This window comes from Malurus melanocephalus, unplaced genomic scaffold (genome assembly GCF_030028575.1).
Source record: "Malurus melanocephalus ecotype Western Australia unplaced genomic scaffold, MMel_1.1 scaffold_1284, whole genome shotgun sequence".
NCBI lineage: Eukaryota > Metazoa > Chordata > Aves > Passeriformes > Maluridae > Malurus > Malurus melanocephalus.
Genome location: NW_026624516.1, coordinates 1 through 53,938, shown reverse-complemented (window position 1 = coordinate 53,938; position 53,938 = coordinate 1). Strand labels below are relative to the sequence as shown.

General features: G+C 43.0%; 1 protein-coding gene across 1 annotated transcript; it reads right to left on the bottom strand.

The window, feature by feature from the left end:
- Positions 1 to 18,345: 18,345 nt before the first annotated feature.
- On the bottom strand, positions 18,346 to 45,770 carry RUBCNL (rubicon like autophagy enhancer). Its single transcript, XM_057387656.1, has 16 exons — positions 45,256 to 45,770; positions 45,023 to 45,126; positions 42,877 to 42,985; positions 40,214 to 40,876; positions 36,602 to 36,687; positions 33,240 to 33,450; positions 32,248 to 32,352; positions 30,868 to 30,910; positions 30,379 to 30,511; positions 29,838 to 29,983; positions 29,031 to 29,095; positions 27,698 to 27,936; positions 26,862 to 26,923; positions 25,446 to 25,599; positions 25,237 to 25,327; positions 18,346 to 24,760 (listed from the first exon to the last, which is right to left on the bottom strand). The coding sequence occupies exons 2-16, from the start codon at positions 45,092 to 45,094 to the stop codon at positions 24,648 to 24,650; spliced, it is 2,292 nt and encodes a 763-aa protein (XP_057243639.1). The 5' UTR covers positions 45,095 to 45,126; positions 45,256 to 45,770; the 3' UTR covers positions 18,346 to 24,647.
- Between the last annotated feature and the right edge of the window lie 8,168 nt (positions 45,771 to 53,938).

The window sequence follows — 53,938 nt, the reverse complement described above, 5'->3', positions numbered from 1 at the left end:
GGGGGAGAGAGAGCCAGGGAGCAGCTATAGCTACCAGCTGACGGGGTCTTCCAAGGTCCCACGATGGTCGTCAGTCAGTTGGTAGGGAGATTTGTCTCTCAGGGTGGTCTCTTCAGAGGAGACTTTTTATAGTCTGTTTCAAAGCRAGTGGCTGCAGGCCAGGAGGGGGGGGCTTGCAAGTCAAGACTTGCCGGCCAGGTGGTGGGGAAAGAATGTCTATTGTTCAGGTGTACAGCATGGGCTGCGGCCTGTACCGTTCTCCTCAGGAAYGGTGCGATCATCCGTAGCTCACGTCCATTGTTCTCAGCAGAAACTTGGCAGTCCTTCCACTTTAACCTGGCTCAGACTCCTTTGAGCAAAAGCCCCCTTTTCTCCCGCCTTGGGGTTTAGTCAATCGTGAGACAGTCCAGGGTCTTCCATAAGGACTCTTACAGATATGCACACAATTCACTGCTCATTCAGACAAGAAATAGACACAACATACTCAGTAGGCTCTCCTCCTCAGTCATCTCTGGCTGCCAATCTGTGCTGCTGGATAAATTAACTGTGCCTGGGTACTCAGGTTGGGCAGTGGAGGTTTCTTCAGGCAATGCTGCTGCAGAGGCAGCTTTGATGACACAGGCGGTGTAGATCTGGGACAACAAATTAGCTGGTGTCACAAAGGTGGCTGGCAGAGATTGCCCTGAACTGTTCCTTCTCCAATCAAACAGAACAGGGCAATCAGAGACCACAGCTTGTTGCTCTCAGCCATATCATAGACAGTGAGGAAAGGGAAAGAAGAGCTTTAACTCTCAGCCCATCACAAGGATCACATTCACAATAGAGATACGGACAACTTGTTTTAAATTCTATGTGAGCAGTCACCATGTGTGCTGGTGCTTCCCCCCCCCACCCTTTTCAGGCCACACCTTGACGCGAAAAATGCTTGTTAGGCCTCGGCCCTGATGAACAGCACCCAGGCTCAGCTCCTCTCAAGCTCATCAGAAACAGTCTGCTTCCTGGAACTTCTGCTGTCTAACAGACTCCTGGAGGTTTTTATCAACAGCGCTGAAATCTACTTTTCTTGCCTGAATGTCAAAACACTCCTGTTCTCCCACTTTCAAAGAAGTATGGCGAGGATGAAATACTATTCTGACTAAAACCTCCTTTCCTGTAGCCTATAAATTGCAGTCCAAAATGAGAGTGAGCTCTCCTGGACCCCAGCAGGCTGCCACCAGCATCCTCCCCCTGACAGGGGCCTCTCAAAGGCAATGAGCTCTGCAATTGTTCTTCCTCAAGACTCAGAGGATCTCCCAATGATGATGAATCCTGGCCTGATGCACCTATTCCTCCAGGCCCAAGCCCTTGCCTGCTGAGGAGATGTAAAGGCATCCAAAGTGTGTATTTCACTACCTCTGAGGGGAATTTTTCACAGGTACCTTGCAGTGGCTCTTTATGTCGGTGATGCACACATGCACACATCTGTTATGGCAAATATGGGAGAAATGCTGCTCTCTGAGATGTTTAAGCATCTTAGATATTGAAATAGGCCTGGATGTAAGTTTGTAAGGCTGTGCTTTCGGTGCCTGCAGAAGTCCTTGCTGCCTCATTGCCAAGATCTACGTTTGATGTCCTTGTTGCTGCTCTTGTCTCTGGCTTGCCTGCCTTGTCAGGCTCACCACTGACTGCTCACCTCACCTGCCAATTGTCTCGCTGCTCTTCCACCTTCTGTCTCAGCTGCTCAAGCTCCTCCTTGATTTGGAACAGCTTGTACTGAGCCTGGAAGAGCTGGTTCATGAAATAAGTCTTCTCTTTCTCCTTTTCTTGCAGGACTTGCACAGAAATGACGAGGAGACGGGCTTCAACTTCCCATAAAACATTTGTGTGGCAAGATTCAAAGATTCATAGGCTTATGTATTCCCAAAGCTCCTGGCCTCCCAGGTCATTCTCTGCCCACAGGGAGGCAACGATTGGCAGTACAGGCATGGTCCACACCTGACTGAATCTCCAACAAACTCTTAGGTAGTTAACAGGAATGAGTGCCATTTCTCAAGTTTCTAGCCTTGATGGTAAGGGCTTTCCTCCTCTTTGGCTCTGCCCTCTTTGTCTTTCAGTCATGACTGACACTCAGCCCTCTCCCACAGCTCTATCCTGGCTCTGCAGGTGCCCTCCTGTGTGAGCTCACTCATTGGGAGAGGAAACCATGGAGCTGCTGTTGCCTTCAGGCCTGCAACGCTGGTCCTGCCTTTCTTACATCTACACTCTAGTTTACAAGAGTTGTTAAGGATGTGTACAAAGAACCCTGAGGAAGATCAGAGAGCCTCTACAGCCACCCCAGTGTGTGGAGGGCCACCCAAGTGTTTCTTCATCTCATCTAAGAATTCAGACCAAAAGGAACAGGGACCCTCATTAAGCCCCACGGACACAGTAACTTGCACACCCCTTGGGCTGCAAATGCAGGAAAATGTGTCATGTAATGCATGTAGGACAAAAGTCACCATACCCTACCCAGATGTGATTGTTCTACCATTTGAAACAGGCCAAAATTTATAGGATAAAAAACGGAGCTTTGAGGTGGAAAGGCTGGAGGAGGAAAACAGCCTCAGGAGGGGAAAATCTCTGCCTGCTCTGAATCATTTAGTAGACTGGCTCTCCTTGTCTCCTCAAGGGATGCCTTTAGGTGGCCTTTGCATCTCCAGCTGCTTTGGAGAAGACCCTGGAAGATTAATTTTCTCTCTCTCTCTCTGTGTCTCTCTCGCTCCCTCCCTCCCTATGAGAATCTCTCTTATTATACTTTCTGCTGTGAACACATATCACCCCGTAGCCAGGGCATTGTTTACTGGTCATCTTGAACCTGCTTTCTTGCTGCTCCAGTAAAGCGCACTCCTGGTGAATCTGGAGCGTGTAGGTACTTATGGAATGGGATCGGACCTACGGTACCTCCACTACTAAGTGTCCCTTTGACCAACACACAGCCAAATCCAACAKATACGGCTGCTGGACAGCCAAGATGCCACATGSCCACCTGCAGGCACCAGCCTTTTGGCCTCACCTGATGGAGCTGCTCTTGGATTTCTGCCTTTTCTTCTGCCATGATCATCACATCCACCTGCAGCTCCTCCTGTTTCTCCTCTGCTTCCTGCAGCAGCTGCTCCAGGTAAGCTTTCTTTGCGCGGACCTCTCCATTTCCTCTTTCACACAAGTGCCTCTTCTGCTTGCACATCCTGGTGTTCTTTGTCTTGTCCTCTTTAGCTGACAGGACTTCCTGCTCTTGCTCCAGCTACAATCACAGACGCACAGAGGAAATTCAATACAGGAAGATTTACCATGAAGAATGTTTGGGTCACACACAAAAAGTCAAGCTGTTGGAAGACAAGAAGTCTGAGGAGAAGCAGCAGCAGGAGGAGGAGACAAACATCTGGCAAGCTCTGGCAGCACTGCTCACCTGAAGCCCATGTTTGCTGACTTGCCCAAAACTCAGTGCAGCAGCTCCACCCATCATCTTCACTGCTGCAACACGTAGGTCAGCCATTGCTGCACTCAGCTGGCTCTGAGGCCCTGTCAACTCTGCTACTGACTGCTCTGCCTGACGAGACACTAGAACATGACCACAAAGGCACCAGAATCCCTGATGTCAGGCACAACTACACACCCCTGATGTGTCTCTTGACCTGCTCTCAGGTCAACGCTCCCAAAAGGCTCCTGAGGACTAAACACCCCAAGGAGCCTATGTGACTATTTCTGATCCCTATTTTCTAAAGAGGAGAACAACAAATCCTCATATACTACTGCTGGGAACAGCCTCTGGGACAGTCGTGCTAGCACAACTCCTTCTCCCACAGGTGCTGTTTAGGAATAAGGTGACCATATTTTTGTCACTGTGAAGGTAAACTCATCTTTCTCTTCTCTTTCTCTCAGCTAATGCCTCTGAAGCTCTGGATCCTCCAGTGTCTCCCTCAGAACTACCAACTCCCTGTGTAACAGGGAATGTTTCCTCTCAAGGGCAGTTAAGTCCTTCAGCCTACAAAAAGGGCAAAGACAAAGAATCTTCTAACACCAAAACTGTCTCATTTTCACAACCAGGACTGCACAGCACATCCCAGATATGGTAGTCAGAGTGATTTCCAACAATACTCTCGCTCTGCCTAAAGAATGCTGAAATTTCCTGACTACAACTGCCTCACTCTTTGCCCTTGGTGCAGATAAAATACTAATCACTGAGAAAATAAAACAAGCTTCTAGGAACCACAGAACCTTTCCAAAGCAGTTCATCTGCTCTCAGCTGAACAGCTTCCTGCCTGCTAAATCTTGTGCTTCTTTTCTCATACAGTGGACACGAGAATTTGTTCCTAGATCAAGTACATATGTCAGTCAGCAGCCACACTTGCCCACGTGCTCCCTTCTTCGTTCTGTGCTACAAAGGAGGAGCATGTCAAATGTGCTCTCGGGCGGTGGGTCTCCTAAAGTCCAGCCATGCCCATGCCTACCCAGGGAAAGCGAGAAAGCTTGGCACTCACAGGAGCTCCTGTGCATGGCGCACTCTATCCCTCCTGTCCTCCTGCTCCACTTTTCCTCCTGGGCTGAGGGGTCCTGACCGGCCACAAACTCTTCTACCAGGGCCTGTGAGGAATGGGCAGGCAAAGAACACAAACAATTAATAAAGAGCAGGGAAGAAGGTTCTGGAGCACTGGGAGAAGCAGCAAGCAGAGACACAGCTCACTTGAAGACAAAAGCTGTGATGAGAGATCTTTACCTGCTGGGGGCTATGGAGTTGATATGTAAGTGTCTGAAGGGGAGCAGGGAGCATTTCACTTTTCTCATCTGTTCAACTGACTTCCCCTTTGGATTTCAGGCTTTTGGGAGTGGCTGTTAGGAGCTGTGTTCCAGCCCTTCATGGACTGACCTTCTCTCGATAATGCAGAGCTGCGTAGGCCTCTTCTCAGCCAACCTGGCTCATGGCCCAGTGTTGTGGTTTGAATGAATTTAATGGGGGCAAACACTCCCAAGTTCCAGCAAAACCCCCCTCCTTTCCCCACCCAGGTCCTAAAAACAAACTTTTCCACAGAGAGGAAAGTGAAAAGAAAAATAAATTTTAAAAAACCCCTATTTAACAAAACAATAACAACAACAAAATAATATGCCCACAAAGAAGGGGGAAAAGAAATTATAAAACAAAAAAAAACCTGTGGGACCAGCTGTTAGATCTTAAAGTCTTTCTCTTCCCTCCTGGAAGTGGCTTCCCCTCCGGGGCCCCCAGAGGGATTGGACAGAGTCTCTCTGATGGTTCATTGAAGGATCTTTCTCGCCTGCCATGCCACAGGAATCCTCAAATTCTCAGATGATGAAGGAAAAAAAARRAWYSRRGRAAAAMMARKYCMAARRAARRRGGRAAARGRAAAAAAAAAAAGTAAAAAAGAAGCCGTCCCAGAGAGCAGGCAGCTTCTTTTTCTGCCGCTGAGCCCGAGACTCCACCAGGAATGTCTGTGACTTGTACCTTTCCCTCCCATTGTCCTTGAAGGGAGGAACATCACAAAACAAACCAGAGCAGTCTCGACTAATGTATAGTTATAGAAGGGTTGTTTACCTTTCCTCTAACATAAGCAGATGATAGGAAAACAAATACTCAGCTACCCTAGGACACCCAGTTAAGGCTCTACTCGAGGTTGTGCCTGCACCTACTTAGACAATCAGTGGAGAGGGGCAGGTCCCTCCAGGAGACAGTGTCTCCCGTGGATGCTGCAAGGATGTGAACTGTGTCGCCGGACAGCTCACAATGAGTGCACAATGCTGCTCCCTTTTAGACTGCTAGCATTTAATGACAAAACGCTACCTCTTCTCTGATATCGAGACAGTTTCACAGCCTCTGTCAGAATCACACAAAACTGATGCCTAAACCTGAATGTTCTGTCCCCTTTCTCCAGGTGTCTATGGCTGGGCTGAAGCACTATGTCACGGCAGGACTCCTGCCCTGAGCATCTTCACACAGGAAGGGCAAGTGCACCGCACCGTGCTGGCCTCAAAGGCTGAGGTGGCCCCGTGGACGTGGCTTGAGGGGCCACCCGATCCTGGGAGGCCTCCAGCCCTGGCCCCAGGCTGCTCCCCTGCTGCCGAGCAGAAACACCCTTGCTCTTGAAGCAGTCCAGGCTGAGAGCAGGGACGACAGTCGCACTGGGTGTGGCCACATCAGTATTTGCTGGCAGCCGAGCCCTTGCGATGTCGATGTCGCTGTTCCTGTCAGCCATGAGCTCGGTCACTGCCAGCTCAGCCCTGGCCCCGTGGTCAGCCACTGCCGTGTCAGAGCGTCCTGCACGCTCATGGGAGGCTCTGCTGACACCGGGCCTGGCCTGCAGCTCCGTCAGCCTGGAGTCGGGCTTGGCTGTGCCCTCAGGAGCTGTGGCATGGTTRCACCTCCAAGCCTCAGCCACTCGGCTGCTGCTTCATTTACTTTTTTTACTTCCAATTTATTCAATGAGTTTTAACAGCACTTCTAAAATAGCTCCAGGGCAGGGAAATTCTTGTGAATGCAAATAATATCTGTGAGTTTACCTACAGTATTTCCTTCTCTGTTAGCAGATTGTGACACAGCATCGAGTTGGTAATGATCACACAGTAATCACTGCAAGAGTGAAAAATACAGCTGGGTTCTCCCATCCTTGGCAGCTGCAATATTATTACAGTACGATTACAATGTTTATTATAAGCACATTTCTGCATTATCAGTTATTGATAGATTCACGTGCCTTCAATATAACTGCATGGGCAGGTGCTCTGAGACCAGGGCTCGGCTCCTCAGCAGCTTTTTACCACTGTGAAGGGCAGAATAAGAAACGCAGAAGCAACATCCAAGTTGGATGGGGGACCTCTTCCCAAAGTGCAGGGGGTAGTGCTGGCAGCAGTATCCTTGGAAAAGTCTGAGCCACCAAAGCAAGAGGTGAAAAGCCTCCCTCTGCCCCTTCCCAAACTGGAAGCAGGTGCCTGCAAAGACCTTTCAAGAAAGTGCTATCAACCAGAAGAAGAAGTTCTGAGCCCTTCATGGGAATCACTTAGCCAGGGAAATCTTGCTAGCAAAATGTTGTTTGTCACCAAGTGAGGTTGGATAAACCAGGTACCGCCACTAAATATCTCTCTCATCATTTGAAAAACCCTTGGGTTCTGGCATTTGGGGATGCAGCTGTAACTAGCAACTAATTATGAAGAAAGAAAGGAAAGAAAGAAAAGAAAGAAAAGAAAGAAAAGAAAGAAAGGAAAGAAAGGAAAGAAAGAAAAGAAAGGAAAGAAAGAAAAGAAAGAACAGCCAAAAATGCTTCTTGCCCTTTTATTTTTTACAATAGACTGATGAAAGTAATATTTTTCCATCAGTAATTCTGAATTATTTCACAACTGCACATCTGTCATGGTTTGGACCCTGGCTGAACACCAAGGCACCCATGACATTCCCCCCCATTCCCTAGGAGAAGTAGAGGGGAGAGCAAAACCCCAATTAATACCAAAATTTATGGCTTTTAGATAAGATAATGGATTGAGAGAAAGATTTTCACACTCCAATGATGGTCAAACAGGCTGAAAAGCTTAAGTTGCAAAGAAGATTTATTACTAAAACTACTAAGAATACTACAGTGCAAATGGGGAGGGTAAAAAACCAAAAGCAGAGGGCAAATTTACGAGGAGGAGAAAAAAAAACCAGACACTTTAAGATACCTGTTTTCTCTTCTGGTTCACCCCCACCCTTCCCGCCTTCCTGCATGCAGGGGAGCAGGGGATAAGAGTTTTCTGGTCAGTCCATAACAATGTTGTCTTCCATCACCATAGGAGGAGAGTTGTTATCCAGCTCCAGGCTGTGGAGGTTCTTTTCCCAAAAACAGAGAKTTTATCACTGCTGGTGGCATGGGATTTTTTTCTTTACCTCATCCACAGGGGAAGGAAGCAGTCCTCTAAGGCTGGCTAGCTCCATACTCAAATCAGGAGTAAAACTTCACTCTTAAGTCTTAGCACAGCTCCCTTCAGGCACGCACTCACTCACTCACTCACTCACTCACTCACTCACTCACTCACTCACTCACTCACTCACTCACTCACTCACTCACTCCCTCCAGGTGTGGGCCACGACCCCCACGGCTACTCCAAGGCCAGGCCACTTACATCTCAGGTGTCCAACTGAACACAATCACCCCAGGAACAGCTTGTTTTGCTCCATGGTCGRCACCAAAGCTTGCAAAGAACCTTCTTCTCCTCCTCCGTCTCCCTGACCCTGATGTCTCCATTTTTCTCACATCTCCTCACTCTCCCCCTCCATCCTCCCTTATGCAGGGAGGTGCAAAACTAAAGGCCAATGGCAATGCAAACTAATTTGTTTTGAATTCTTAAATACAAGACCATATGTCATCACAGAGCTGTAACCAACATCTCTGATTTGGCCCAGGCGTGGCCAGCAGCCTGTCCATCACCCTCAGAGCCATCACAGATTGGCCCTAAAACACAAGGAGCAGGGCTCCTTTGCTGGACACGATGGAGAAAGCTTCCAGAACTTTCTCACAGGAGCCATCTTTGTGGTTTTGTACTCCCATCCCCCACCACTAAAAAACTGGACCAAGCAAAACCACCCCATTTTCCCACTTTTAATCCCAATTTTTCTTGTTTTAATCCAAGTTTCCCAATTTTCCTATTTTTAATCCAAATTCTCCCATTCCCAACCTCAGTTTTCCCCATCCCAAGCCAAATTTTCCCATTTCAATCCACATTTTCCAACTTTCAATCCAAATTTTCCTATTTTTAATCCAAATTTTCCCATTACCGATCCAAATTTTCCCANATCCAAATTTTCCCAATCCCAAGACAAATTTTCCCATTTCAATCCAAATTTTCTCACTTTCAATCCAAATTTTCTCATTTTTAATCCAAATTTTCCCATTTTTAATCCAAATTTTCCCACTCTCAATCCAAATTTTTCCATTTTTAATCCAAGTGAAATGGTGAGGCTCTACATGTCTTTGTTCAATCTCTTCATTTTTACCCTAATTTGGGGTGTTTTTAAGGGATGAAGATGGATCAAAAGAAAATCATAGTCAAAATAGAAGGATTTATTTGTTAGCGTGTGAGTATGCATAGGGTTGTGTTGGGTGGGAGGAAGAGTCTTTTTTGGAGCAGTTTCCACCCCATTGTCTCAAAAAGCTTGGTCTTTGCCCTAATCCATCACCATTTGGCAGTTGAAGATGCCCATAGGCCAGACAGAATTAGAATCATGGAAATATTAAGTTGGAAAAGACCTCGAAATCATCCAGTGTAGCTTGATGCTGCTGGAAGAAATGACTGGACAGATTTTTGGGGTCTAAAATCAACAACTAAGTTTTGGGATATTTCTCATTCCTGAAAGGATTTTGGGGTTATCCCCATTTCTGAGGTGGTTTTGGGGCATGCCCCAAAATCTGAGTACTGGGAGTGGGGAGACACCTGGCTCGAGCACTTGAGCATGCTTTGGTAGTGGGGGGATCTACAGGCGTGCTTTCAGTGAGAAACTGCCAAAATCTTCCTCCATGTCCAGCAGAGTCAGTCCCTAGCAGTTCCAAAGATGAACGTGCTGCTGGTCAAGGCTGGGCCAGTTAGAAATGGTGGCAACATCTCTGGGATAACAGATTTAAGAAGAAAGAAAAATAGTTCTTGTGCAGTTGTGATTGCAGCCAGAGAAGAGTGGGATGAGAGCATGCAAGAGGAACATCTCTGCATACACCAAAGGCAGGGGAGAAGGAGGGGCAATATTTGTTTTCCTGGTAAGATCCAGTGCACATAAAAGACTGACACTTACGGATTTATTGATTTGGCAAACAGGACCCTAAGGACAGTCAGACACTATGGTACATGTGGGCACCACCCAGAGTTTGCAGACAAACAAGTGTCAGGTTTCCATAGTGTATGGTAAATGGCATTTGTAAACCTAGAGCATTTGTGACCTGGATTGTAAAGTCTGAGGATTTACAATCCATTCCTTTTTCTCTCAGACAAAAGCATGTGCTTGTGCTCTGACATCAACAGGATGTGTGGGGCTTGAAAAGAGTGTGAGCTCAATCTTACAGCATCAGAAAGCGGTTTTTTTCCTCTAAGCTCAGCTGGAGTTCTGAATGCCTTGGGCTGAGAAGCTATGTAGGTGAGCAAGAATCATTGGGAAAGCCATTGCTGAAGGCTTCCGACAACCACTGGTGGCAGATGCCAGAGGAAGAGGGAAAAAATGCTAGGGAGAAAAGGTGAGGCTGTGGAAACTAAGAACCCTTGGAAGGCAGAAGTGAATGATATGTCCACAGGCATCTGGAAAGGATAAGGTAGAATGGCCTGAAGAGTTTCCCAGTGGAAAGAAGATCTGGACAGATAAAAATGTAAGGAAAAATGCTGAGAAAATGTAAGTAATGTCATCATATTCTTTTGGTGAGCCCTCAGAATAGTGCTGAGACAAGACTACCATGGAGACAGGCCCTCAACCTAGCATGAAAGGCCAGATCAGGATCCAGTAGATGGACTGTTTGTGTGTGGTAGGCCTATCTAAGGCCTGGTCAAGGGAGAGAAGGCCCGTGAATGTTCTGGAACAGTCTGGACCGTTGGCCATCGTTGGCCAGCAGCCGGCAGGTGCAGTAACGRTTCCAGTGGGGCACTGTCCCGAGTACCCTCGTGGCCGTGAGAACCACTAATGTAACTATATGGCAGAGGGGAGTCAGCACGCGCGGCCTGCAATGGCAGAATTACCATATAAGGCATTTCATRTCATTAGTAGGAGTTCATGAACGTTAAGTTACTGTTATTCTCGTTAGAAAAAGTGTTAGGTTTGACTGTTGTTACCATTGGAAAGCCTGGTTATAAAAACTCTCCCGAGTGTGCAATAAAATGAAAGAGTGCATGTTCTACCATATCTACGAGGTCGCTTCTGCGTCTCTCCCGTCACCTGATAAATGGTTGCTCCGACAAATTTGTGGACTTCCCCTCGACGTGATCAGGCTGGCACCGACGTGATTGGGACGGCATACACGCAGGTCGTGGAACCAGAAAACCACGGTCAGGAGACGTTAAACCAGTCAGGTCCCCGAGAAGCCGGGACGGCAAAAGTGCCGGGAGGAGTATGCYGCGGTACCGTGCCCTGAGTGCTTCAAGGGAAGGCTCAGCTGACCAATTTATAAGGAGTCTCGGGTCTCTAGCAGTGGGGACGTCAAAAGTGCCGGAGGGATAAGTCCTGGTACCGTGACCTGGGTGCTTTGGAAGGAAATACTCGGCCGACAACAATCGCCGCCAGAACCTTTGGAAAAGGCTGCACAGCGCACTGGAACGGGATGGAAAGGCAAGTGGCTCATTTACTTATATGCTTTTTAGAAAAGCATCAGGTTAGGGGGTTAGATCTCCATAGGGAGATTCCGGAACTGTTAAATTATGCTTACAATCAGGATTGTTTTCGAAACCCAGCTACTACATTTAAAGTAGCTGAATGGAGAAAACTCTCCGATAAAATATGGGACACTTTGTCAGCAGACGATGGGACAGCAGAGAGAATGAGAAAGCTGTATACAATAGTTATAAGCGAGATATTCCGGTATCAGGCAGAAAGGAAGGCAGCCTGTCAAATTAATATCGTGCAGGGGGGAAATTTAGAAACTAGCTCTAATTATTCCGGCTGTCCCCTACCCCCCACCGCATCTTCTGTTAGGCTACCGCCACCCGCTAGCCCAGGGACTAACGGGCCTAACCCTGTACCTGGGGAAGAGGGGCCCACACGGCCGTCCATGCTGCCACTGGTGCCGCCGCCATGTTGCCCTGGCGATGGGGCAGGAAGTGACCCGGCAGAGGTCACCACGCAAGGCGGCATGGGAGTCCCTAGGCCGGAAGGTGATCCAGCTAGAGCTGTCACCTGCGGGCGGAGGGATACGTGGGCTGCCGTAGCCAAAGAGTGTTTAAAAAGTGGAGACGCGGAAGGCTTAGAAGCGGTAAAAGACCTCGCATGTCCTGTAGTATTTAATCCAATGCCTCAGGGTGAAATAGATGCCACCATTACCGCCCTAGACTGGAAGATTTTATCACAACTACGAGCTACAGTCAGTCAATACGGGGTTACAAGCGAGCCGGTAAAACAAATGCTCGATTATATTTGGGGAACACAGCTTTTGCTGCCAGCYGATTGTCGGGGTATTTCAAAGCTTATTTTTACACARCATCAGCAGCTTTTATTTAATGCGCATGGGCAGGCTTTATGCCAGCAATGTGTAATGACCCCTTGAGCTTCGGGGGACCCGCTCCAGGGAATAACCCTGGATGAACTGCTGGGTCGGGGGCATCATTTACGTACTGAGACAAAGGTCTGGATGGCCCCAGAAAAGGGTAGGGAATCTATGCGCCTGGCAAGAATGGCTATAGATAAAATAAAGGAGCCAGGAGGCATTCCAACATTTATGGGAATAAAGCAGGGGCGGGATGAAGCTTTCGGTAACTTTATAGATAAAGTTGCTACCGCTATCCAGAAAGCTGGAGTCCCTGACTATTTAAATAACATAATGCTCAAGCAATGCGCACTACAAAACTGTAATTCCATCACTAGAAGCATATTAAGYACGTTAGGTGCTAATTGGACTATCGAGGAAGCGCTTGAGCGTGTTGCTAACGTTCCGACGGGGCCACAGGCTATGCTAGTGGAGGCTATTAAAGAGTTAGGAATAGGGATAAAAGARCAGGCACAGGCTAGTCAGAGCCAAGTTCTAGCCGCCCTCGCGCCTCTCCAAGCTGCTGCAGCACTCAGCCCCAAAGCTCCATTCAGCGACTGAACAAGATGCTACTGCTGCGGACAGCTTGGCCATTCTCGATGGGAATGTCWGGTCCCAGGAATTTGGTGTTCCAAGTGCCATTCAAACTCTCACAGCGCCGGAGCGTGCCATCGGCAACCGGGAAACTCCGGAGTCAGCACGCTGAACCGTCACAGCAGCTGCGCTCCAACGCAAGTAGCTGCTGTAACCCAGCAACCAGCACCTCCAGCCTGCAACCCGCCACCGAGGGAAGTATCAGCGTGGACCTGGCAGCCGCTGTAACTGTAACATTAATGACTCCTAAGCCCGTGAAAGTCCCAAGCGGAATAAAGGGACCAATTCTCATCAACGGGCAAGCAGTGAGAGCCCTTCTTCTGGGGCGACCCTCTGCTTCTATGTTGGGGTTGTTTGTGTTACCGGGGGTTGTTGACGCGGACTACACAGGGGAAATTTACACTATGGTATACACTCGGTTTCCTCCACTACATATTGCAAAGGGCCAAAGAATTGCTCCGTTAGTTCCATTGGAGCAATTAACAAAAGCCGTGCCTCCACACTGTCAGCAAGCACGTGGGGACCAAGGATTTGGCTCCACGGGGGAGCTTGTGCTATTAACTTTAGACTTAAGTAACCGACCTAAACACGATGTAACATTGGAGTTCCGGGGAGAATCAATAACTCTCCGAGGTCTCCTGGACACAGGGGCTGATGCCAGTATAATCTCCCCAGAGTGCTGGCCAAAAACCTGGCCCCTACAACTGGCCATGACAACTGTTACAGGTGTGGGAGGTTTGACACTGGCGCAAAAGTCGCCGCTATTATTAGTTACTATAAATGGCAAATCACTACAAAATGTCTTTTCTGTGGTACCACTGCCTCCTAGCGTGCAGTGCTTAATTGGTCGTGACATACTTTCACAACTGGGGGTTGTACTTACCAATGAGCACCCTTTGGGCTAGCAGCCATTGCTTGGACTTTCCCCATCCCACTTACTTGGGCCACTAACTCTCCAGTATAGGTTAAGCAATGGCCTCTAAAAAGGGAAAGTCTTACACAAGCCCACAGGTTAGTTCAAGAGCAATATAACCAGGGACATTTAAAGCTCTCCACAAGCCCATGGAACACGCCCATATTCGTTATAAAAAAGAAGTCTGGAAAATATCGATTATTACATGACCTAAGGGCAGTTAACAATCAAATGGAGCCCATGCAGGCCCTGCAACTGGGTTTGCCCAACCCTGCTATGTTACCATGTAACTGGCCTTTACTGGTAATAGATCTCAAAGATTGCTTCTTTACCATCGAATTACATCCACAAGACACTAAAAGATTTGCATTCACACTACCTGCCCTTAACAGGGAAGYGCCTGACCAGCACTTCGAATGGGTGGTTCTACCAGAAGGGATGCGTAACAGTCCAACTTTGTGTCAACTTTATGTAGATAATGCGTTACGTCCCATTTGCCAGGCCTGGCCGGACACGGTTGTGTACCACTATATGGACGACGTTCTATTTGCGCAGGAACAATCATTTTCCAATGCCCAAATACAAACCATCTACAAAGCACTAAAAACACAGGGTCTGGTAATTGCCCTGGAGAAATTCCAGCTCACACGACCATGGCAGTACCTAGGTTGGTCTCTAACCAACAGTATAATCACTCTGCAAAAGCTGTACCTAAAGACCAAAATAACTACTTTACATGAGGCCCAGAAATTGCTTGGGGACCTGCAGTGGCTAAGACCGATGGTAGGAATCCCAAATGAGCTATTAGATAAGCTGCAGCCTCTCCTAAAAGGTACAGACCCTACTACACCAGTAACTGTTACTAAGGACCAACAGGTAGTTTTAAGCCAGGTTGTGGACTGCGTCATAGCTGGAAGCGTACGCAGAAGAGACCCTGAGTTGCTTATAAACCTCACAATATGGTGTGGGGAAAAATACTTACTAGGGGCACTAACACAACATCATAAGAAAACAGAAAAAATATGGGTATTGGAATGGTTGTTCCCCCTGTTACAGCAGAGTAAAACATTTTTTCAGAAAATTGAGATGTTAACAGAGCTCATTAAGAAAGGCAGAGAAAGAGCGCTGCAAATAACAGGTATGGAACCAGAAAACATCTGGATCCCTATGAAAAAAGATACTCTAACATGGTACCTTAACAACAGTATGGAGCTGCAAGAAGCTCTGCTGGGAGCAGGATGCGTCATAGCTATGAATAGAATTCCAGATCCACCATTACAGTGGATGGGGCAGTGGGAATGGTTGGTTCGTCCTAAGAGATCATTAATCCCACTGCCAAATGCAATTACAGTATTTACAGATGCAGGGAGAAGATCAAGGACTGCCGCAGTGACATGGAAACAAGAAGGACAATGGAAACAACACATCATAGCTGCTACCGCAAAAGACTCACTACAGACCATGGAACTAGCAGCTGTGGTATGGGCTATGCTGAATACAGCTGAGCCCCTCAACATTGTTACAGATTCTTTGTATGTAACCGGAGTATGTGAAAGGATAGAGGATGCAGCTATCCGAGAAGTGCAAAATAGAAGGTTACAGGAACTGTTTATGACATTACAAAAAGCAATCAAGCTACGAGAGCAGACTTTCGCTGTCATCCACATAAGAAGTCATAAATGGGACTTAGGACTGGGTGAGGGTAACRCCAGGGCCGACAGCTTAGTTTCGGCAGCCCAGGTGATGCCCATACCCCAACAGGTGCGAGCCAGAGAGGCACATTCCATATTCCATCAGAATGCTGAGGGTCTACAGCGAGAGTTTCAGATTCCCATCAGTGAAGCCAGAGCTATAGTTAGAGCGTGTCCTGTCTGCAGCCACCACAACGGGGACTGTGGCTTGGGACTAGGAGTTAACCCTCGTGGTTTGAAGACCAATGAAATCTGGCAAATGGATGTTACTCATGAGCCTGAATTTGGCAAGATCAAGTATGTTCATGTTACAATTGACACCTACAGTCATTTTGTATGGGCAACGGCACAGGCAGGAGAAAAGGCTGTCCACGTTGAACGACACCTTTATAGTTGTGTTGCAGTCATGGGAACACCACAAAAGATCAAGACTGACAATGGACCAGCCTACACCAGCAAAAGATTTGAGCAGTTTTTGTGCCGCTAGGGAATAGAGCATATGACAGGTATCCCTCATTCTCCCACTGGACAAGCCATTATAGAAAGGGCCATGGTACCCTAAAGAAATATCTGAAAAAGTATTCTGATGTGGGAGACTCTCAGGGAAGGCTGTCGAAATGTCTCTTTTTTTTGAACTACTTATGTATCTTTGGGAATAATGAAATGCCTGCTGTCGTCAAGTACCATCAATGGACTGACAAAGAGAAGACACCAGAAGTCTGGGTGAGATACCGGGACCCAAAGACAGGCCTTTGGCAGGAGCCGGCAAAGGTGTTGTACTGGGGTCGAGGGTACCTTTGTGTTTCCTCACCCACAGGACCCCTTTGGGGTGCCGGCAAGATGGACCAGGGTGGCGATCCCCGAGGTGCCTGCACCTACATCTGGTGACGAAAAACTGAATGAGGACAGAGAAAAGGACGCCACTGATCTTCCCATTTGCCAAGGAGATTTACCGGATTTGTAAAAGGACTAACAGAAGAGGTGGATGAAGAAAGGCTGTCGACAAATCTGACAAAGTGTCGAACTGTTTTGTTAAGCTGTTTTATTGCTTATTTTGTTGTTCTATTCTATTCTTGTTATTCTTGTTATTGTTGTTATGTATGGAGTTTTGCCTTCTGATATGTTTAACAGTTTTGCTCTTGCAGGTCCTTCGGGCTGACTTGACCTTTTTTAAAAGAAAACAGGGGAGATGTGGTAGGCCTCTCTAAGGCCTGGTCAAGGGAGAGAAGGCCCGTGAATGTTCTGGAACAGTCTGGACCGTTGGCCATCGTTGGCCAGCAGCCGGCAGGTACAGTAACGATTCCAGTGGGGCACTGTCCCGAGTACCCTYGTGGCCGTGAGAACCACTAATGTAACTATATGGCAGAGGGGAGTCAGCACGCGCGGCCTGCAATGGCAGAATTACCATATAAGGCATTTCATATCATTAGTAGGAGTTCATGAACGTTAAGTTACTGTTATTCTCGTTAGAAAAAGCGTTAGGTTTGACTGTTGTTACCGTTGGAAAGCCTGGTTATAAAAACTCTCCCGAGTGTGCAATAAAATGAGAGAGTGCATGTTCTACCACATCTACGAGGTCGTTTCTGTGTCTCTCCCATGGCCTGACAAATGGTTGCTCCGACAAATTTGTGGACTTCCCCATCTCCTGGCTGGAGTAACTGGAATATTGTGCCAGGGAAGCATCTTGGCCATCAGCAGCCAGCACCTGCTGGAGCAGCACATTTGCTGTGTGAAAGAGGAAGCTCATGTGTTAACTATCCAGAATGCAATTTTGAAATAGGAAGTGTGTGGGATATGCTGGTAGCTACTTCTGCTTTCCCATGAGTCTGTCAGATGCAGAAATGCTGGGGATCAGAGTTGGGGGAATCCAGCCTGTCCAGGTCTGGCACTGGCCTCGTGGCTGACTGCTGCGACCTACAGAATGAGCCCTAGAGTGGACACAGAGCTACTGAAAAAGTAGAGGGAGCCAGCTGTCTTTGAAGGCACTTAGAGGGGAGGCTGGGGCAACCAAATCTCTGAGTTTGAGACAGCAGATTCTTGAGAGGGATAGTTGATTTGTGGTGCTGTTAACATGCTGACTAATACACTGATATGAAGTACAATCCAACTTTTCTTCACTATGGAGGAGAGACAGGGCCTCGTCAGCCTCCTCTGTGCATTTCATCCTTCCTGATAAAGTCTGTCTTCATCGCTGTTGTGTCTCTCAAGGTTAGAGATGCTCCTCTGCTCAGTCTGCTGGTCCTCATCTGGGTAGTGCTCTTATCAGTACCATCACCTTCTTCAGGGCTGTTTAAGCCTCATCTCAACTGTATTTTGCTACCCCATTTCCTATAATTACACATTATCTCATCCCATCATATTTCCTTACTTCAGTGACTTCTCAATCTTTTCTTACACTTCTAAGCAGCCCTGTGGCTGTGTTTCAGACATAGACCACAATTTCTTTTTTTTTTGTAGTGTAACACAGCACAACATGCTGGCCATGTTAGTGCTGTGCTGGCACAGAAAAGTGCTGTGCCAAAGTATTTTCCAAGCTATCTTTTAGGGAATCCTCTGTTATAGAAGCATGGATATATCCTCTGTGCTGAGACATAAATTATTAAGTCACATTCTTTTGCCTCATCCATGAAATATGTAGGAGGACTAAAAACATCCTATTCCAGTAAAACCATTCCAGCTTTTAGTTTCACTTTCTGAGAACTCGGGGAGGGGGAGCTTGATTTGCAGTAAGTCTTGGACGGAGATAAGAGCACAGTGAAATGTCTCCCAGGTGAGGCAAATAAACCCTACTTTCCCCACATCATGCTCCTTCATGCACAAGAGTAGCATTTTGGCACTCACTGACTTGCTTTGAAGTGACCACACCACCACATTCCTTCTGATTTATGCAAGGCACTATGATCCCTTTCTTCCAATAAATGCTCTTTGGTGCTGTCTTCCCAAGGACCTGACAGCATTTTTCTTTTCTTTTTTCTTATTTTTTTTTTTTTTTTGCAAACGTCTTCCTTCATATCATCCTTAGTTTATGGAATAGCAACAGTATTTTATTATTTTATTTACTTTATCATAAAGACATTCACCTAGACTGTAAAGAGGCAAAAATGTTTTAAAAAGTGAATAAAGCAAGCAGGCCTAGGAGAAGAGGGGCTTTYAACAGTGGAGATTTATGTCTGTTGAATCTTGCTCTATGGACAACTGGAAATGCCTTGACTAAAATAGCAGAGAAAGGAATCCAAGAGGAACTGCTGCTGCTGCTTGGGGAAGTAAACCAAGTCAGATCGTTTCAGATAAGTGACACAGGAACAGTGGGAGCAGCTGTCCAAAATCAGTCCAGCTCAACTCCTGCAAATGTCCATTGTCCAAACAGATCCAAGAACATCCAGACACTGCACTGTTCAGACAGGCACTTGAATAAAATTACGTTCCCAGCTATAAGCTGATATTGAAAGATGCTCCACAAACATTTCCCCCAGTTCCCTGGGCTCTCTTGAGCAAGCATCTGTCCATCATTCAGGCAGACTTCACCATTTTGAAATCACAGGCAGGAAACTGGAACTGAGATGCTCAGACTAGGGCAATTCTGGGCCTGAGGAGAAGACCCCTAGGCAATGGAAAAATTGTCACTGGAAACGACTATTGAAATAAGGCCTTCAGAGGAATGTTTTTTTTTTCTTATTCAGTTCCTCTTTAATCTGGAATTCAGCACTTTTTATGGGATCCTGGCCATTGATGTCTGGCTTCATTTGTAATGTACTAGGAAGCAGGTACCACCCCAGGGCTGTGGAATGGGCACTGCTACTACAAAAATCTGTGCCATGGATATGATCCCTGCAGTTGGACACTTGGTCATTTTGGTGTCCAACTCTTGCTGCTTCCTTGGGTCAGGTTTCCCTGTCTATGTGGTGGTCTGCTCATACCATCCATGCCTGCAATTGCACAGGTACTCCATGGTATTTCCACAGACACTCACCCTTATATCCTTGAAGGCTATGGAGAATCTGGCTCTTGCTCACCAGAATTAGGTGGACAAATTCCTCAATTTCTTACTATCCTTCTATATAAACCAGCTTGCTTTCTAGGCAAATGGTGCTTTGGTACTCTTGACCCTCTTGGGGATCATATTTGTCCTCCAAGTCCCCCTGCTGTCCAGCCCCATGCTTAGAGCAGGCTGGCACTGCATTTGGTTTGGCTGTGAATAGGTGAAGAGAAAATGATACACTGAAGGGAAACCTGAATTGTGGGGAGACAGAAAAAAACCACTTCTTTTTTCCACTTCCTTAAGACGCAAAAAGTCCTAAAATAGCAAACCTTGAGCAATTTGGTAAGGAAAAATAATTTAGGTAGGTGCCAGCATTTTATGGAAGGCAAATAATTGGCAGCCGCAAACCTGTAAACTTTCCTGATCATGAGTGGCTACAGCAACCCAGGGACAGCCACTGAAGTTATTTCTAGTTAAATCACAGACAGCTCTACTGACTGCTAAGCCTAAACATGGCACAATTCTGGCTCCCAACAGCAGGAACAGACCAGGTGATGTGGAACAGACTAGCATGGATGTGGGGTCATTCACAACAGGAATGCTGGATCTGGTGACTCACAGTGAACAAAAGCATGGAGTATTGCAATTTGGCCCATCTTGCACAAATTTTCCTTGGTACCAGAGACCAGTTCTGGGCAAGTTTAACTTCCTGGTAACAGATTTAACCTGCATTTTTCCTTTTAATCTAGACAAAAGTAAAATATTGCCATGGAAGACAGGATAGCTGACTTATTTGGTGCAGAACTTCTTTTAGCTCTTTCAACACTCCACTAATGTGTACACTACCCAAATCCTTGTAAATCTGTTTAACTGGATGACGTTAAAGGTCTCTTCCAACCTTGAAGATCCTATGATTCTGTTTCCTAATAGAAAACTCCAATCTCTCTTTTCCTTCCTTTACTCATATTTCCATTAATGACCTCCTGGTTTTGCAATCTTCCAGAGACTTTTCAGTCTGTGGTTAGACAGATAACACAATGTGTGATGAAACGTGGCACTTACATGTACAAAATTAAAGGGTCTAGTAGACCTGTACAGAATCACAAAGGAGGGCAAGTACACTAGACCAAAGGATACCAATAATTGTCAGAGCTGAACCATGTAAGTAAAACTGATATCTTAGAGAAGACTTCAGGTGTTTTTCAGAGCATTCACACTGCTGGCCTAAATGAAAGCTGTATCAAGCAGCAGTCATAGAGCATATGTGGGGAAATCAAGATAGATTCCCTTTAAAAGATTAAAAGCATGAAAATAGGCTTGTCAAGGGATGAAAGACTCTTGCTGACAAAGTTTGTATACACTGTGTGCAAAAGCAGCCAAAATATAATTTCTTGTAAAACACATGGATGTTTTCTTCTCTTGAAGTGAATGGGTGTGGCAGACATCCCTGGAATTCTATGGACCCATAAAACTACTTAAGTATTTGACATACTTGCTTACAATCACAACAAGATCTGTACTTGTGAGAGCATACTACACCTGATAATTAATATTACTCTGTTGTTTATAGTAGTGGCTGTATGATACATCATGAAAAATCCTGGCTTTAATGCACTGCACAAAGTCTTAGCAAAGCATTTCCACCTCCAGAAAACTCGTAACTGAAACTAAGAAGGAAAATACAACTAATCAATACAAAGAAGTAACTATTGAAAAAGCAGGTAAAATAGATAACTGCAAGAATAACATACTAGGATTGTATTTCTTTGAAAACTTGTGCCTATGGAAATTACTAATAAAACTGTCTTTGCCTGAATTCTCCCTCTGGAGTAAGGCAGGCAGTTAGCTAGGAATAGGTTTCTCTACCTTCAAAGCCCCTGAGAGTGCTCTTCCAGTAGTGTCCTCCGCAGCGCTCCTGTTGTATCCACATGGTACCATAAAACCCCCCAGCAAAGAACAAGCTTTGCTTGTCATTGCTCAGGCAACCAGACAAGTTTGACAACTCCCTTTCTGTAGCTGAAGAGTCAGGTCTGTTGTAACATGTGAAACATGTTCAGCTTTTTAGCTAGCAGGCAGCTAGTTTTGAACTGGCCCAAATCCTTGGTAAATTTTCCTAATCCTTTCAGGTCAGCTCCTATCAAAGAATTCAGGACTTACATATGTAAGGACTGTAGGACTTTACTCCCTGCAAAGAAGTTTACTGTAGCCATATTGCTTTTGCTTCTTAAAAAGAAAAGTCTTGTCTTCGATCTGCCTTATCATCTTGTCTAGCCTCAGAAATTACCAAAGTCAGTACTTATCCACAGAGATATGAGATATGCTCATGAAGAGTCAGTAACGATCTGAGAAGCTTAATGAGTCTCAAAACTGGATTGAAAGAAATTGGCTACACCCTAAAGACATTTAGAGGGTGTGTAGCACAGAAGTCATCCTTTTCTGCCCAAACCACTTTATCACCAAATATGGAAAGATAATGCATCCTTTCAATTTCATCATGGTTGCTTTTTGCTATCCTGGGACAGCACTAATAAGAAGACACTCTCACCTCAGCCACACATAAATGTTTGTGTCTACAGGTCTAGTCACCTAGGCCTTGCTGCTCACCAGAGAAGACGTTCAGGGTGAATAGCCTGAGGATGTTCCTGTGCTATCCTGAGCTGACACCAGCACAGAAGAATGTGCGTTTGGTATGACCCTCCTCCAGAGCTAAGTAAAAAGCAGTATCCCTTAAACTGTAGGAAATAGTGACCTCTGTTATTCCTCCCATGATGGGACCGGCCTGCTGGCACCTCACAACTTAGTCCTACTCACTACAGCTTCAGCAGCAGAACGTTTTAACCAGTTTTACTTGGATTATCAGCATGTTGATACTCTCAGGCCTTCTGCTTTCTGCCAGCTTTACAGAGTTATTGAGGATCTGCTCTTGCTGCAACCTGTGTTGTGGAAGATAGCAATAATTCATGAGGATAAGCTGCACATGCTCTATGGAGACCTGGACTGAACTGAGCACATGTGAAATATCAACACTTGATGCACGAAACTTGCTCTCTGACACTCCCCCTCCTGCGTACTGCTACTGATTAATAAGACTTGAACATTTATGAAAAGCACAGCCAGAAACCAGATCTGGCTCTTCTAAATTAATGAATAGTGAAAAAGATGTATTCAGCTGCCCTGCAGGTTGTTCCACAGAAGGATCATTCAAGTCTACTCCTTCATAAGCACAAAATCCCTGCAGCAAGGCTTTTCATGTGATTCAGTTAGTTGTGCACCCAACTTAAATGAGAATTTACTCTTGTGTAATATTAGAGTCAGCTGCATAAGCAGGCTCCTTCTTACCACATCTTACCCTGCACTGCTGATCTTGAGTAAGAGATGCTAATCTTGCTTCAGAGCAGTAAGTAGGTAAGCTGTTTTTGATCACAGAAAAAATAGATTAGTGGAAGTGTTAATGACCTTAGTAGTACTATTAACATTATTGTGGAGGTGAACTTACACAGTCCCAGGTAACAGCCCCTTTCCTTGCTAAAAGTGGAGSAAGCAGATGAGGAGAAGAAAAAATAAGAACAAAAAAATTCAAAATGCTATAAGCACCCCAGTGGAGAAATGAGGACATTGATATGTGCTTTTAGGTCCTGGGATTTCTCTGTTCGTTGGTACTTCATAGCACAAACAGAAAAACGGTTTTACAGGTTCAAGCAGCTGCTCTACCTTTCTGAAGGCAAGGGCTTCAATAGAAGTAACCAACCAGGCAGGGAAAGAATTTCCAATACTTCACCTTTAGGCAAGGACTCGGTCTGCTGTGAGGGTGGATTTAAATGGGAGCACCTCTCCTGATCACTCATTGCCTCTCCTCACATTTCTAAGTGTTCTGGAAAGAAACTTCTAAAGCGGAGTAGTTGGTGGAGGTGGCAAGATGTTGGCACTGGGTGCTGCATGGTGGCCTCTGTGTGAAGAGTCTAGGACTGCCCCATGCCATATACAACTGCTTCTAGCTCTGATGGACACAGTGTGGAATGTGGCTGAGCACCTCAACCAAGATGGTAATACCTCTAAGAAAATATCTTTAAGAATGAGCATGAGAAACAGAAGCAAAAACACCCACCAAGGCCAGTGAAAAAGGATGAGGAGGAGGAGGTGCTTTAGGTATCAGAGCACAGATTCCCCTGCAGTSTACGGAAAGGACACCACTGAAGCCCATCAACATTTCCTGAAGGAACTACATCTTCCTGGAGAGCCTGTGCAGGAGCAGGTTTGTCCTGAAAGATTGCAGCCCATGGGAAGGATTCACATTGGAGCAGGGGAAAAGTGTGTGGAGGCAGGAGAAGGAGAAACGAGCAGTCATGGACAGACAGCCATCCCAACTCCCCATCCCCCTTGCACCACTTGGGGCAGGCTATAAGGTAGAAAAATTGGGAATGAAGAAGCAAAGTTCAGCCTGGAAAATGGGTGGAAGGTAGGGGGATCCTACTGGTTTAGTCTTTGCTTTTCACCACCCTACTCGATTTCTAATTTACAATAAATTTAATTTTCCCCAAATCAGGTCTTTTTCACCCATGACAGTAGTTGGCAAGTGATCTCCCTGTCTGTACCTCAACCTGTGAACTCCTCCATCTTATTTTCTCTCTCTGTCCTCTTGGGGAATGGGGTGAGAGAGCAGCTGTGTGAGCTTCTAGCAGCAGGCCAAGTCAACCCACCACAAGCTGTTGCATAGATGAGTTTAAAAGAAACTTAAAATTCAATGGTTCAGAATAAGCATTTGCCACAGCAATTTCAGATTAGCATCTGCCTAAAGCTTGCAGACAAGTCTTTTCTATGTATTGTAGAACTTTTTAGAGAATGATTTTGTACTTAACCACTTTTCCCCCATTTCCAAAGTCAAACAAAGGCAAGGACTTCCAACACTCATTTACTATCTATACATTATCTGCAGAATTGCAGAGACGAATCATTTTTACATGAAAAAATATAGTATTAAAAATCTTACATACAAGGACAAAACATAGCAACAAAACACTGCCCAAAAAAATTACATCCAGTCTGTCACCAGATAAGATGAAACTCCTTTAGGGTAAGTTTTCAATGAGGATAATAAAGCTGACATTTGTTTTTTGTTTGTTTTTTTTTTTTTTTTAATTTTAACCCACATAAAGGATACATGCATTAGAAACAGTAATGTCTAAAACAACATTATTTAACTCTTAGTCATGCACCTGAAGATTTGGCTTTGAGCATCTTCTGAAGTCAGCAATCAGAGTAATCCAGTTTCACTGAGGCACCAGTGATGGTGTTTCTGAAAGCGTCCTCCGAGCTGAGATCCGCAAACATTTGGGGCAGCCTCCAGACTTGAAGCATGCTTTGTGAAAGCATGTTTTGCACTCTGTTTATACATACAGAGTAGCATTCAGAGGGAAAAAAAGAACAGAATAAAAAAGAAAAATCAATAGCTGTGTTTCTTGAATGATGCTCTATCATGTACACATCAGTACAAAAGTAAACAGAAGCAGTGCAAGGTCAGGACAACAGCCACCACTGTATTAATTTATGATGATTGCAGACAAGACCTGCTCAAACAGCTCTCTCATGCATAGACACAAAAAGTAGCCTCCCCCTGCAAGCATAACCCTGTTCAGGCAAACCTCTGTTTTTGCCATCTGAATTCACTGATATGAAACAGCTGCCATAGGCTGGTTTTCAAAGACACATGCTGTCCATGGTTGCCAAATGCTCATGCAGGCTTTCAAATATGCATGCTTTCAGTGAAGCTATTTTTCAATGTTTAAAATAAATCTAAACAGTTTTATACACTAAAATCTCCCCAAGGAAAAAACAAAAAACATTTGGTCGGGAACATACCTGGGCACCTTTTACATTTGGCAGTCTGATATGGAAAGAGCAGGTCTGCACTCTGGCAGAATTCACAGATAAAACCCTTTGCTTGACAGAGCTAGAACGACACAAAAAGGATTGAATTTATATCTACAAAAAAAAATTTGGGAACAGCAGCAGGGTATTTCCTCATAGTAGCAGCTGCAAGGACACTAAGAGCCCTGTTTTTTCCTTACCTCACAGCCATCTACATGAGAGGTGGAGCTCTTCAGAATATCTTTAAGAAGGGGCAGTAACTGCCCTCGTTTGATCTTCACCAGATCATCCAGTGAGAATAGATGCTGTTCCTCTGTCAGATGGCTGGGGACTTGTTTAAATTCTTTCAGTACACTGAAAGCAAAGAGAAATAGAACCCAATTCAAGTTATAAAAAGTTGCTTTTCAAGTACATTTTCAGAATAAGCCTCTTTCACTTCTGTAGTCACACTGGGATTATACAAGGCAAGTGTATGCTATATCCTACTTCCCCTTCCAGTTGGAGGTAATTTTAATAAAAACTGGAGGGTTTAAAGATTTAGAATGAACTATCTGCTTTTAACTGTACATTCCTCAAGCATTGGAGATGCCATACAGTTATCCCAGCAATCCTTAAATAATGTGTAAAGGGCCCTCTCCTACCTCAGGAACAGTAGGTAAAATCCCATATAGTATCTCTTAAACTAGGCTTATTTACTTGCTTTGCAAAGAGGATTTTGAGGGGTTTTATCTTGCATAAGTCCCTACTGTGTGAAACTGTGCTTGTGTTGAGCAGGTGAACACTGGAAACAGCTATTGCTTTTAAAATATCACTGATGCAAATAGAAGGTACAGCGATCCTAATATTTATTTCGGTAATGGAACCACAGGGAGGAGAGACAAAAACATGTTTCTATTTGCTTTTGGAGAACAACATGTAATTAATGCATAGAGAAGAGGTCTATGCCAAAGAGAAAACAGAATCTATTTTTAAATTGTATTTTGCTTATGCCTGTTCTTAAAAAGGTCAGCAATTCTGCAGCAATGGTCTTATTATTCACATGTCTACGTATTAGTTATGCCCAGTTTGGAAAGGTGAACACCAAAAATCTTTCACTTCTAGCAACAAGCAAGGTCATGTTTTGGCCTTTATCACTTTTGGTTACTACTACTTTCATTTGAATATTTTTATAGAATAAACCAAATGGAGCATTAGGACAGATTTGTGGAAGAAATCTTTAAATCCTCAAGGAACATAGTTGTTAATAAAAAAAAGAAAGAAAACCACAACATATTTTTTAAAAACAAATATTCTCAGAAAGATAAGTAAGTATCTTTGAACTTTTAAGAATCAATGAGGACCTAAGGGAGACGGAACAGGAAAAAATACAGCCCTAACTAAAATCATTCAGCATTCAGAAACCAAATGTCTAACTATGTTACAAAAAACAGCTACCACATAAAACTTCTACTTCACTCAGCATTTGCAGTGCAATAAAATGTAGTTTTGTTATTAGAGTTCTCTCATTACACCAACATATTTAAAACTGCACCCAAATGTCTCTAGAGAAGAAGGCCCTATAAGCACRTCATGTACATTTTACTAAGCTATTTTTCATGCATAATCACAGTCCATACCTTTCAGCCAACCTGCAGGTTTTCAAAAGCTTTTTTAAATGAAAAAGCTGCTCTTGTGTGTCCTAAGAGATGAAGGAGAAAAACAAAACCATTTTTAAATTAAAAACATTACATTTATATATTCATAAGTGAGGAGCACCACTATTTGAATCAGCAAGCCTTGCAAGTACACTAAACCACACCTAAAATCAGAAACTTTACACTTAGCATAGAATTAAACAAATRGATTTTCTAATGCAAGAAAGCCAAAGGCAGACAAAGACTATTTTTATTCCCTGACAACTGAAGGAAGTTCAGTCACAAATGGCTGCAGATCTTGATGCATGCTAGACCCAAACCTGTGTAGGAACAGGTAAGTGTCTCCTCAGCCCAGAAGGGAACATATGCCTACTTGCTATCTTCAGCAGAACACTTCCTCAAGCTGTAGGAGGTACTGCTCTTACATGAGCCAAGGGTATTTCCCCTAATGGCCCACAAAATTAAGGAGTCATTCAAAAACTTCTGAACTCTCCAACAGTCAAAAGCCAGGAAGATGTAAATATTTACTGCAGGAGACCAACAGCCCTCCATGAACTAAAACTAGAAACCACAGGGGAAACACCTCCCAAAGACAACAGAGCAAAAGAGACCTCTGGCACAGGTTGGAAACTCCTCCCTTTGCCCCCTTCACCTGAAGGAAGAGAAGGCAAGTCCCAGAAGTGGTGATAGGGTAAGCCAGAAAAAACAACCCACCTCCTTCCCACATATACATACCACAAAGGACATCCTGCCCTAAGAACTTCTTCCTGAAACTCTCAGACCCAGAAATTCCAAATAAAAAAAAAAGCCACACTTACCCTGACCCTGTCCATTTCTTTGCTTTTCGTGTAGAGGGTTTTGTTAATACACGACACATTGAAAATGGGATGCTGCCATATGCTGTCCAGTAGGTGTTTGGAGAAGTTGCACACATAGTACTTTTTGAAATCCCACTTGGAAAGTATTCGGGCAGGAATAGAAGACTGGGAATAGCTGTGGCAGCAGTCACAGAAGTATTTCCCCAGGTAGTCACAATAGCGGAGTCTCCTGATATATTCTGCAGGTAGGCAGAAATGAAATTGTTAATATTTTAAAACCTTATGGGACATAACTCTTGTCTGTATGCCGATTCTGTCTAAATAACTCAGATGTACTTGAATGAAGGGAAAGGGATTTTTTATTGTTTGTTTTATTTTTTCAGTAGGAGGTTTTAATTATTGTGGCGAACACATATCAAGGTTTGTACTTGGCATTAGAACAGAAAGCTTTCTTCATTTCCACATTTTTTCAACTCATAATTATCACTATAAGATCTAAGAGAAACCACTGTTGCTTTACCCACAAAAGAGACATGAGATAAAATACACAACAAAAATACTTCCACCAATTTTGGAGTCATGTTTTAAATTAAAAGCATTACTTTTTCACACCCCGAGGTTGTGGGGTTTTTCCCAGCTAGTACAGCATCTCGTATTTGCTCGTGTTAATGTGCCATCATACATTGCTGATACTTCACAGGCCATCACAAACGCTGGTCTTGTGAGCAAGACCTGAGCACCACTTCGAAGATTTCCTAGGCAAGGTTTGATTGTCAGTTCTATAAATCACTGTGCTTTCAAGCACTTCTCACAAAGTATCAGAAATTTTGGGTGAGGGAAAAAAAAAAAAACAAACAAGTTTTTGTGTTCAAGATCTAAAGAAACAACAAGTTTTAAAAAGACACCCCAAAACAACATAACCACATATTCCACAAGCTTGCATAAAGTCTCTAAAAAGAGGCTTTTGGAAGTATTTAAATTGGCACAGGAAAAGAATTATTAAGAGAAACAACTGAACTATGTAAAAAACAAGCACTTTCCAGCATTGAAGCCTAATTTTTTTTTTTGGCCTGTTTTGTTGTTGACAGTTATGAATTTTTATTGTGTATAAAAAGGACATCTATCAAGTATGGTATTCTGGCCACAGTGAAAAAGTCCGACATTGGAAAGATTCCAATGTCTGTCTGACTATTGCAGGCACATCCAACAACAAGATTTTCCTTCTGGCTCAGATGGTTTCACAACTGTGATACCTCGGTGTTGGTGAAGATTATAGTCTGATTACTAGTAATGCACTTATTAAGGGTTTTTTTTCCCCACTTTTAGTACTTACTGCTTTCTATCGGGGTTCCACAACCAACACATATGAATTTTTGAGCTGCCACCACTGCATCTCTCCTGTATATGGAGGCAAATAGTTAGACCTTACAGCACCCAAACCACAGTTTTACTTAACATTCTTCCAAAGTGCAAAAGTTACACTGATACCAGGGAGAATCTCCACCTCAGGAGCTGATTCCTACTCCTACACATGAAGAAGGGGAATTCAGTGTGGCTTGGTGAAATAACTAAATTATTTTCCATTGCTTAAGGTGGCATCAATAATCATGAAGTTTGGAGAGGGAAAAATCCACATTTGCAATTGAAAAAGTAACTGAACCTGGAGAAACACAGGGATCAGCCACTTTGACTACTGTCTGCACTTAACAGCATTTGATGCACGGTGAGACAGCAATTTCCTCCCACATGACCTGGTGCCTCCCCCTGCTTTCTGAAAACCATCTGTCCATGAAATATTAGCAGAAAAGTGAGGAAAGCCAAGAATATTCTCCAGGTGGTGTCACAAAATGAAATTTTCAGGAGCTAAGAGCACTGCTACCGTAACACCAAACAGTACGTGTATTATCACATGGAAAATTGCACGTGCTGTGTTAACCTGGATAAGCCAAGAGAGGGAAAAAGATGCCATCTGTTTTCTAGTGAGGCTGGTGACAGACACTGCTGAACACTGTCATGCACCAGCTCTAGATCTGTTCACAGATCATCTGCACATGCACTAGATCTGTTAATCACCCAAGCTACTTCCATAAACTTTCCCCGAGCTATACTAAATGATAATGCCCAGATCAGTAAAACTTACTTGACTGAAGGATGAATATTAAATATAATCTGCGATCTTGGTGGAGACCAGCCAGAAGATCCTCTTAACTTGGATATGATATTTATTTCTTCAGCCAGATTCAAACTGGACTCAAGCTCTCTTGGAATCTCTTCTTTCAGCACAGACTATTGGGAAAGACAAGGTCATGAAGATAACCAGCCTATCAGCTGGACATATATTAAATGCTGTGGGAAATGTTTATCTCCGTTTACACTGATATTTTAAAGTTCAGTTTTCACCTGCATGTAGTTCCCCCTCAGTCAAATTCACACCAGTCCCATAAGAAAGCACATGGGTCACAAGTGTCTTAAATGTGTTGAAAATTGCTAGAGAGTGAAGACATTTTCTAAAAATTTATCTAAAGTGAACTAATAAATTGTAAGCACTCATCTGCATTTGTTTTCTTTCTTTTTTTTTTAAATGTAACTTCCTCCTTTTCCKAACAGTGAAGCAGCTGCAGTGAGACCATGATTATTTGGGGAACTGAATAAAGAGTTTGTTGTTTTCAGATCAGACTCACTCTCTGCTTCGATGAGTTCAGGCAACCAGACAGCTGAACGGCAGAGTCTGTCTGCAACCAGTATTTTCTGAAAGCTCTGCACAACTCCTGCGCTGTTGCTTCAGCAGAATTACTGCCTGGTTCAAAAGATGATCTGGAAGGTAAGGAATATCGTCAGTGAAAAATAGCAGCATGTCATCAGCATCTCCGCTGCCTTTTCTGCATCCCTGAGAAGTTCTCTCCCATTCCTTCATTCCTGCCCTTTTTCTTTGATACACCCAGGCCCTCAAGAGCCACAGACACCACCCTCCAGCAAGAGTCAGGGACCAGAGAAACACTGCTAAGCCAAGCACCAGGGACACTTGCTGTCAAGCAGCATTCCTTCCCCTTCCTGAGGAGGGCCAAATTTACTACTCCCACACCTTTCCCTGCCCCAGCCAGAAGAACCACCAGAAAGCTGCTCCAACAGAAAAGATAGTGCCACAGGCCTGTTATAGTAAAGATACACACCTTTTATCAGGGGCGACAGACAGACTTTCAAGGTCTTCAAGTTCTGCAGTAAAGAAGAAAAAATTATCAAGCCACTTAAGAAACAAAGCATCTGTTACTCAGCACTGTTTTAAATCTACCTTCTGTGTTACCAGTGTCAGTGTCAAATATATTAATTTTTACAACACCCTTGCTGGATGTGGGAAATAACCTCAGCCCTGGCTGTAAAACAAGCAAAAGGAGTCTTATCTCCTCTGCGTATCTCTGACATGATGAAGAATACTCCCTAATACCTTTGCATCCTATCATCACCATCAGCCTGCCTCCAAGAGCAGAAATGGTAGGGAGAGACTAAGTGCTTGCTGGTCAAGGTCCAGCTAGAAGGCACTCAACATAAATAATAATGTACAGAAGCAAGAGAGGCCACATTAATATTTTTGGACACTGACAGGTATTYGGTGACACCAATCACCAACATACCAGTTAATGCTGTAAACACGTTAGTAGTAGGTGAGATGAATGCAATTAAAGGACACAGTTCATTATTTGTTTACATAGACAAATTATGCTTATGCCAGCAAGGTGTTCACATTGGTAGTGTTAGTTTTGACTATGTTTATAGCTCTCAAGACAAATGTTTCCCCATTTATACATCTCAAAGTAACTCTTGCTACTAGGAATGCAGTCTTTTGGGAGCTAGTTCTTCATTGGTGGATCAGAGAAAGAGAAGGTGAAAAAAGAGATCTCTAAAACCAAAAAGAACAATAAAAATCCATTTGTCATCAGGAAAAAATAAAACCGAGGCTAAAGTTACACAGGCTATTTTTAAGGGTTTCAATTTCTGGCTGTGTAAAAACCAGAAGCTAACCAACCAAAATCCAGGGTGTCCTAAAGAGAACCAAAGGACATACGACTATAAGAGAACAGAGACATTCTACTCTAATCCTGAAGTAAAGGGAGAGGCTGCCTAAAACCTAGTCAATCTTTTTACTTAGGAAATGATCATGCCCTAAATTCTCTCAAACAATGCTGCTATAGTTGACTGAGGTTGTGCCAGTTCACACTTTTTTCACTCACATTCCTTTGGTTTAATCCTTAGTAATAGGATTCAGTGAAGAAGGGAAGCGACAGAGTAGTTTGGGGGTCACCAGGTATCCAGCCAGGGTCAGCTCACCACACTGTCAAACCAGCAAAGATATTCTTTTCTAGAAAGCAAATCCTGCACCAATCTGCTATTTCTCTGTGTGTTCTAATAAGGAGCTACACACACTTAATTGTTTCCATTTTCTCATTTGATTTCTCCTATGATAACATCTACTAAATCAACAGAATTCCCAAACAATGGAATAGATTCAACTGAACAATAAATCAGTTTCTGCAGTTACAATTTTAAAGTCTTACCAATAATTACATATTCATCCTCTGAATCACTGTGGCAACGAAATCTGGTAACCTCATGATGTGATGCTAGATGCACTGGGGAGCTGGCAGGCAGCAAAGCAGAGCCTGTCAAGGACAAGGATAAAATCAGTTAAACTTCTCCTGCATTTATAAGTAGCTGCAATTATGTTTACCTTTTTCACCACTTACCAAAACTTTAGCACACCGAATGTGCTTACAGAGCAATTTTAATTGTTTTTATATATACACAGGGCAGGCCCGTTCTTGGGAGTCTGTCCTGCAGTGTATGCTCCTCAGTTTCTTAGCCAGAATCTTGTAGTGATAAACCCAAATCTTTTATATTATCAGTGGTCTTGGCCCTTCTCATATCCAAGCACCCCATATTTTTCCACAGAAGTTATGTCATTTAGACTTTAGACTTATTATCCATTCCTAAGATCTGTACTGCTTAAAAGACTAAAATTACTTAAAAATGCATGTGCTCAAAATGCAATGACTCAAGCATTATAATGCCAGGAAAATTTATTATCTTGCCTTCAACGATATGTGAGTGAATACTCTGGGGAGTGTCACTCAAACCAATTGCATGGCCTCATCTGCATACTGCAGAAGCAAACACATTAAGAGCCAAGTTGCAAAGACTACAAAAAGAAGAAAGGATTTAAGCAGAGAGAAAAACAGCCATCTACAGGCACACTCTGTGGAAAGTCATGCTTGGATTGTGGCACTTGAACCTTAAATTTCAATTTTAATGTGAGAAATTATTATAATAAATAAAACACAGGTGTGAGCATCCAAAACGAAAGTATTTGACCCACAGGAAACATACCTGTGGCACAGTGATCCTCAATGGACCCAGCTCCCCAGAGACTCAAAGAAGGTAACAGAGGATTTGATTCCAAGCAGTGCCCCAATCTATTTACTATTTTCTTGTACAGAAACAAACAGCAAAGGCTTTCAGACAAGGTTACATTCTAAATTAAGTAACTTGCCTTCATAACCACTGTCTGAAGAGGTAACAGAAGAATCAGACTTCCTCACTCCAGAGTAAGAAGGTAACTCTGAATCGGTATGATAGCTGCCATCTGAGGCACTTGTTTCCTCCACACCCCAGGACTCTGCTTGTTGCTGGCTTAGGATATTACATTTCATTTTTTCTAGCGATGCTATAATCATATCCGCAACAAAAAAGTGTGCGTTTTCCTGGACACAGGATTGCAAAGTTCATTAGTACACAGCATATTTGATATTTAGTTAAGATGAATTGAAATATATAATTCTACCCCCTTACTTTTTCAACTCTATAAAGAAAAATGCAAATCTATCACACCTTTTATTTAAACACAAAAAAATCACCCCAAGGGCAATTCAGAGACAATATGCAAAATGCAACTGCCCAGACAATTGTCTCACTCTTGACTGCAACATACAATTTACTTTTATCTTACCCATGTATTAGATGAAAATGAACTTGGTTACATGACTAACTGACATATATATATATATATATATATATATATATATATATATATATGCATTTTAGAGTGCAGTTTTCTAGTTACGCTGCATTATTTAGTATGCAAGCATGCATCCAAGTAACGTATTTAACATGATTTAATTACAAATCATGTGCACGAGCAGTGTTGCACACATGCTAACTGGGAGGGGCCAGAAGTGACAAGTTTTGAATGCAGTGTAGATCTTCATGTGGTGGGAAGAACAGGAGCTAGTAAAATGTTTTTATGCTTTAAGAGTTAGGACAGTGAAGTAGGGAATATGCAGTGATGGATTACATGGTCAACTCTAGCTACACAGAAGGTCTGCGATAAGGGTAAGTGGGAACTTGGCTACCACGGGCTTACCACTGCCTTGAAAAATGGTATAGCTGTTCCAATGCTTCACTGTAGCATTTCCAAAACAGACAACATTTCCTCATGATGTCCCTTGCCATCTTGGCTGCCCTGGTCACCCATTCTCTATGAAAAGGGACCACTGAGACATCTACACACACCTCAGGCTCCCTATCCTCATATCACTGCTGTATCCATTGCTTGCTGAGGTCTAACAGAGCATCGCACCACCCCGACCTGAGCTACTGCTGATAGCCTGGGCACAGTTCTCAGACCAGTCTCAGCTCAAAAGTGGATACATCATGGACAGACACTTATACTCAGGTGCCTGGGTGGAAACCCAGAGGTAGCCAGGATACTCTCCCTTTCTCCTCTCAACTACAATGTGCAAACCTAAACTTACATCTAAAAAGCTGTAGTAAGTATCTAAGCTGGAGAGTATCTAAGGCTAGAGATTCTGAGTGCAGGATAATTTAAGCTCTATAGAAATCGCTTACGTTCAGAAAATTGTACCACTCAATATCACTATTCATGACATCCCCTCAACTTGTGTGGGAATCATGAAGAAAGACATCAGTGTCTAGAAATAGCTAAATCTCAAGGAGCACCACAGACAGCACAGCTTTCTTACTGCTCACAGACAAATACATGTAGACAAGATTAATCTTAGAATTAGAAAACACCCACCAAGTACCTCTGGGTGTTTGGATATCTTTTATCTTTTCCCCAACACTGATTAACATTACTTGTTTGGTGCACAGTTTCTCTAGAGGTAACTTTCAGTGAACTTCAGGAGTCCAGGAGTTTCCTATCTTTCCACTAGCAAAGAAATAATTAAACAGCCTTTTTTCATTTTGGGAGGTATCTCCTACTTTAAAGATTTAAAAAGCCTCAGGTTACTGAAGAGCACAGTATATCAGTATAAGAGAGAGCTCCACTGCAAAAAGATGAAACAGAATACAGGGACTTCTGTATTCAGCATTATTATCAGCTTTCATCCCTGCCTACTAGCTCCCTCACCTTAGGAAGCAGTCCCAACTCAGCTGTGACACAATAACCTTCTCATTTCTATTCCCACCCACTCAGATCAGTGGAAAGCCTCTTTAAAATTGTCTGACCCATTTCCTTCCTGGCACACAACATCAACTCTTGGACTTGCTGACACCACAAGTACCTTAGTTTTCAGTCCTAAAGTTCAAAGAGATTATTCCACAAGCTAAAAATATTTGGTGTAGTTTTTGTTTGGTTGGGGGTTTTTTGTTGTTTGGAGTTTTTTAAAGGCAGGCTTTACAATTTATTTATTATGAATGGGACTGTGCTCCTGCAATCTTTTAACCTGTAATCACATCAGACCCCAATCTCCTAACAGTAATAGTAGGTGATAAAATCTTGGCTCATTTAATACCCAGATTGTGAGATTGTGGTTTCTAATCCAGGTATCTATTCACAGGTCTCCTGGTGTCTGAAGCAAATTACTTTTGTTTTAGTTCCCACATTACAGGTGGGGAAACATTGTCTCCTTTCTGAAACGCCTTTCAAACAAAGCAGCATGAAAAGCTAGTTCACAAGTTTATTGAGTTTTGGTGTGCGACTCATTGAGTGGGCTTTGTTGTTTGAAATACACCTTATGGATGTTGAGAGCTTCAAATCAAATGCAGAACTTGCCACTCCAGTAAAACCAGTGTTTTGTACAAAGATGATTACCTCTTGAACCCAGGACATGGGACCACATGCACACAGCCCAGCAAAAAATCTCCTTTTCTAGGCATATTGTTAAAGCCATTTATATTAAATCCTACTTATTGCAATCCATTAACCCCTCTTTTTCCACTGTTGGAAAAGATTAACATTTAGCACACAGAATTATGTGAGACAGCTTTAGCACCTCATCTTTAGCTCTGTTTATAAGCTTGAGTGGACTGCCCATCTGGCAACACACCTAAGACTGTTTGGGGCCCTTAGTAGAAACCATGAGAAACTGCTTGAATTACTGCAACTGTTATTGAGTTATTGTGCTTGTTATCTATTCTATAATTCTTTGACAGTAATCTCACATGCTCATCATGAGCACATACAAAAACCGCCATCCTCTTCCCACCTTTTGACAGTAAAAGCATGAGGTAAATCCTATCCACATGCATGAAGCTTCAACAAATTCTATCTAGCATACTCTAATGAAACTTTAAAGTTACTAAAGTAATCATAAAGTTTGTTCTCAAGCAATGTGTGGGGGAATTAGGGAATGAAATGTGTAAATGTACAGTGTTCCTATATATTTGCATTATTTTAAAAGAACTAAAATATTTAATTAATGGATAAAGAGAAGAAAATAAATTACAAAATAGGTAATTTAGGCTTGTAGGTTTGCCCACAGAGGACAAGAAGAGGGGAAATCAAGTATTTSTAAAGATTAGTACATCTCTCAGGAAGTTCTTTTATTGAGAAACACCTCTTGTCATTTGGTTTTGCCAGTATGAAATGTAAAAAACATTTGTGGTCCTCACCTTTTCCACATCCTCTGGAAGCATGCAGATGTCCTGCAATGAACGATTCAAGGGTATAGCACTTATGTTCAAAGGAGAAGTAGAACCTGTGGGTATAATAAGAACTTTTATTAGTTACTTCTTCCTCTGCAGCTCCCACAATGCACGCAGGGTGACTGCCAAAAAGCAAACCAAACTATTTTTTCCCACAGCTGAATACCATCGGGGCTGGAGGCTGTGGTAGAAGCTAAGGAGGAGAAAAATGTGAGAAACGTGCTGGCATGTGAACTATTCTGGCAACCTGAAGCATGAACATCAACCACCAGAGAAACACAGTTTAAATGCTGTGCTGTGACAGCACCACTGCACTCCCTCACCAGTTCTCTCCAGTCTGTGGCCTGAACTGTTGGGGTCAGCCACAAACAGAACATGAGGCTGGATTTGCAGTGATGCTCTGCACTTGGTGACACAGCCAGCTAACCCTGTGCTCTGCTCATTCACACAGCTGCTGGAAGAAACACAGATCTCACTGCTGACTAGGCATGCAGAGAAATGCACCAGCCTTTAAAAGATTCCCCGTATCACTGCTGGCATTGTGTGACTACAGTAAATTTGGAAAACACTTTGCCATTATGTTTCCATACCCCGAGGAAATCTTCCTCCTATTTCCAAATGCAATCCATACTGAATGGTAGTATGTCCAGCTGTGGCATTAGCCACAGTATTCCTTGCTTCCCACAATAGCAGTTTTGTTTTCCCAGCATTCATTGATGAGTATGATGAGCATGTGAAACAAAATTTGTCTCTTTTTCCCCCAAAAGAGCTTTTCACTGAACAGCAGAGCACATATCAAGTATTTACTGGTGTTTACTCTCTTCTTGCACCTTGAACTCAAGCAGTTTGCATTTCATTCTCGTGATGTTTACAGGATAAAACAGCACATGTGGTAGCAAATGTCCACCACAGATACCATTTAAAGCCTTTGCAAATAGCATGGCTTAATCAACAGCTTTTTATTTAAAAAAATGCCTTCCCTAAATTTGTCCAAAAGTCATAGAAAGGCTAAAGAGATCCCACAAAATATGATCATAATTTATACAAACCTTTTTTCCAGTTAAGGGGCACTGACTCTCAGGCCTAGTTTGGATTATTTATATGGGCTTACTTGGAGAAATTACATTATGGTGCCCTGAGCATCAATGACATCAACTGGAAAGTCAATAGCATGCTCAAGTGTAGCGACACAGACGGAGGGTTTTTGTACAGAATTATTAATACCTCCATTGTGCATACCATGAAGGAAAACAGAGGCTGACAATATGACTTTTCAAAACAGATTTAATGGCCTAATTAAGTTATTTTCATACCTACCTGATGATTCATTTTACTAGATAAGCTCTATAGCTTGATAAAAGACTATATTCTCACCAGTTAAGATACCAAACATTACTCTCTAAACTAAAAATAATAAACAGATATAAGGAAATGGGAAAATTATTCCTTTCTCTTTAAAAGATAAGACACAATTCACTTAAATATGACCTTGAGATCTAATATGAGCTTGCTCTTTGCTTAACTCTTGCATCCCACTTGCATCTTTGAGTAAATAGAATGTAAAAGAAGCACAGGCAAGAAGCACACCCAGCAATGGGATGCAACACTGGGTCTGGTGCAGAACAATTATTTGGTTGCCCTTCTGCTCTGGAGCAGTGTTGCCTGGAGTGTGCTGAGGCTGGGGAAAGAGCCCTAAGAGCCCAAGAAGGAAGTGACCTTTATGTACAGAGGTTAAAAGTAAGAAAAAGCCAGGTGAACTGTCAGTGATGAACCAGCCCCGGAAAACACCAAACTCAGTCATAAGCTCTGCACTAACGATGACAGAGCCTATTTAGAAGGTTGAATAAGGGCCCTTCTCTGGTGGTCTCAAACATATGAACAAGGCCTAGTAAGAATCTCAGAGGACCAGCAGAAAATTCCACTAAACAAAAAGCAAATCCCACTGAAAAAATTATATATTCTGATTTAAGTGATAATACGTCATTTTCTTGTATTTTGTGCATTCCTCAGGAATTCTCCTGTGAGAAACCACCATCTCTCAGATAGCAACTGAAAAAATAGTAAGTCAGAAAATGCTAGTGTGTAATTCCTGCCCTCAAATTAGACACTGTGTTTCTTCTTTTTCATTTTCTTATTCACTTTTCACAACCTCATAGTACTAGACAGTGCAGAAGAGAGAGACCTCATTGTCCAAGCTATCCAGTAGCGACTTAAATGGTTAAAAGCAAAAAGGAATGCAGAAGTTTTCACTTTACACTGAACAGGCCTGAGTCTAATGCAGACAGAGCACAATGCATTGTGAAGTGTCTAACAGGACCTTGCCTCCTATGAGGAGTACTTTTTAGTAAAAGCAAGGATGCTCTTCTTCAGTCACCTGGCTGTCACATTCCTTGCTCCCTTTGTTTTCTGAAGAGCCAGCAGTGCGACTACCCCAACATCAGCTTGTGACACATCCGACTCATGCCAGAATGCCGAGTCACGCGCAATTTATTTGTTCTTCCACACGTGCCTCACAGTTCCTGCTGACCTGGAGCCTGGTCTGTGTTTTCCAGACCCAGCTCCCCAAACATGCATGACTAGCCTCAGCCAGCCCCAACTGCTGGGTGTGGTTTCCTTCTCCCTGACAGGCACTTGTCAAAGGCACGGAGCAAACGACACACCCAGCAGAAGGAAAGAGCCATAATGGTCACATACTAACTGCTGACGACAGCCTGTCCCGGATGGCAGAGGTGTCATTAAGAGCCCTGTCCTGCACCCTGTCCTGCAATGGCACTCACTTGTTGGAGACCTGGCTGCCAACTTAGACCATGGAGGAGCTGTGGGTTAACATCCAGAAAGGATCAGAACTTGGCAGTGGAGGTCAGTGGAGTGTAACCACCAGGACTACTATTGACCAAAGGAAGAAAAAACCAAATCAAAACAAACCAACAAACCATAGCTTTTGTTATTTTTCTTTATAATACAAAGGTAGGATGAACACTCCCTGCTCTTTGCCTGTATTCCAACAGAAAAATCAGGCCTCAGTTGCAATATTTTTCTGAAGTTTATAATCTATCATCATAGAATCATAGAATGGTTTGGGTTGGAAGAGACCTTAAAGACCATCTCATTCCAAATCCCATTTGAGCAGGGACACCTTCCACTACACCAAGTCTCTCAAAGATCACTCACCAGATCAGTTTGCTCAGGACCCCATCCAACCTGGCCTTGAAATCTTAAAGGGATGGGACATCCACAATTTCCCTGGGCAACCTGTGCCAGTGCCTCACCACCCCCAAAGTAAAAAAAATTCTTCCTAATATCAAATCACTCTCTCTCTTTTTCATAAGCCCCCCTCTAAGTCTACAAGATCTCTCCAGAGCCTTCCCCAAGATGAACAACCCCAACTCTGTCTTCATAGAAAAGGTGCCTCCCATTTTACTGAGTTGAAACGTCTGGTTCTCCTTGATTTTTAAGCTTTCTCCCCTCTCTTCTGTTTTGAATGGCAGCATTTGTCTAATTTGCAATCACCATAAACAAAGACTACAGTTGTCTTTCCTAGCACAGAAATCTCTCAACAAAATGCAGCTGTGAAGTTACCTGTTGGATTGACTGGCTCTGACTGGGAAAGACCACTGGGAGACTTGTCACTGTTGCTGAGAGGTGCAGGCTCCATGGCATAAGGGTATTTCACTAGATCCGTTTTACTGACAGTTGAATCTGAAAGCAACCTTGTGAAAGCCAAGTCTGTTTCAGGGGAGGTATAAAATTCTTTTCCAGAATGCACAACAGTGGATGTGATGGTGCCTCCTGTCAATGTCACCTGGGTAAAGCAGTCACGCTTCTGAGGGGCCATGCCTGAAAGAGTGAAACCATTCAAGGAGGAAGCAGCAGGATCTCCATCAGTGTACTGAGGACAAGGGAAAGGATCCAGTGAAGGTTTGGGGGAATCACAATCTGTGTTGTTCCAACATACTCGGGGCCTTGTAAACCGAATGTCCGTTTGTGTACAGGCAGTGTTGAGATGTGCAGAATCACTGTCACTGTCATCATGGCTGCCCCCAGCGCTGCTTTCTTCCCACTGTTCCACATCACTGTCCAGATGCTCCGCTCCCTGCATAGCGCTCCGCTCCAACACCAAAGTGGGCTTCAAACCAGATGCATTTAAAACAGACACGAGAATGTCTTTGATAGCTTCAGCACTGCCTGGGTATGACCCAAAACTTCCAGCATGTCCAATCACTGCTGGCCTTGAAGATTCATCTGTTCAGAAAATTGAAGAAATGGAAAGGTTAGGAAACAATAGTAAGAAAAGGTTAATATGCAATGTAAATAAAATGCACATTATTTTTTATAGAGGTGAGAAGACAGGAAACAGCTGAATTCACTGACCACTCGCTGTTGCATCTTCCTGCAAGAAAACTCTTGCTTTCAGCACTCAGGAAGCAATTCAGTCATTGATAAGGCTAGGCAGCAAACCAACAGCAAAGTATTCTACTACTAGCCAAACACAATTACCTAACACTTTAACGGTGACTAATCAGTGTGCTCAAAAACACTTCTACAAAACAGGATAACACAACTATTACTGATACAGGTCCTATTGCCAACAGAAGGGAAGACCACATTACAGCAAGACATGGAAGATCAATAGAGCAGAAAAAGTAAAAAAAGTACATTTGGTAATACAAGGTCAACATGCTTGTGCGTTTCAGTTCAACCAGAGCGGAAATAGCTAAAGTAACCATCAGTCCATTATTCATAGGGGTGGCAACACTTACACAAAACCATAAAAAACTTAACTCTGTCACAGCAAGATCACTAAAATGCCTCTGAAAGAGCCAAAAGCACTGCCAAGGTCCTATGTGATCTACTGCAAGACTAACTCAACAGAAAATGGAAAAACTACTTTTAGTGACAGACAGGGCAACATTAGCAGGACACAGAAGCCTACACTGCAAGCAGTAGCTTTTGAAGAATAATTTGAAATCCTATAACTTGAACAAAACAAAAAAATAAAAGCCTCAGAGGAACTACCTTAATTCAAGTAATTGAGAGATCAGACACAAAGTCTATGTTCAAGACCAAAACCATTGACCACATCAACACAATGAAGTTAACAACTGTCTCCTTTGGGGAAGATAATCCAGCTGTAAAATTCTAAGAATAGATACAATCAAGAATTATTTCCAGGACAAAGAACTCCTAGTTAGGACAAAGAGGAATGTTAAACACTGCTGCTGAAAAAAACAGCAAGTCTTGCAGACTGCAGACTTTGCCCAGAGATTACTCTCCTTAGACACAGCTCATTGAAAAACAACAAACTTTTCTATGAAGTCTGCATGAACTCAAACTACATGATAAGAAATTTTACTAATGAAGGGATCAAAACCAAAACAAAAAACCCATGTATTTTGAAAGAGCAAGTCCATATAAAGACCACTGCTCATTGAGAAAAAGCTGAAAAAAACCAAGWACATCACATGTAAGCTATACTGCAAGGGCTGCTAGCAAAGCTATCCTAGTAAAGTCAGGTCAAAATCAGCCAGAGCATGTCAGTGATAGGGATCAGTCACCTGCCACTTACCAGGAAAAAGCTCTTGCAGAAATAGCAAAACTGCACATTTTACTGGCTGCAATCGCAAAGAAACATCTTGCCAATGAAGCCAATGGTAAAATTAAAACTAGCTGACTTTCAAACACACATATTTCAATCTTTTCAGGAAAAGAAAGCTGTTTGGGTAACTACTGACATTTCAATTGAATGGGAATACCTTAACTTGGGCTGCAATCATCATCTTCTCTGTGCAAAACAAAACATTCGGTGTTCTAATCAAAAATTACAAAATGTTATGGCTGAGAGGGGTCTGAAAGATCATCTAGTTTCCAACCCCTCTGCTATGGGTGGGCATACTTTCCAGTAGACCAGGTTTCTCAAAGTCCCATCCAACCCGGCCTTGAACACTTAAAGGGCTGAGGCGTCCACAACTGTTCTGGCCAACCTGTTCCACCCTCCCCCCACATGCAAAATGTCAATATTAACTAAAATGGCCAAACCACCACTAAAAGACAAAACCCACTCATACATGCAAATTGTAAAATGTATTTTTATGTTGTACCATCCTCAAAGCTAACAAGCAACGAACCCTCTTCAAACAAATGAGACTTGTTTAGTACACACAAACACCGACAGCTTCTGCTAGCACTACAAGCACCAGCAAAACTCCCCCAGAGGGAGGTAATTTAGAACAAACTGGCATTACCTGAGAGAACAGAGATTTGAGGTGTTGGAGCAAGACAGCTAATCCTCGCTGAGGGATTTGAAGAACACACTGAGTCGGTGAATGCCACCTTTAGGCTTTTGTGGTTTAGCTACAACAAGAACAGAGAGGCAGACAAGGCAGACAATTTGTTTATAAGATAACATTCTGCTAATGACACCCTCCATCTCAGAGTCATCCCAGCAGGAAGAACACTGTTCTGAGGCCTGCCTACATTTCTGGCTGCCTGAAAATCTCCCAAGAAGCATACACTGTCTGGAGAGCACTGGCATCTCAGCTCTGCATTCCTCGTTTCACTCCAGAAGGCAGGTGACCAAAAGAAAACTCTCTACAGCAGGAGGATTAAATGTGCACATAGGCACAAATTATACAAAATGCTGAATATGATGTTTGTGTATGTACCAAAACAACAGCTATGGAGTGGAAAAGAATTCAAGGAACTACCAATCTGTATCTGGAAGCATCGGCCTATTTAGATGTACAAGTTATAAGCTAAATCTATGACGACCCAACTCCACAAACAGCACTGTGACTGACTGAACAGCAAATATGACTGACCCAGCATAAAGTGAGAGGTGGTGACACAGACAGATACTCAACCTGGCTTAAGAGCCTGCCAGTACAAGCTGACCAAAAATTTGAATCCATTTGAACTGCCTGAGCAGGCTTATACCAGATCAGCACTTCACTTTGTGCAGTCATGATGCTTCCAATTCAGTATTTCTACCTTCAAAGCTGGATTTACCATACTGTCAAACCAGTGTCAGCTGAACCAGGGAAGCAATTTAGTGCAAATACTCAGGGGCTAATTCCAGCAAAGTACTACGATACACTCAGGACAGYAAAGCAGTAGGTATGCTCCATAAGCTCAAAAATTCCTTGTGAGGTCCTAAAACTTGTCCCCCCAACCCCCTTGTGCCCTAAGCATGTCATGGACCTCCAAAGCACATCACAGAAACCAGGGAAATCAAAGGGATGCCCTGCTTCAACATGCACATCGTTAAAAGTCACTTAACCAAGATGTTGTGCCTTCTCCCACATAAGTAAGAATGTCTGCACACTGAAGCATGTCCAGATCTCCTCTCACCCTTCCCTGCACCGTGTGATCCCATGCAAAGAAAAGAGAATTAAAGGTGTGCCGTCCTCAGCCACCCCATGTTGTCGACCTCTACACTTCCTGCATGGAAGAGAGAGGTGACCCAGAGTACAGATCTTGTCCAGATATCCTTCAGACTCATGGAAAGCAGAAGAAGTTAAAACCCACAGAGAATTTCCCTTTTAACTGAAGAATAACATTTCAAGCCAAAAATAGTATGTTTAATGTAAAATATTTAGCATTTGATTATGCCAGTGCTTTGAAAAAATTCTTTTCAGTATCTGTTAGTGTTTTCTAATTTTCTTCCCTCTGCACTCCTTCAGAAAAACTGACATGTAGGCAGGCTTTGTACATATAAATATCACATTGTCAGTACAGTGGATAAAGCAGAAACTATTTTTTAATTATTTTATTAATTTTTAAAATTGTTTTCAATACTAGCAATTAACGGACTCTACCTCTTAGAATGCAGGTATCCCAACTGCCTAAGAGCAGAATAAATGCAAGCACTTTATCAGTAAGCACAGCTATTAAGTGTGCCAAGTCTTAAAATTTTTATCTTTTTTTTTAAGCAAGCTCCCATCTCTTGGCTATCAGAAGCAATCGGTGGTTTGAGGATTCAAGTAAGATTTCCATTTACTTTCAAGGTGCTACAGTTTCAACTAAATCACAGACAAAAAGGCCACATAACTACCCCCCTAAACAAACAAACGGGAAAAAAAGCAACTAAAGAGCTGAAAAGGAAATACAACAACGGAAGTGCATGAGAAACATTTCAAATTCCTAGTCATAAAACATGTACCACAACACACTGCCATGACCAATAAAACCCACTGACAGTTTGACATTTTCCTAGTATAAAAGAAACCTGCCTTTCTCGCCTGCCCCAACACTGGGATTGGGTTTCCCAACTCCACCAGCATTTAAAAATAATTTACTACGGCCATTGACAACTAAAAGCTGGTTTTTGAACCAAGTTCCCCTAGCTAAGGAGCACACTGAGCCACCATTCAGAGGTCTCCCTTACCTCACCTTTTCAGAGCAGGGGTGCTTGAAGACTTCCGTTCCGCTGAAGCTGGCAAGCGCTACTGCGTGGAGAGACATGATGGGAAAGCTTTCATTTTTTGGTTAAGTACCTGGAAGCAACAGAGAGAAAATTACAGTCACCACCACGTTATCCGCGGTTCTCCATCTGTTTTGCAGACTCTACAGTTCATATTCTGTACTGTTTTCCGTCTTCACTTGGCATGCTTATAGAGGCTTACCGAAAAGCAGAGCTCAGCAACAACGGAAATGTGCTTTTAAAAGCGCATAATTTAGAGGTTTTTTTTTTTTTTTTGTTTTGTTTTTAAGCAACACAACAGGAACGCCTTCTACATGCATAAGAGTAAGATTATTAATCTGTAGTACTTCAGTTTGCTGCAAAATGAGGCAGAAGCAGAGCGGAGCGGGCAGCAGCGAAGTCCCCATGCCCCGGCTCTGCAGCACAGGCACCCGCGCCGGGTGCCACGAAGGGGCAGGCAGCGGCGATGACAAACGCCGCCGATGTCCCCGGGACGCCGCGCAGCGCCGATGTAGGGCTCGGCAAGCGCTGCACGCAGAGGGAGACCCCGACACATCTGCCGCCCCAGCCAAGTGCGCCGGGCTCCCCGCAAGGCACCGACCGCTCTCCCGCCCGGCCTTAGCCGCCCGCTCCCGCTTGCAGCCGCGATTCCCGACGACTCCAGCCCGCCGAGCGGCCGCGCAGAGGATGCCGATGTCGCCGCCGGCCCACTCGACGTCCCTCCCTCTCTCTCTCTCGGCCCGCCTACTCCCCGTCTTTGCCTCCCTCTCGAGTCGGGGCCCAAACCAAACAGCTCCGAACAAACAACAACAATAACAAAAAAAAAAAAAAAAAACCTACCTGCTAAGAGCAGTCTGACGCTGTGGGCTTGTCTGGTTTGTAGAAAATGATGCTGAGGGGTCGCGATCTTGTTGCTCTTTGTAGCTTCCTGAGGAGGGGACGTGGAGAGGGATAGGTTGAGCTCTTCTCCCTGTTAGCCAGCGAAGGACGCGTGGGAATGATTCAAAGCTGCTCCTTAAATATACAGTGGACACTGGGAACCATTTCTTTGCCGAGAGCACGGTCAAACACTGGAACGGACTTCCTAGGGTGACAATGCCTCAGGGCTGTCCGTGTTTGAGAGGCATTTGGACAACGCCCTTATCAACGCGCTTTAACTTGATCACCCCTCAGTTACTCAGGCAGTTGGACTAGATGATCATGGTAGGTCCCGTCCAAATGGAGGAGTCTACCCCAAAACCAAACAAACCCGAGAGGAGTCAATTGGGATTGAATGGAGAGTGTTTTCTCAGTTGCTGTGAGCTGAGGTGGGGTACACTGAGACCTCCAAGCAATATACAAAACTCAAGGGTCAGCTGTATCCGGATTTGCAATCAACCGGCTGATTAGAAATGACAGATCCATTCTCACTGAGATTTCGGAAAAGAATTGAGTCATCTGCCAAGTCTGATCGACGAGTCAGCTGCCTTAGCAGGCTCCAAATTAGCAGGCTGTAGTTCCTAGTAGCCAGTCTGAGATAAAAGTAGAGTGAAGGAGTGCTGAGTTGTATTTGTGAAGCTAAAAAAATTGCTGATTGCCCATAAAATACAAAAAATATGTTCAGGAACTTAGGAAATTGCAAATCGTGAGGAAGTAGAAAGGAGCTAGAGTCCAGATGGTACCATGCAGAAATAAGTGGAAGCAGTAAATAGAATGCAAAAGAGCTGCAGCTGAAAATCCGGCTTTCAGATATTCTGGAGTAATTGCTTCCTTTTTAAGCACAAATGATGACTTAGCCAGTAAATAGGACAGTGGAAATGGCCTGTGGAAACTTAGGAGCTGCTGGCCATACCGCACAGTTGCCTAAATTTAGTCCGGATGGGTCTCTGAGCAACCTGATCTCGTCGAGGATGTCCCTGCTCATCGCTGGGGGTGTGACTAGATGTCCTTTAAATATACCTTCCAATACAAACTGTTGTATGATTCTACATTATCCTATGGTGTGTGTTTCAAATTCCCAGTCATAAACCAGTAGTTTCACATAGTTATTTGAAAAAAACAATCCCACTTTTGAGACACATTCATGTCAGGAAGGGCAGGTAGTAAGATGGAAAGGTTGTAGGTTTATTTGTAGTTGTTACTAAAGCATGGCAAAAAGATGTGCTAGGGAATTTGTGGTTTATTCCAAGTTGTCCAAAATCTTTACAGGAAAAGAATTATATGAATGCAAAACACTACATGTGTCTGAAAGCAACACAACAACAACAAAACAAAAAAAAAAAAAAAAAAAAAAGTGTGTGATAGCATTTTCACATCCATTAATAGTGATTTTTTTCTCTCATTGCTGCACTCTTTATAAATATGAGTGTGTGTGTGTGTGTCTTGCTAGGAACTCTTGTATTGTATCAGACCCCTTGCTCAGGATGTAATTAAAAGCACTTTTTGCAAATATCACCAAGAGAAATCTTAGAAAACTGGACAAATGCAGAACCACACAGAAAAAAGGAGAAGAATATGTTAGACTGTTTTAAAAGGTAATTAGGTGGAAACTTAACAAGGCTAGGGTGCACCAAACTGGCATCTCACCCCAATACCAGAAACACCCGCATTGGCTTAGGAAGAGGCAAACTCAATCTATTTTGTCTGGTGCATATGCCAAAACAAAAAACATTAGCAAAAATGTTCCAAACCTTATGGCAGAATGTCAAAATGTAGAGGTTGGGAGCAGAGACAGCAGATTAAAAGCCAATCAATGGGCTTCTGTAGAAGAATTTTCCTACTTTCCTTATATTGGGCATGGAAATACATGTCCTGTAAACTTCAGCAATAGCTATGGTAAATACCACAGTGCGATCTTTGAGCTACAAAGGGATACTGCGGAGAACTAAAGCAGATTTGCCTGGTGTCTATAATAGAGTTTAATTATTTTATGTTAAAGACATTGTTCCTGTCAGGGACCCAAGAGTGTCCTTTTTTTTTGTTGTTTTTGTTTTTTTTTACTGGTTGGTTTTGGTTTTGATTTTAAGGCTAATGTTGCAGAATGACCAAACTCAACCTTTTGAAAATACGCAGTACTCCTAATTTTCTAGAAAAGAGCTATTGGGAAAAGCTTTGAAGTTAAATATGTAAGCAATATGAAAGGAGGAAATACACAAGCAATTGCATGTAAAAACAAAATAATTACAAGGATAGGAAAACTATCCCAAGCCAAATGTGCATTCAGGAAATTGGTGGTCAGCTGACCATCTAAAGAATTCCAAACATGCTTATTTCAGGCATCCACTCAAAATACAAAATATGTCTGAAGATGTTGGTCCCCTGGGAGAAGATGACAACTTGAGACAGTGTCCTTGGCTTCCCACGCAGCTGGGTGTCTGGCCACACTGCCCCTGAGTGAGCTACCAGAGCCTCAAAGTGCTGGTAGACTTTACAGTGATGTGGCACGTCTCCATCAGAGCAATTCAGAGCAATGCACATCCTGCTTTTTTCCTTTTTTTTTTTCCCCTGGTATTTAGTTACAAATATGTAGTAAATTCTAATACAGCTGAAGACCATGATTTCTGTGGCAATGCCATTTAATCCTACTAGTTTAATATATGTTTATGAGTGGCTCTGCTGCCCAAGGAGACTGAAGGCACTTAGTCATTCCTGTTCAGGAACTCTGACTCTGCATTACTGGTACTATGCAAGTGCCAGTGCCATAATTATGACATAATCATATTTTATGCAGGATTAAGTGTTTCTAGAGACCCTGTAGTGAGTGAAATAATTTTCAGTAGACATTATAGTCAAGTGTCCTTCCACTTTCTTTTAACCATTGAAAATGGAGCAGAGAAAAGGATAGGGTGGAGCTGGTTCCAGGAAGAGTAGAGATGGATTCAGAAGGTTAAACAAAGAAAAAAGAGAAAGACCTTGCAGTTTTCCATTAAAATCGGTTTGTAAAGGCTTTCCAGAATCGTTCATTTCAAGGCATACGGGAAAACTTGGCATCTTGGGGAAAGACTAATCCTTACAGGTGTGAACTGAACATCAGAAACAGTTGAAAAAACATCACTTTTGGGTGTTCTTAATACTAAACTCTGCACCAATAGAAGTGCTGAGGCAAGGATTACATAGTGTATTTAAAGTCAGTAAGATACCATGAGTACATTCATGTTTAAGTAACTTCCATTTTTAACCTGTCACATGGCACGGGATGCAACTGTTCCTCATGAGTACAATTTTTTAAAAAAACCTCACTAATGTAGGAACACAATTTGCATAGCAATTTCTGAAGTGAAGCGTGTGTGGAAGGGTGGATCACGGAGAAAAAGGGAGACAAGTGAATCATAGAGAGATTAAAGACACAGGGAAGAGAGATATTTAAGACCTATCTCTCAACTGGGCTAAGTTAACTTGAGGTGGAGAGCCAAGCTCACAAAATGCTTACCAATGATTATGGGGGTAATGTGTGACAGAGAACACACTTCTTCATATTCCACCTGGTTAGAGACTTCGGATATTTCCTAGGATAGCAAAAGTGGCTTATGTAGTTCTTGTCCTACATCTACTCTGCAGTTTATTGCTCTTTCAGTTGCCAGCACCACTGTAATTCAGACTATACATTACAAGGATTAAAAAACCCTGAGGTATTTTAGTTTATTATTAAATTTAATTATTAGGCAATCCAATGAATGGCACAGCTCCACAGGACTGATACTGATGAGAAAACATGTATATGAGAAGAAACAGTGGATGAGAGCAAAATATGGGGCTAGTTGCTTACTAAACCATTTTTTTCATAAAATAAAATGGATCAAGGAGCTACAGCTGTATCACTAGTCTTGTCACCTGTAAATAAGTGGCCTTTCGCTTTTCATTTTGCCCATCACAGATGCTGAGTGGCTTACTATAAAGAAAGAATTAGTTCTTCTCACAAAACTTCAGTAGAAAATCATTTCACCTGCATTAACTAATATAGGAAAGAACCCAAAATAAAATGCCGAGAACCATAGTTGCAAAGTGGGAAGGTGAAAGATAATGCAGGATTAGTCACTACAATAGGCAAGCCTGATAGGCACAGCTTCTTTTCCTCCTATCTTTGCTGGGAAAACTATGTGAATCAAATGATAATGTGAAGTTGATGCATCAAATTTACATTAAGGCCTTCATTTAAATGGAGCAAAAGTATGGCTGTGGCTCTTTTTGATTCAAATGTTTAGCACTCAACAGATAAGTGATAAATGTTTCATTTACAGAATCACAGGTTTGACTTCTGATGTCTGATCTGTGTAACCACTGTAATGGAGAGCTGTCTGATGAGGAAATGATGCTTCATCTGCTCTGGTGAGATGCAGTTGCCAGGCTGTGTGCTGGAAGAACTAGGTATTTTCACAGGATGTCTTACCCTGAGAAATGTTAGAGGGTCCATTTGTCAGACACAGACCCTCAAAAGCTTTCATACTGTAATACTGAGGAGCATTCTGTTAGTGTTTCTCATGCCACTTCCTTAACCTGCAGGGCTGCTGCTTAAAAGATCAATTTCTAAGATAAGTCCTGGTGACATCTGCTGTTTGTTGTGAAAATAAAATAAAATGTATGAAAACACCATGGAAAAAATTACTGCTGAATGATTGAGCAGCAGAATAAAGACAAATTATATCAGACTGCAAAATACATTCTGTTGCTTCAAGGTATTTTGCTCTTGCCTCTGTCATCAAGCTTCTGGTCATTATCTACATGGAACAGTACACAAAATGTGTACCAATTGACCAAAAATGTTCATTTTTTCTTCCAAGCCTTTTATATTCACAGAAGATGGTAAAGTACTTAGAATGGATACAATTTCATGACCATTAACACTGTTGATGGAATGCAGATGTTCGCAGTCCAGCATCTTGAAACAGATAACTACTCATTCACTTACTTCTGACTTCCATTTTTAAACAGGATTTCTGCTATTTAGACATCCCATGTCCCTTCAACTGTAACATGAACCAATCCATGTGCCAACGTTATTTTATGAACTTCTGCTTTTCAGTATTTGCCACGCTAAATTGTTCTAAATAAACAAGACTTGCAAAAACAGTTCAACTTTCTCTCCAGGACAGTCACACTTTTGTTTAATTAGACTGATTTACAAGCAGGTGCTTGTATACCACAGGGACAGAAATCTTGTTTTTGAAACATCATCATGCTCACAGAGTTCCCTGGAAATGAGGACTATAAGGAGGTACAGCTCTCCACCCAATCATGGTGGGAGCAATCAGGTTGAACAGAAGTTTCCTTGTTGTGATAGAATCTCATTTATATAATGGATATTTTCTGCTCACATACCATTCTGGTGGCAGAGAGAATATAGAAATGTCATGATGCTCTTTCAGAGTGGGAAACTTTTGAACTGTCAAGTGGTTAAAAGTGAGAAGCAATGCCTACAATGCCTATTAGACCTACAATGGTCTAATATCTTTTATTAGACCAGATGATGCAGTAGTGAAGATGATGCAGATGGTGCAGTGGCTGGCTTTCATGAACACAAAAGGCCCTTCATCTTATTGAGGGTGGGGGCCCAGTTCACGGATCCTGAGCAATGGAACCATCCAAGGCCATGGTTCCACATGATGGAAGACATAGGGCATAAAGTACAGAATCAAAACCATGCAGTTACTTGACACACATATTTTGCAGAGATAATTTTGTCCAGGCATATTTTACAGTGGATCAGGTATCATCTGCCAGACCCCAGGGATCACAGCAATGGTGTGAACACCATCTCCTATGCTTTAACATGACAGAAGTGGTACTGTGGGCTGGTACTTCATCTGGACAAAATTTTAACTCTCGGGTGATGCTGTAGCACAGATCTGGTATCAATGAGTGAAAAAACCAGTCTAAACCAAAAGTGCTTGTTTTAAATTACTTGGTGTTTATGAAAGGTTTTCTGTTGTAAACACGGATGAAATGGGCATGTCCACACACTGAAATCCTGTGATACCTCTTGGTGAAGTGCTGGTTCAAAAAACCTCGGAAAAACGCTTGATCTGTATTTCTAACAAGGCATGGAAAAACAGCCTTCTGACCATCACCAAATTTTGTAATGATGGAGAAAATTAGGTTTTGATGTGAGACAAAAGGAACACATTCGGTGAAGTCCACATCTGATACTGATGCTTTCTTACATGTGGAAATACATTAGAGCATTCAAGCAGGCCTAAAATGTATTTCTACAAATGTGGGGGAGTATTCTGCAAATACTGGTGTGCAGTAGGAAAGTGTTGTTGTAGATCTAAATTCCCACAACATAGATACTTTTATATGGTCTAGCATAATGGATATGTGCCTGTTTGCTATGAATGACAATGAAATGCTGCTGGAGGAAGAGTAGAAAAAAATCCAGAATTATAAAGGAGTTCAGAATTCCAAAAGGGTTGTCTCAGTGACGAACTATATGAACACTGGCATTGAAGTTTTTCAGCATTACTTCCACTCCAGTCTGTATTTTTGCCAATGGGAAGAGTGGAACTTACTAGTTCCCATCACAGAGGAAAACTGCTCCACCCATGTGGTTTTAATCACAGGGATTCGTTTAATAATTAGTCACTAATTTATTAATGTCACATAATCATGTGGTGATCAGTGTGCTACACGTATGTAATCTGTACGAATATTACAACAGATAAATCAGACTTAACAAAAACCAAGATGTTTTAACACCCTTTTATGAGTACTCCCCAGAATTTCAACCCCCTCCCCAGTGCACAAGCTACAGGCACCCATAACTTACATACCCCATGTCTATGGCATAATGCCTTGCATTGTCAAGCCAGGTTTCCCTTCCCTCATATGCAGTTTAATGCTTTGTTTAGACTTCTTTTGAAACTGATTTTTTTTTTTTTACTTCAGAAGTCTCTCGGTAATTTCCTGGTTACTATTTAATCCATCTGATAGCCATCTCCTAAGCAAACTTCATTATTGTTATTTTCCTCTTTAGCTGTGACCTGCTTTGGGGCAAATGCCTTTGCAGTTGTATTTGGGGATTCTGTTCACTCACTTTTCTCACATGCATCCTGTCATATCAGAAGTTCTTACCCACCCCATGGCACTGAGGTGGGGGCCATACACATTGACTGCATCTCCCAGGAGTTGAGCCACACGTTTCATCCAACAGCTCCAACCCCACTTCTGAGCCAGTTGTCCTCAGCCAGGCTAGCCCTTGTGCACATTTACGATGTGATTCAGTTCCTCCTAAGAGGAAGCAGCCAAAAGAAATCAGAAACCTGCCCTCTAGGCACCTAAATAAGGGTCCCAACTCCAGACTTGAAAGAGCATGTACTCTGTTTAAAACACTTTACTAATTGTGAAACTAGAAATGAGGCTGGTCTGGCTTGTCATGCACAGATGAAGTTAATTGCAAGACACATATGAGGTACAGAATTTTTGCTATTTCTCCCTTACCAAGATATATCATGAGAACTTCTTTTCCTGAAAGCTCTTAAATTCACTGAGTTTAGTTACAGCTCTGATTTTCTCCCAGTTATCTTTGTGTGGACCAAAGACTTCTGTAGCAGCTTTGAGGGATTTGGGGTTTGGCCTTAAAGTGTCCTGCTCATGGGTGAGTCTGTGACAAGGGTTTGTAAATCAGCACTTGTTTGCACGCTATTGTGGCTCCCTTCATTTCTTTGCAATGCATACAGTGGCAGACCTTGATAGTGCTGCCTGAGCTGCTTTACTGGCTTGATTCATACTGCTGTACTCATGGATTCTTGTTCCCTTTGCCTTCCCAAACCACCCTCACAGCAGCTTGCATAGCAAGGTTGTAAACCAAGTGGTAGAACGGGAACAACTTGGAATGATTCAGAAAAAAAATGTTATTTCCAGCCAGAGCAGTTTATCTTGCAGCTACACACACACACACACACACACACACA

What these genes read in the sequence shown, in the direction of transcription:
- RUBCNL (XM_057387656.1), bottom strand. Translation starts at nt 45,094, where the DNA reads ATGTCTCTCCACGCAGTAGCGCTTGCCAGCTTCAGCGGAACGGAAGTC. An exon ending in TTCAGACAGTGGTTATGAAG is followed by an intron (nt 32,353 to 33,239) that starts GCAAGTTACTTA and finishes TGTCCTTGACAG; the next exon opens with GCTCTGCTTTGCTGCCTGCC. An exon ending in AATATTCATCCTTCAGTCAA is followed by an intron (nt 29,096 to 29,837) that starts GTAAGTTTTACT and finishes CTCCATATACAG; the next exon opens with GAGAGATGCAGTGGTGGCAG.